General features: G+C 43.9%; 1 protein-coding gene across 1 annotated transcript; it reads left to right on the top strand.

The window, feature by feature from the left end:
* The first annotated feature begins 11329 nt into the window (after positions 1-11329).
* Positions 11330-48326, top strand: LOC129708788 (26S proteasome non-ATPase regulatory subunit 13-like). The gene is made up of 13 exons (XM_055654757.1): positions 11330-11509; positions 15018-15096; positions 16351-16385; positions 22732-22787; positions 24957-25000; positions 26571-26657; positions 31175-31346; positions 34900-34979; positions 36808-36933; positions 38019-38081; positions 43717-43797; positions 44638-44754; positions 48075-48326. Exons 1-13 carry the CDS (start codon positions 11412-11414, stop codon positions 48168-48170), a joined length of 1134 nt encoding a protein of 377 aa, XP_055510732.1. The 5' UTR covers positions 11330-11411; the 3' UTR covers positions 48171-48326.
* The last annotated feature ends 13169 nt before the right edge of the window (positions 48327-61495 follow it).

Below are 61495 nucleotides of genomic sequence, written 5' to 3'. Positions count from 1 at the left end.
GAAAAGCTTACACCACCTTCTTCATCAATACCATCTGATCCACCACAGTATCATGGAAAATATGTCAAATTCATGGCTGACGCAAAGGAGACAAGAGACAAATGAACCCAAAGTGCTGGGGTGACTCAGTGGGTCAAGCAGCATCCCTGGAAAACATGGATAGGTGTTGTTTTCTGTTGAGAACCTTCTTCAGACTGGAGATGCAAGAGACTGCAGATGCTGGAGTCTGTCTTCAGCCTGCTCCTCTGCCAGAGTAAGATCACATGCAAAATGGAAGAATAGCACCTCATATTCCACGACAACCCAAGTACATCAGGGTGAGTTGGGAGTGAGAAATTGCGAGAGACCAAGCCTGAGGGAGCGTAGCGATCGATTGGGGGGGGGGGGGGGGGGGAGGGGTAGGGTGTGGAAGGAGGGTTACAGAGCTTTGCATTTTTCAGCTTGAAATTGTGCAATCTGGTGCATACTGTAGCGAGTATTTTAACTTACACTTGAATGCAGTATTTATGCTTTAAATTGGATTAGCTTTGAATAAGGTTAGGTTAAATTACATTCCTAATTACATTCCACAGTAGAAACATAGAAACATAGAAATTAGGTGCAGGAGTAGGCCATTCGGCCCTTCGAGCCTGCAACGCCATTCAATATGATCATGGCTGATCATCCAACTCAGTATCCCGTACCTGCCTTCTCTCCATACCCTCTGATCCCCTTAGCCACAAGGGCCACATCTAACTCCCTCTTAAATATAGCCAATGAACTGGCCTCGACTACCCTCTGCGGCAGAGAGTTCCAGAGATTCACTACTCTCTGTGTGAAAAAAGTTCTTCTCATCTTGGTTTTAAAAGGATTTCCCCCTTATCCTTAAGCTGTGACCCCTTGTCCTGGACTTCCCCAACATCGGGAGCAATCTTCCTGCATCTAGCCTGTCCAACCCCTTAAGAATTTTGTAAGTTTCTATAAGATCCCCTCTCAATCTCCTAAATTCTAGAGAGTATAAACCAAGTCTATCCAGTCTTTCTTCATAAGACAGTCCTGACATCCCAGGAATCAGTCTGGTGAACCTTCTCTGCACTCCCTCTATGGCAATAATGTCCTTCCTCAGATTTGGAGACCAAACCTGTATGCAATACTCCAGGTGTGGTCTCACCAAGACCCTGTACAACTGCAGTAGACCCTCCCTGCTCCTATACTCAAATCCTTTTGCTATGAAAGCTAACATACCATTCGCTTTCTTCACTGAGCCAGGCTCTGATCAACAGGTGCAGCACATGAATGATCTTAGTATATTCATGTATGGAAATCAGATTATAATCAAACACTTGGCCCATGTTGACCAACCTGGGTCTCACTACACACTACACACCTGGTACCACTCCTGACCCTGACTCCAGTTGCATACCTTCTCTCATTCCTGACCCTGAGTCCAGCCTGACACCTGCCCCCCTATTCTACACTGATCATAGCTGCTTACCTGCTTAGGTTCCCAGTGCTGAACACGCCCATTGTCCCAGCTTTGACTGCACACCTAGTACTATTCCAGACCTTGACTCTGGATGCACACTTACCCTTGCTCCTAGCCCCTCTGCACTGACAATATATCTGGCCCACACATAAAGCCCCATATCTGACCCCCTGGACTTAACCTATTACGTTCAAGTCCATAGGTGCTTATCTAATGCAGTAATCTTTTATGGGGCACTTCACAGACCAAATTTTGTATAACAAAATTTGCTACATCCATTGGCTTCCTTTTTATCTAACATGCTAGTTACTTTGTCAAAGAAGTCATCAATTGGTTGAACACAATTTCTCATCCATAAAATAATACTCACTCAGCTGTATAAGTATTCTGTTACAATTTCCTTCATTTTCCTAACAAACTGTCCTGGTCATTTCCACCCCCAATATTTTCAGTATTTTGCTGTCTTCCTCGCAGCTGGGACTTTTCCGAAATGCAAAGTCCAATAACTATATACTTAAGCAATATTATTCTATTAAATGTGATCTTGAGAGTACATAATATTTTCTGTGGTATTCATAACACAACAATGATAAAAAGATGTTCAAGAAGGAACTGCAGATGCTGGAAGATCGAAGGTACACAAAAATGCTGGAGAAACTCAGCGGGTGCAGCAGCATCTATGGAGCGAAGGAAATAGGCGACGTTTCGGGCCAAAACCCTTCTTCAGACTGATGGGGGGCGGGAGGGGGGAGAAGGAAGGAAAAAGGGAGGAGGAGGAGCCCGAGGGCGGGGGGATGGGAGGAGACAGCTCGAGGGTTAAGGATGGGAAGGAGACAGCAAGGGCAACAAAATTGGGAGAATTCAATGTTCATGCCATCCGGACGCAAGCAACCCAGGCGGAATATGGAGGTGCTGTTCTTCCAGTTTCCGGTGTTGCTCACTCTGGCAATGGAGGAGACCCAGGACAGAGTTGGGAATGGGACGGGGAGTTGAAGTGCAGAGCCACCGGGAGTTCAGGTAGGTTATTGCGGACTGAGCGGAGGTGTTTGGCAAAACGATTGCCCAACCGCCGATTAGTCTCCCCGATGTAAATCAGCTGACATCTAGAGCAGCGGATGCAGTAGATGAGGTTGGAGGAGATACAGGTGAACCTTTGTCGCATCTGGAACGACTGCTTGGGTCCTTGAAGCCACGTTGGAGGTGGCGGAAATGGCGGAGGATTATTTGTTGTACAACAACAAACAAATAATCCTCCGCCATTTCCAACTTGACCCCACCACTCGCCACATCTTCCCATCTCCCCCTATGTCTGCCTTCCGCAAAGACCGCTCCCTCCGCAACTCCCTTGTCAATTCTTCCCTTCCCTCCCGTACCACCCCCTCCCCGTTGTTGCAACCGCAAGAAATGCAACATCTGTCCCTTCACCTCCCCCCTCGACTCCATTCAAGGACCCAAGCAGTCGTTCCAGGTGCGACAAAGGTTCACCTGTATCTCCTCCAACCTCATCTACTGCATCCGCTGCTCTAGATGGAACCTTCACGTGGTCCCACTAAAATCAAACTGCTGCATGAGTCACAGTGCCATCTCACAGATGTATAATCACAATGGATCTCATTTACATATGCCATCACAATGGGACAGGTGTGGGAGATTGCAACCTTCACGTGGTCCCACTAAAATCAAACTGCTGCATGAGTCACAGTGCCATCTCACAGATGTACAATCACAATGGATCTCATTTACATATGATATCACAATGGGACAGGGGTCGGAGATATCTCTCCCTCCCACCCCTGTGCCTTACCGCAAGTTCTGCACATGCCACCCCCCCCACCTTCTCTCTCTCCCCCTCTCCACTCTCTCCCTCTCCACTCTCTCTCCCCACTCTCCCTTCCCCCTCTTCCTCCCCCTCTCCTCTCCCCCCCCTCCCCCCACCCCTCTCCTCTCCCCTCCCCCTCTCCCCTCCCCTCCCCCTCTCTCCCCCTCCCCTCTACCCCCTCCTTGCCGACTAAGATTGTTCACCAATCTGACATGTTTTTTCATATCTAACCGCTGGCCAGCTGATGACACCACACTGCCTTTGCTCGTGGCCCAGCCCCCCCCGGCTCTGGATTAAAGCAGCTGCTGTCAGGCGCACTGTTTTCCACGAGTTATGTCACCACCCTCTGGTCTGAAGCAGGGTCCTGACCCGAAACATCACCTATCCATGTTCTCCAGAAATGCTGCCTGACTCGTTGATTTAATACAGCACTAAGCCTTTTAAATCTTTCTTCTCTCACATTAAACCTGTGCCCTCTAGTTTTAGACTCCCTTTCCTGGGGAAAAAAGATGGTTATTCAGCTTATCTCTGCCCCCCATCCTTTAGGAAAGATCACAGTGGTGTTCCCCAAGGGACAGTGCTCAGATCAGTGCTTGTCTTGTTATATATTTGGATTTGAGTGTACAGGGTGCAACTTCCGAATATGCAAATCAAATGCGAGGCAGATGGTAACAGGCAGGCTAGTGGAAAGAGTGCATGTGGCAGAAGAAACTTAATGCTGAGAGATGTGAAGTTTTAAATGATAGGAAGATAGAAAAAAGGCAATATAAACTAGAGAGCACTACAAAAGGATAAAAAGGCAGATATCTGGATATCTATGTCCATTGCGCATTGGAAATGGCAGGGCTATTGAGAATTCTAGATTAAGTGGGACCCGTTGGGTCCCTGTCACACAGGAGGCTTGGTCCCCCAACACAAGATTACACCACACACATAGCCCCCAACTGCACAGGCGCAGCTCATTTCTCCTCATCGCTAGCACTCTCTCCCCCCCTCCTCTTCACCCTCCCTCTTCTTTCCCCTCTCCTCCTCCTGTCCCCAACCTCCCTTACCTCTCTCTCCCTTCTTTCCCCTACCCTCACTCCCTCCCTCCATAACTCCTCTCCCTTCCCTACACCCTCCTATCCCTCTATCCCCCACTCCTCACCTCCCCTATCCCCTACACTATTCCTCCTCACCTCCCCCACTGCCTTCTTCTCTCTCTCTATTCCCTACTCCCTACCTTCCCACTTCCCCCCCTCCCCTACTCCCCCCTCCTCTCCCTCTATTCCCTCTCCTCCCTTATTTTTTCCCTCTCCTCATACCCTCCCCCAATGCCGCCCTCATCTCTCCTTTTCCCTACCCTCAGTCACTCCCTCCATAACTCCTCTCCCTTTCCTACTCCCCTCCTCTCCCTCTATCTCTGCTGCTCCCCAACTCTCCCTCCCCAGGATCTCGAGGTTGCCACTCCTCTCCCTTATTGCGTGCCCCGTAGGAGCATCAGCCGTTGGCGCCCGGTGGGGGGAGGGTGGGGGCGGGGAGGGAAGCTTGGAGAAAAGACGGAGGAAGAGCCATGGGAGAGAGGGGGGTATCACAGGGTAGGGGGTCAGGAGCCAGCGAGGGGGACCAGAGGGGAAGGGGCTGAAGCTGCGGGGCATTGCAATGGCGGTGCATTTGGGACTCGCAGCATGTGCTTGGCGCTCTCCTCCACCGGGATCAGAGGGGTGGAGAGCGTTTCCTCTTTCCTACACCCGGGCCGGGCTGCATCCAGTCCCTCTGAAAATTGTTGGAGACTTCCGCTGGCCACCTACAGCGTCCTTCAGCACCAGTAAAGACGCGATGGCGCAGGAAGGGGCGGACCATCCTGCGGAGTGACAGGAGAAGAGATCAATCCACGCGGCGCTGACTGGCAGGAGAGATCAATCTGTGTACGTGCGTTTTTTATGATTTTTAAACCTCGCTAACTTTTACAGTATACTACCGCTCGGAACGAAACTTGTTGCACTCGCAGCATAGGAGAACGTTGAGTGAGCTGACGAAATATAGTAGCGCTATCGCATACCATTTTTGAGCAAATAGAAATACGCGCAAACCGGAAGAGCACAAGATCAGAGTTTTAGATATGTACGAGACTAAGTGGGACCCATTGGGTTCCAGTCACACTGGAGGCCTGCTCCCCCAACGCAACCCATTCCTCAACGCAACATTCCACCACTCACCCGTTCCACCAACGTAATATTCCACCACTCACACAAAGCCCCTAACTGTGCAGGTGCGGCTCATTTCCCCATATCCCCCAGCACTCCCTCCCCCTCCTTTTCATGTGTGGGAGGGAAGGATGGGGTGTATGTGGGCAGGGGAGTGGGGTGGGAGGGGAGGGGGGTGTATGTGGGCAGGGGAGTGTAGAAGAGGGAGAGAGGGTGGTGTGGAGGGAGGGGGGGGGGGGGGGGTGTGTGGGGGGGCAGAGTGTGGGGGCGGGGGGAATGAGGAAATATTATATAATAGAACTGCTCGGATAATGACTTTCATATCAGCTAAGTAATTTGCAAGAGAAAAGTTCAAGGCTTTCAGAAACACATGTCCCTGCAAGAAATGAAGTACAAAGAAACACACACAGGGAATCAAAACATGGAAACGCTAATCTGAACATGCATAGCTTTGTTTATTGCTTTGAGGTAATTATAACACTTTTGGTATAATTTGGTATAATCTTGTGTTCAGAGAGTAGCTTGTTAAATAGGGCCTCTTCTCAGGTCATAGGTCATTTGCTCTTTATGGCACATTCATGAGCTCCTGGTGTGACATAGAGATAAGGGTTTATGGCTATTTATACTAAGTCCGAGACAGACCCCAAGGCTGGAATATAATAGACTGTAATTCAGCTTTGGCTAAATTGAATTATAATTATGTTGAGATAAGGGATGAATGTGGATGAATGTGTGTGTAAGGGAATACGGTCACTTGAAGAGGAAAGAATCAGATTGATGGATATGTGACCTTCGTATGAGTTTGACTTATGTTTATAGAAAGTCGAAGAGGCGGCTGTACTTTGAGTTAGTCGTGTGAAGCTGTAGTTGTCCATTTGTTTTGTAATGTTTGTGAAGAGGCCTTGCAGATGAGATTGGAATTCTATTTCCCAGGGATAGCAGGAGAAGGGGAGGCTGTAAGTTAGAATGAAGCTGTATCCTGGCACGAAACACTTATCATCAATTAAGTTGACAGATATAAGACCCATGTATGCTTGGAGTTGGGAGGTGTGTGTGTGTTTGGAATTAAACTTACAAAGCTGTGTAATTCGTAAGAATAAGGCAAACTCATTTATTTAATGTTTGTAATACATAGGTAATAGTAGGATTGTAAGTAGGATTGTAAACATTAGACCTTGTTTAGAGTTGTAGAGATATCTTTCTTCTTGGTATGGAAAATGTGTTTTGTTTGTATGACATGGGTGATCATTGTATTATATGTGTATCTTATATTTTGAGGAGTGGTCACTGATAATTGAGCCTACTGGGGTTTTGTTTTGTTGAAATAAAATGATTCTGAACAAAGTTAAGTCACAGGCAAACGAGGGTTGTAAAATGAGGCCAGTGAAGGGGGAATCATGTGACTACTGTTGTAAATCACCGGAAGGACTCAGATGATTGGTTACTAGTTTGCCATACCCTCTGTATCACAAATGTCTAATACCTATATAATGCCTTGAGTTTGTACCAGAGCCACTGATTCCCTGAGCCTGCCCCAGAGCTGTGAGCTCTGTGTTGGAAGGTTCTGAGAATTGTCGCAGCGCTGCAATAAAGAATCGATTTCGACAACAACAAGTGTTTGAGTCAAGTTTTCTTGAATTTAGATTGACAAAAGAACTCAGTTTAACAGGAGTGCCTGCGAAGTTGATTTTACAGGATTTTAGTAAGGAAAAATTTGGATGGGATGAGAGTATAACTTCGTCTCACCGATGGACAGAATGGTTGTCAGATCTTAACAAGATCTCGGAGTTCAAAATGTACCTGTGCATGAAGCCTACAAGCTTTGGTCGAATCAGATATGCAGAGCTGTATCACATTTTTGACGCAAGTGAAAGTGGCTACACCACTGTTTCATATCTAAAACTGGAAAATTATGACAATAAAGTATATGTTGCATTCTTAATGGGAAAGGCCGGAGTGGCATAATTGAAGCAAATGACAATTCCTAGAATGGAACTTACTTAGCTTAGCTGTTAAAGTTGACATAACGCTGTAAAAAGAACTAAGGCATCAACTGGAACTGTCTGGAGCCTGTCTGGAGCTATCTTCTGGACTGATAGTACTACGGTGCTTAAATACTTAAACAATAAGAACAAACGTTTTTTGACATTTGTAGCAAACAGAATCTCTTTTGTATTGGGAGCTACTAATGTTTCACAATGGACATATGATAACACAAAGGAAAATCCTGCAGATTAAACTTCTAGAGGACTAACAGCAGATTACTTCTTGAGCAATAAGAGATGGATCAATGGACCGGAATTTCTCTGTAAGCAAGACAGAGAATGGCCAAAATTTGAGCTGGGATTTGAAATCCAGAAATTAAATAAAACATCACAGTGAACGTTATTCCTAAAGATTCATCAAACACAGTAAATGATTTAATTATCCACTTTTCATCATGGAAGAAGCTGGTGAATGTGGTGGCTTGGTTTCTTAAAGCAAAAACAAGGTTATTGCTGTTTGCTCGAAAAAGGAAAGAGATTGCTGAAGGTATCTTTGAAGAAGATCCTGAAATACTGAAGGAAAATGTTGAAAAGAAGATGCAAGTTTTTAAGGCATCTTACGACATCAAAGACAGAAATACAAAGAGGAAATATCGACGTTAGAAGCTGGAGTACATGGTGTCAAAAGAGACAGTCAATTGTACAAGCATGATCCGGAGGAAGGACTTCTGAGAGTGGGTGGTCGTCTAAATAGACTGGCAATGCATGAAAAGGCTAAACATCCTATTATTCTCTTGAAGGACTTTCACATATCAACATTATTGTTACGACATATCCATGAATTGATCGGACATGGAGGAAGAAGTTTCATGCTGTCAAAACTTTGGACTTTTGAGTTTTGGACTATATGCTGGAGATTATGCCTGATGTTAAGGGTTTGGTGCATACAGTATGACTTCAGACTAAGAATAGGTATGTTACAAAACTTACCTTCAGCGGCGCTGCAGTTCTGTCACTGCCCGTGTGCGCGACTTTGGCGCCTTTGAGAGGGCGGGCGGGTTTAAAATGCCGTTTTCTCCAGGCTGTTCAAATCGATGTTCAGCCTGTTTAGTTACTCAAGAAAAATCGCTCTGACATTCGTTCTCTGGAGTTATTTTTAAACTGCGCTGGATAATTTAATTGCTAGAGTAAATTAAAAATCACCTTCTAAAGCTGTGAACACCGACAACGGGACAGATCTCACGTAGGGGACAAGGCAAGGTACACTGTTTATTTTTACATTAAAAAGTGCTTCTTAAGATGCCTTTAATCAAAATTTTACGTTGCGAGAAGGTGACTTGGGACCCATACGAACCGACAATATTTTTCCTGCCGATATGGGGTTTAAATTCGCCGCAACGTTTCAATCGTTCGCGTCCACAAAATCGCACTCGCAAGATGATTTAAATAGCAATTCATTTACGGGAATTAAACACTAAATTCCTTCCATTTGGCCTATAAATTCATGACAATAATGCACACCTATGGAGCTATTGGAATTGGACGTATCCCAGTTCAGTTTGTTAAGGCAACTGCTTATTGTGGTTAAAACATTATAATAACCCGTACTTATTGCTGAGATGGGCAAAGGCAGTGAGGCATGAACAAGGGCAGCTGGACGAATAGTGAAAATGTCAGTTTTGAAGACTGTGAATGAAGATTGTTATTTGAAGACTGTGAATGAAGATTGTTATTTGAAGATTGTGAATGGATTTGGAGGCAACACAAATTAGGTAGAAGTTAAATTGTCAGCACACTGATGTTGACATGTTGTCAAGTCCATAACATTTCTGCCTGCATTGCAATAAAGTTTAAAAAGCTCACTTCTGTAAGTTAACAGTGGCTGCTCCTGTCACGCACACTATCAGGAGCACTAGGCATAGATGGCTTTGATCTCCACAATTCCCATCAGGATCCACAGATGCTATCTCTCCTGATGAGCTTCTCCTGCAGCCATTCCAGGACCGAGAATGCTATTTTGGCCTTGCTGTGGCTGAATGGTGAGGGCCCTTTATGAGTTGGAGACCTGGCATCGATTACCACAGGGACGACAATTACCACTATTAAACCCACTAATGATTGTGGAATACGTAACAGTTTAAGGGTAATTGTACACATGGATTTTCAGTGGAAGCTCAGTCATATACTGCTGTTCTTACTCCAGTAGATTTAGTGCTTCTAATTGGGGACAATACCATTTTTTGATAGCAGATTATTAAGTAGGAATGAATTTCTGAAGAAGGGTCCTGATCCGAAATATCTTGGATAGCCACATAGCTGGAAACATGGAACCTAAGGGGAGAACAGAAAGCGCTGGAGTAACTCAGCGGGTCATTCAGCATTTCTGCCGGACTGGATAGGCGACGTTTAGGGGCGGAACCGTACTTCAGACATAATTGTGAATGGTAGGAATGAAACGAAGACCCCCAACTCCCATTTCTCATATATTTTATGATAACTGGGGCATATGGCGCGCTTTAGTTTAGTGCCAAAGTTGCGGCGGAGAACAGAGACTTTCTGAGAGAGTGGATGGGAGCTGAATGGACAGTTCTGATGAATAGTCACCGACCTGAACCCTCTCCACAGAGGCTGTCTGACGCTCTCAGTATTTCCAACATTCTCCGTTTTATTGTAGATTTTCTATCTCTGCAGTGTTAAAAAATGACTTTTAGACCTGCAGACAACGGACACCGTCGGTTTGGTGGTTACCATGGCAGCACAGAGGGAGGCTGCCATTGGCCGGGCGGCCCGGGAGCGAGTAACCAACGGGGGCGGGGCCGAACCCCTGATTGACGGGTGCTGGAGGTTCAGGGGGCGGGGCAAGCCCTGAATTGACAATGACTGGGGAACCAAGGCTCAAGAGGACGGGGTGATAACTCAGTTACCATGGGGATCATCGCTGGGCTGATTAACGGGACAGTAGAGGGCAGAGAGTGGCCAGCACGGACCGTAACCGTGTATAAGAAAGAACTGCAGATGCTGGAAAATCGAAGGTACACAAAAATGCTGGAGAAACTCAGCGGGTGCAGCAGCATCTATGGAGATCAGGAATGGGTGATGTTTCAGAATAGGCGATGACCCGAAACATCACCCATTAATTTTCTCCAGAGATGCTGCCTGCACAGCTGAGTTAGAGACTCCAGCATTTTGTCTCTATCTTCGGTTTAAACCAGCATCTGCAGTTCATAGAAACATAGAAAATAGGTGCAGGAGTAGGCCATTCGGCCCTTCGAGCCTGCACCGCCATTCGATATGATCATGGCTGATCATCCAACTCGGTATCCCATCCCTGCCTTCCCTCCATACCCCCTGACCCCTTTAGCCACAAGGGCCACATCTAACTCCCTTGGCCTCAACTACCTTCTGTGGCAGAGAATTCCACAGATTCACCACTCTGTGTAAAAAATGATTTTCTCATCTCTGTCCTAAAATACTTCCCTCTTATCCTTAAACTGTGAGTTCCTTCCAACACGATTGAATAATTTGTTTTCGACAGCAGGGGGAGGGGCTAGGATGGAGTGACAGTTCCCGGCAAAGATCCTATAGCTATAGGATCTTTGGTTCCCGGGGCAGCAAGGGAGCGGGGCGTGATGCGAGTGACGGTTGGCGGGGCAGCAAGGGGGCGTGGTGTGAGTGACGGTTGGCGGGGCAACAGGCAGCGGGGGGGGGGGGGTGGTGAGTGACGGTCACCGAGGCAGCAAGGGGGGGAGGTGCGAGGTGGTGTGGAGTGACGGTTACCAGGGCAACAGGGGAGTGGCGGGTGTGGAGTGACGGTTACCAGGGCAACAGGGGAGTGGCGGGTGTGGAGTGACGGTTACCGGGGCAACAGGAGGAGGGACTACGGTGGAGTGGCGGCTCCCGGGGCGGTCAGTCCCCAGTTGCAGGCTGCAGTGGGTCTGTCGGTGAAGAGCTGCAGCATGAAGGATCCGATTGGGTTCTTGCGACGGCAGCAGGAAGCTGATACTGGGGATGCGGCCGAACGGTGGCAGAGGATGGAGACCTTCTACAATAGGAGGTGAGGCCTGGCTCTGCCCCTCTGTGAGGTGACCAAGCCCGGCCGGACAAGGGGTGGGGAGCTGCGCCAGTGCCCTCGGGAGTGGCGCCGGCAGGAGCCGGTGTAGGCCCGCCATCCCGCCTGCTCCCTCGGCCTCACGTGGCAGGAGCGAGCGGCTTCACTCTTCAGCGGGTGGGGTTGACCATCAGGCTCAGAGGAACATTTCGACCCCCAACATATCCTGGGGTTAATTTTGGTGGCTGTCCATCCCATCCGAGGCAGGGTTGGCAGTAACATAAGTTCCTGAGCATTGGCCTGCCACTCCTGGTTTATAATTCAAGAGCATGACTGGGCGACTTTCTTGTGTAGGAAGGACCTGCAGATGCTGGTTTAAACCGAAGTTGGACACAAAAAAAGCTGGAGTAACTCAGCGGGCCAGGTTGCATCTCTGGAGAGAAGGAATGGGTGACGTTTTGGGTTGAGACCCTTCTTCGGACTTCAGAAGTCCAGAACCGTCTGAAGAAGGGTCTCGACCAGAAGTATCATCCATTCCTTCTCTCAAGAGATGCTGCCTGTACAGCTGAGTTAGTTACTCCAGCTTTTTGTGTCTATCTTGGCAAATTTCCGGCTCGTGCAATGGATTATTTGAAGGGCTGATTGGGGAATTCGGGTCCTTGCACTATGTATTCATAGAAACAGAAAGCAGGAGTAGGCCATTCGGCCCTTCGAGCCAGCACCGCCATTGAATATGATCATGGCTGATCATCCAAAATCAGTACCCCATTTTGGGTTTTTTCCCCATATTCCTTGAATTCCATTTGCCCTAAGAGCTAAATCTTACTCTTGAAAACATCCAGTGAATTAGCCTCCACTGCCTTCTGGCAGAGAATTCCAGATTCACAACACTCTGGCTGAAAAATGTTTTTCCTCATCTCAGTCCTAAATGGCCTACCCCTTATTCTTAAACTGTGACCCCTGGTTCTGTACTCCCTCAACATCGGGAACAATTTTCCTGCATCTACCCTGTCCAATCCACTAAGAATGGTTATGTTTCTATAAGATCCCCTCTCATACTTCTAAATTCCAGCGAATACAATCCCAGTCGACCCATTCTTTCATCATATGTCCTGCCATCCTGGGAATTAACCTAGTGAACCTTCGCTGCACTCCCTCAATAGCAATAATGTCTCACCAGGGCCCTGTGCAACTGCAGTAAGACCTCCTTGCACCGAGCCTTATGGCACCCACTGGTCACTGCCTGCCATTTTGAAAATGACCTGTTAATTCCTACTCTTTGCTTCCTGTCTGCCAACCAGTTCTCTATCCATGTCAATACCCTACTCCCAATACCATGTGCTCTAATTTTGCACACTAATCTCTTGACTGGGACCATGTCAAAGGCTTTTTCAAAGTCCAGATACACCACACTCACTGGCTCTCCCTTATCCATTCTACTCGTTACATCCTCCAAAAACATTCCAAAAGATTAGTTAAGTATGATTTCCCCTTCATAAATTCAAGCTGACTTTGACTGATCCTGTCATTGCTTTCTAAATGCGCTGCTAACAATTGACTCCAGCATCTTCTCCACGACCGATGAAAGGGTAACTGGTCTATAATTCCGTTTTCTTTGTCCCTCCTTTCTTAAAAAGTGGAGTTACATTGGCTACCTTCCAGTCCACAGGAACTGATCCAGTCGAGAGAACATTGGAAAATGATCACCAATGCATCCGCCATTTTTAGGGCCACCTAAAATCAGGCCCTGGGGATTTATCTTCTTTCAATCCCAACAGTTTACCCAACACCATTTTCTGACTAATGTGGATTCCCTTCAGTTCCTCCCTCCCACTATATCCTCGGTCCCCTAGTATTTCTGGGAGATTCTTCGTAGTGAAGACAGAACCAAAGTATTTGTTTAACTGTTCTGTCATTTCCTTGTTTCCGCATAATAAAATTCCCCTGTCTCTGACTGTAAAGGACCTACATTCGTCTTCACTAATATTTTCCTTTTTACATACCTAAAGAAACTTTTACAGTCAATTTTTATATTCCCCGCAAGCTTTCTTTCATGCTTTCCTCTCCCCCCCCCTCCCTCTTAATTAACCCCTTTGTCTTCTGTTGTGTTCTAAATTTCTCCCAGTCCTCCGGTTTGCTGCTTCTTCTGGCAAATTTATATGCCTCTTCCTCAGATTTAGCACCATCCTTGACTTCCGTCATCATTCCACGGTTGAGTCGCCTTCTCAGTTTTATTTTTTCGCCAGACAGGGTTGAACAGTTTCTGGAGTTCAGCCATTTAAATCTTTGCCATTGCATTTCCACTGTCAACTTCGCCAGTCTATCCTAGCCAATTCCCGTCTCATACTTTCAAATTCTCTTTTATTCAAATTCAGGACCCTAGTCACACTCCATCCTAATGCAGAATTCCACCATATTCTGACCACTGTTGCCCAAGGGGCCTTGCACAACAAGATCGCTAACTAATCCTTCCTCACGTCACAATACCCAGTCTAGGATGGCCTGCCCTCTGGTCGGTTCCTCTACATATTCGTTTTAAATACCCATCATGTAAACATTGCTGGAAATCCTCCTCAGCACTGTTAGCAATTTGGTTGGCCCAATCTATATGTAGATTAAAGTCACCCATGATAACCGCTGTACCTTTGCTGCAGGCATCCCTAATTTCCTATTTGATGCTATCCGCAACCTCCCTACTCCTGTTTGGTGGTCTGTATACAACAAGCATTTTCTGTCCTTTCGCTGTGCTACTCATCCCGATTCTACAGCAAGTCTCTCCTTGCTATTGCTTGAATCTCCTCGTTAACCAGCAATGCCACCCCACCTCCGCTTCCTTTCTGTCTATCCAATACCGCTGCATGTTTAGCTCCCAGCCTTGGTCACCCTGGAGCAGTATCTCCGTAATTCCAACTATATCATTCAGATTCAAACTTAATTGTCATTGTGCAGTGTACAGTACAGAGACAACAAAATGCAGTTAGCATCTCCCCAGAAGAGCGAACATATAATATGAGCAATAAATATATATATACGTACATACAGTCGTAGTGCAATTTTTTTTTTCTGGGGGCAGCAGTGTCCGGGGTGGGGGGGGGGGGTGTGACTGACAATCACCAAGGTACAGAGTTAACTACCCTTAACTCGTATCCCTTAACTACTAATTGCGCATTCAATTCATCCACCTTATTTCGAATGCTCCTCATATTAAGGCACAAAGCTTTCAGGTTAGTTTTTCTTATCTCCCTTTACAAGACATGGAAAATATACAGCCAGCCCTTGATTGCCTGCATTTGGAGGAAAGTTCAGTTGGCATTTGCAAGGATTGTCACTGAGTTGCTAGCCTGACCTTCCTAATAGACCCTGATAACACTATGTTCATTCATTATAGCAACATGCGATTCTGTTCACAAAGATAGGCTGCATCATTATTCTATTCTATTCCATTCAATGTATGAGCACAGACTTGCAAAATACACACCATTGTTTCAAATGTTAACTGTTCCATTTATTCTAGGCTCTGGCATCAACTCACAGTGGAACTGCTGGAATTCACACTGATTCCTTGCTTTCCATCTGGGGACAATCTGTTACAGGTAAGAGATGTAATTACAGAGTCATTTATTTGTTGGCTAAAAATGGGTGAGGAAACCTTTCAATCACCTCCAGTTGTGCACCTTTGGCTGATAAATTGAGCTTATCTGCATTAAACAATAACAGCAAAAATTCCAGTGTCTTAATTGTCCCTCACTAAGATTGGCATGATAGCAGAGCCACTATTTGGCATGTTGAGAGTGAACCAACACAGCTTGACCTTGTCCATATCAATCTACCTGTTGCAGCTCTGTCCTCAAGTAACCTCCACACTTTTCTTAGAGAAAAACTGTCTTCATGCAAAATGCCATTATGTTGGCACTTTGGTTGTTAAAAAGTGAGGAATTGGCTGATATATACTCCATCATGTCAGGTTATCAACTCTGTTAATGCAACTACTACAGTAGTAAGGCGTACCAGGGTAATCTAAAAAAAAAAGCAGCCAATCTGCTGAAGTTGCATCATGGTTACTTGCATGCCAAACTGCAAATATTGCATGCAGTATACTGATCTTAGCGATCCACAGTCAATGGATCAGCCCAACATTCTGCAGTCCTCCTATATCTATTTGTAAATAACTGGGCGGTAAATGGCTAACAGGATAAAAATACACAATAAACTGCCTATGCTGGAATCTTGAGCAAACCACAAATTGCTGGAGGAACACGTGGGTCAGGCAGCATCTGTGGAGGAAATGGACAAATGACGATTGGAATGCACATGTTCCCAACCAAATCATAGAGGGAGGCAGAGAGATTCATTACATTTATAAAACTGACATTTCTTTATTTTTTCCTATGGCCCATAAAAATGGCCCGAATATATAATGTGGCCCTCATACTGAAAAGTTTGGAGACCTCTGACATACATTAACCTGGCGACAACCTATGTTAACCTGGCGACAACTACGACATCGCCTACGTCAGGAGAAGTTAAACTACGCTCATTGGCGTCAAACCCACTGTTGCCGACTGTCTCCGAAAATTTTTCAACATGTTGAAAATCCAGTGGCGACCAGAAAGACGCTACGACTCTGGGTGACTGAGGAGACTAATCACGACCGTACTGGCAACACCCCGGTAACCATGTGGCGACAGCCTAGTCGCCTGTAGTCGACTAAAAAATAGCCTAAGTGGGACAGGCCCTTAACTCAAAACAAAATTATGACACTGTATTGAAAATTAAAAAAAACAAATACACTTATTCATTCCAGACATAAAGGCTGGACATATAACAGTGCAATTTTTGTATTGCAGTTGTATGAAAACTTCATAAGTGACTTTGAGCACAGGTAAGCATTTCGCAAGATGAATAATGTTGCTCAGAAACTTGATTTATTTACTTGGGTTGAAATGTAATCTCAAACCACCCTCCACCAACCCTCCTCTGCTTCCTCACCCCCTCTCTCCCTCTCTCCCCATCTCCCTCTTCCCCCTCCCCTCTATTACCTTGCCATCCTTCTTTCTATTCCTATCCTCCTCCTCCATCCCCCCTCATCCCCCAGCACTCCAACCCCTTCCTCTTCACCCTCCCTCTTCTTTCCCCTCTCCTCCTCCCCCCACTCCCTTCCTCACCTCTCCCTCCCCCTCCTTTCCCCAACCCGTGGAAAAGTGGTTTTGTCAAGTGGTTTTTATAAAGTTTAAAATGTGAATAACTTGTAAAATATACCATCAATCAGAACGAAACTTGTTTTATTTACATCGCAGGACAATGGTGAGTAAGGTGGGTCAAAAATTGAAGCTCTACCATACCGTTTTTGCACAAATATAGGTACAATTTATAAAGGTACAAACAAATATACAAACAAGGTGAGTTTTAGTTATATGATAATAATAATAATAATATTTAATATTATTTAATAATATTTAATAATATATATATATATTAGACCAAGTTCCCCCAACGCAATATCCCAGCAAACTGCCAATGCGGTTGAAGTGTTCTCGTTGTGACGACAGAGATCCCCGTTGTGACGCGAGCCACGGCAACCCTCCCACAACTGCGCAGGCACGGTCGGCAAGTGTGAGCGCCACTGCGACATTTTTAAAGTTAAAAATGGCAATAACCTTTAAAATATTAGATGAATGTGAACGCATCTGACTCTCCATCTTCAGTCCCCTATTCCCCTCTATCCTCCCTCTCCCCACCCTCCACCAACCATTCTCTGCTTCCTCCCCTCACCCCCCCCCTCCCTCCCTCCCTCCCTCCCTCCCTCCCTCCCTCCCTCCCTCCCCCTCCCCCCTCCTCCTCCCTCTTCCCCCCCCTCCTCCCTCCCTCTCCCCCCCCTCCTCCCTCCCTCCCTCTTCCCCCCCCCCCCTCCTCCCCCTCCCTCTCCCTCCCTCCCTCTCCCCCCTCCTCCCTCCCTCCCCCCCTCCTCCCCCCTCCCCCCTCCCCCCTCCCCCCCTCCCCTCCCTCCTCCCTCCCCCCCCCCTCCTCCCTCCCTCCCTCTTCCCCCCCTCCTCCCTCCCTCCCTCCATCTCCCCCTCCCTCCCTCCCTCCCCCCCTCTCCCCTCCCTCCCTCCCCCCCCCTCCCCCCCCCTCCCTCCCTCTCCCCTCCCTCCCTCCCCCCTCCCCCCCCTCCTCCCTCCCTCCCCCCCTCCCTCTTCCCCCCTCCCCTCCCCCTCCCTCCCTCCCTCTTCCCCCCCCTCCCTCCCCCCCCCTCCCTCCCTCTTTTCCCCCCCCCTTCCCCCCTCCCTCCCTCCCTCCCTCCCTCCCCTCCCTCTCCCTCTCCCCTCCCCCCCCCTCCCTCCTCCCCTCTCCCCCCTCCCTCCCTCCCCCCTCTCCCCCCCCTCTTCCCCCCCCTCCCTCCCTTCCCTCCCCCCCTCCCTCCCTCCCCCCCTCCCTCCCTCCCTCCCCACCCACCTCTCCCTCTCCCTCCCTCCCCCTCCCTCCCTCCCTCTCCCCCTCCCTCCCTCCTGCTCTCCCTACCCCTCCCTCCCCCCCTCCCTCCCTCCCTCCCTCCCTCCCCCCCCTCCCTCCCCCCTCTCTCTCCTTCCCTCCCCCTCCCCCCCCCCCCCTCCCTCCCTCCCCTCCCACCTCTCCCGCCCCTCCCTCCCCCCCTCCCTCCCTCCCTCCCTCCCCCCCCTCCCTCCCTTCCCCCCCCCCCTCCCTTCTTCCCCCCCCTCCCCCTCCCTCCCTCCCGCCTCCCCTCCCTCCCCCCCCCCTCCCTCCCTCCCTCCCCCCCCCCCCCCCCCCCCCTCCCTCCCTCCCTCCCCCCCCCTCCCTCCCTCCCTCCCTCCCCTCTCTCCCCCTCCCCCCCCCTCCCTCCCTCCCTCCCTCCCTCTTCCCCCCTCCCTCCCTCCCTCCCTCCCTCCCCCCTCCCTCCCCTCCCCTCCCTCCCCTTCCCCCTCCCCCCCTCCCCCTCCCTCTTCCCCCCCTCCCTCCCTCCCTCCCCGATCCTCTTCCCCCTCCTCCCCTCCCTCCCTCCCCCCCCCCCTCCCTCCCTCCCCGAAGCCCTCCCTCCCTCCTCCCCCCCCTCCCTCCCTCCCTCCCTCTTCCCCCCTCCCCTCCCTCCCTCCCTCCCCTCTTCCCCCCCCCTCCCTCCCTCCCTCCCCGCCCTCTCCCTCCCCCTCCCCTGCGTTCCCTTTACGTCCCTCCCTCCCCTCTTCCCCCCTCCCTCCCTCCCTCCCTCCCTCCCCCCCTCCCTCCCTCCCCCCCCTCCCTCCCCCTTCCCCCCCCCCCCCCCCCCCCCCCCCCCTCCCCCCTCCCTCCCCCTCCCCTCCCCCCCTCCCCCCTCCCCCCCTCCCTCCCTCCCCCCCCCCTGCCCCTCCCCCCTCTTCCCCCCCCCTCCTCCATTACCTCACCATCTGTCTTTCTACCCCCCTTTCCTTCTTTATTTCCCCCCTCATCCCCCAGCACTCCCCCCCCCCTCCTCCACCCTCCCTCTTCTTTCCCCTCTCCTCCCCCACTGCCTCCCTCATCTCCTCCTCTCCTTTCCCAACAATCTAGGGTGATGCAAGTGGTAAAGATAACCAATTTTTATCAGGAAGGGTCAGAGTGTGTTGACAACTTTTTTCACACACAACTTGATGGATATGTGGAATGAGCTGCCAAGAGAAGAGGTAGAGGCAGGTACATTTAAAATGTTTAAAAAACCTTTGGACAGGTACATGGATAGAAATGGCTTAGAGCATTTGGGCCAAACACTGGCAAATGGGATTACCTCACGTAGGCACCTTGGTCAGCATGGCTGAGTTGGGCTGAAGGGCCTGTTTCTTTGCTCTGTAACTTTGACTTTATGACAAATACAGTCAGTTTAAAAAAAATGATAAGATAAAATTAAAGGCTCTATCTGAATGCACACAAAATGGAAGGCACCAATAGAATAAATGAGTATAACCTAAAGCAGTTATGGGAACCTTGTTGCAAAGTTGGGAACTGACTATTTGGGAATAGGTGGTGGGGTAGGTTTAAATGATGAAATCTGCAGCGGTGAGATGATGTTGACATAAAAATTAATATTAGAGAATCCCTTTGGTTGGAGATAACAAATAATGGTGCAAAGTCACTGATGGGAATAGTATATAGACTCGAACTGTAGCTATTTGGTATGACAGTGTAATTTGAGAAATAATAATGGAATAAAATTTGGAAAGGGTGATCAGATCATTGCAGAATTTCAAATTCAATGCGAGGCTGAATCTGATTCCGTAAATTTAAGCAAAGGCAATTACAACGGTATAAGGACAGAGTTGGCTAAAGTATGTTGGAAATAGATTCAAGGATGTCGGTAGGTTTACAGTGGCAGACTTTTAAGATTATGTGAAATAAATCTGAACAAAGGTATATTTCAGTGAGAGAAGCACCATCCTCGGTGAACTAAAGAAGTTAAGTATTGTATCAAATTAAGAGGGTGTCTGGTAGCTCAGCTGTAGAGTTGCTGCCTTATGGCCTTATAGGGTTCTATCCTGACTATGGGTGCTGTCAGTGTGGAATTTGTACGTTCTACCGATGACCATGTGGGTTACTCCGGTTTCCTCCCACGCTCCAAAGATGAACAGGTTTGTAAGTTAATTGGCTTCTGTAAAATTGTAAATTGTCCAAGTGTGTCGGATAGTATAGTATATGAGGGTTTTTACTTTTTTTTTTCTCTCTTTTTTTGTACGGCTTTGTAAATATTTGATTAGCGTATAAATGTAAATAATTTGGTGTACATATAGCTGCTGGTGGGCATAATATGGTGTACATATAGCTGCTAAATTTGTATAAGATAATTATAAGCAGTTGAATAAGGGGTGGGAATTAATAAGCTTTGGCTTCTTCCTGCTCCTTTTCGGACACATACAATTTCATTTGTTTATAGATATTATTTATGACACTTTATAAATATTCTTGATTTGTTTTTTGTATGCTGTTTCACACTTGCTTTTTATTCTTTTATTCTGTTTGAAATAAAGAATCAAATAAATAAATAAATAGATTGTGCTGGCGTATGAGGATTGCTGGTCAGCGCAGACTTGGTGGGCCGAAGAGCCTGTTTCTGCGCTGTATCTTCAAAACTAAATTTTAAAAGGCAGTCTGACCCAAAATGTAACCTATTCCTTTCCTTCAGAGATGCTGCCTGACTTGCTGAGTTACACCAGCATTTTTTGTCTGAAAAGGGCCTAGCGTTTTGAAGATTAGTTAGTGATAGATCAAATAGTTAGGATTTTTTGGGGAAAAAAGATGATTGAAAATAAATTATAGAGGTGGAAGATGGAGAAGAGGAATTTGGCAGGTTGGGTCTATCTTCATGGGGTTCATAATAATGAAAGGGGATCTTATGAAATATTTAGCATTCCGGGAGGCTAGAAGCTGAGAGGAGGCTTCTTCCAGTGTATTATAGTTGCAAATCTGAAATCAAAACAGGAAATGTTGGAAATGCCCATTAGATGGCAGCGCATCGTAGGTGAAATATCATCCTGTATAATAAACCAAAGATGAGGAGCAATTTGTTCGTTGTAGGGTTGTGACTCTTTAGTATTCTCTACCTATAGGGGTGTGGAGTTAGAGTCATCGAGTGGAGTTAGAGTCATTGAATTTATTAAAGGTGGAGACTGACAGACATATAAATTATGGAAGAGTCAAGGAATATGGTAGAGAGGGGGATAGTGGTTTTGAGGACAACTTTGGATCAACCAAATGTTTTTGAAAGGCGGAGTTGGCTTGCGGCTAACTGGCCTACTCCCTCCCATGCCTGTCTATGTAAAAAATGGCTGTAAGTTGCATCCAAGTCAGGATCGGGTTCTGATGACAAATTGCATATATCTTACCTTGAATACTTACTTTCCCTTCCTGTTATAATTTGGGTAGTCTTGTCCTTTTTGATGTTTTATTTCATTTGCTTTCCTTTCTTTCATCCACCATCCACTCCAATGTACCAGCACCATTGGTATATGTTAGTATCTTGAAATAAGGTTGGGCCGTCAAGCCTAACTTCTTCCCTTCTGTTAACATATTACTGAACATTCCTCCAATAAGCTAAACACGTGTAAACACGATTCTCCAACCTACCTCATTGTGGATATTAGTCTTTTTCTCAGGAACTGTAATGCTACAATTCTGTAGACCAAATTCTACACTCTGGTATTTTTCTCTTTGCACTACCTGTTTTATTTGTGTTTGACTTGATTGTATTTGTGTATAGCAGGGGTTCCCAACCTTTTTCGTCCCGTTTACCAGTGGCAACTTTAATAGCACATAGAAATGTTATTTCACTTATTTATGAACAACTAATGATGAACAGATACTGGTATACCAGAACCAAACATAGTCAGTCAATGAGGAAAAATATGTACAAAACCAGGATCAACAAATTGACCCCCTTGTAAGGTGAATTTTACCCCCCTGGGGTATATTTACCCCAGGTTGGGAACCCTTGGTGTATAGTATAATGTGATATAATTTAATAGCATGCAAACAGCAGTGTTTCAATGCACCTTTGTAAACGTGGCAATAATGAACCAATACCAAGCCCTCGGTTGTACACAGCTAGTTGTCCTGAAGGGTGGAGGATATAATTTACTCTTCCCCATTTATGTCGCAACATTTTGGCTCTGCTCTCTTGAATGGGACTGAGAATATTTGTTTCTTGGGAAGAAGCCTACACGCAAAACATAGTTTGGCCTCTCATTCCAGCAAGGGTTAGCATAATCTAGCAATGGTTATATGGACCTGCCACTCTGTGGCTATGAGTCTTGATTCAATCGCAATGATTTGTGAACTGACACCAACAATGATGTTATTAACCTGCTGAGATTGTACGAGCAGGTTCCATTCCTTTGGGGTGTGGAACTGTCACTCTATTCAGCCCAACATAAACATGATACCATAATGTCAGTATCTGTTTGATCTAAATACCCCAAGGACAACTAAGAATGGGCAATAAATAAATGATTGCATTATAAAACCCAGTAAAATTTTCAAACTTGTGTCTTGCACTCTGTTCTGGAACAGCTTTTTTGATTCCTTAGTGATATTAGTGAATGCATATTTGAAAGTTGCCCTTCAGAAAGTTGCCCTTGTCCTAAGATAGGGAATTTGTTTGAAGCTGGATACAATGTTTGAAAAAAAATCTGTTCTGAAATTGGAGTAGCATATTCTATACAGAAGGTTCATTATTGCAGCACTGATACTGGAATTAATGCTTTCTCACACAGAATAAACCCATTATCCCTGGTGGAAATTATTCTACGTGTGGTTCGACAAATGAATGGTATGTTGCTGAGCTCAGTTTCAGTGTATCCATTTGCCCTGCTAGTTATATCTTGTAAAAGCAAGCCCATGTGTATTTTAGAGATTTTAAAATGTAATATAAAGATCATAATTTTACCTAAATTTGGCCTCGAACTTTGCCTTGCTGAAAATTAAATGTTACTTTGCTCTGTTGATAGGACATAGTGCAACCCAATAATGTGCAGGCATGAGTGATTACTAGTTAGTTTCAATGCTTTGGAAAGTAATGGTATAAACTAAGTGGAAGGTTTCAAATTGTTATTGTCATTATTTGGCAGCACAACAAAGCCCTATGGCCAACACATCCATCACAACCATCTGTTGACATTTAATCCATTTTCCCTCTCGCATCTTTGCCAGCATATCCCCACCCTGATTCTCCTGCCACCCACCTATATGGTGAAGGAAATTTACAGCAGCTAATTAACTTACTGACTAGCACTCTTTAAAATGTTTCAGGAAACCAAAGCATCTGGAGGAAACCAAGCAGTAACAAGGAAAACCTCTCATTGACAGTCAGAATTCAGCCTGTGACTGCAGACGTATGAGGCAGTAACACTAACACCTGTACAATTATTTTGTTATGTTTTGAGTTGACCTGTTATTTTGTTTTTCATAATACAATCTCGCAACTAATAGAATGAGGAGATTAAGTAGGGCACTTTATCCCTCAAATCTTCACCATTGTTTATTGAAAATTACGACTCATCTAATGTCAGATCAAAATCATACATTTTTACCGCTTCCTGTCACGTATGGTGATGGATAATTAATCAGCAAGCTGGAGAAGGGGATTTTAATATTCGCCATCCTCCGAAGAAAAAGCATCAGACATAAGTGCCCAATGGGTGATTCAACTCGGCTTCCTCCTAAGATACTCCCATCACATAAAAACAGTCTTCAATTAGGTGTGTGATAACATTCTCTTAGATGATCACTGTTCTGTTGATACTACTATAAACTTGCCACCATCCTAGATGCAACAACTCATTTGATAGAACCCAAATCTTGACTGTAAACCCACCATTTACTGCCAAATCATAGCTGCTGTACTGGCCAAAAAATTCATTGTGGCAATTTTATTGTCAGCACCTTTACCACATGGAAGTGTGTGTCTGTCTGTCTGTCTGTGTGTGGCTTGGTGTGTGTCTCTCTGTGTGTGTCATATTCATCCTACTTGGAAATATAATGTCATTCTTCAATGCCGACTGCAAAGAATGGAGAAGTGTCACCCAACAAAAATGTAACTTCACAAGGGCAATTAGGGACAATAAATATTGACCTTGTACATGATGTCCACTTCCTACTTACGAATAAATATAATTGAAGTAATTGTTCAATTAAAAATCGTATGGTATGGAAAAAGACTGTTTGGCCTAAATCATCCATGCTGACCAGATTTTATAACTGAGCTAGTTCCCATTTTCTGGGGATACAAGGATGATGGTATACTTTATCTTTGACTTTTGTCCAATCTTCTGCCTATCAACCCACTCCCCACCCCTTGCGTATCCACCTATCACTCGCCAGGTTTTGTTTTGCCCCATCTCTCTTCCAGCATTCTTCCCCCCCCCCTCTCATGACCACAATCAGTCTAAAGAAGTGTCCCAACCCAAAGCATCACCAATCCATGTTTTCGAGAGATGCTGCCTGACCCGCTGAGTCACTCCAGTACTTTTCTTTTTCCCCATTAGTCTACGTTTGGTTCATATCCTTCTTGATCTTTCCTATCCACATAATTGACTAATTATTGCCTCTGAACAAATTTCTTGGTTGCCGATTTACCATCGTTTTATGAGCTTCAGATAACTGAATCTATATCTTCTTGAAGTCCTGATAAATATTACCCTTCGAACTCCGTCTGCTATTTAAGTTTCCTTCAGCCAGTTTTTTTTGGGATGGGAGATTATTGTGATTGGAGGAAGAGTGTGTGAGAAAGGCCCAGAGCCATTGGCAGGCATGTGGCAGTTTGCATTTTCATTTAAGGGAAGTTTTCACAGGAACTTGAAACAAATCATAGCATGGTTTCAATGGTTTTGATCAAACTGTTGTTATGGAATGGAAATTAAAATAATGAATGGCTTACTTTGTGCTTGCCTTTCTAAACTAAATGTCTGTATATGACCTTTGATTTTTGTTCTTTTCTCAGATGCTCAAATGGCACTGTCTCTATTGGAAAAAACATGGGAGAAGGTAAACCACGAGAGGCAGGGTACTATTAACTGTTTAAGTATTTTGAACTGTACGTTTATATACTTGTGCTTCCAGAGTTTTTTTTCAAACTAATAATATATTTGCGACTTTGTGCATGGTTCACAGTGATCAGGACCAGTTTTGTGAGGTGTGGTTTTCTATGACCTGGGAGTCTGTGGGGAAAGGAGCTCAGTGTATTGATAAGGTTTTACAGGTCTGGCTGTGGGTTAGCTTTCAGTGCAGCCTGATGGAAACTTAGATAGACAATAAGTGCTGGAGTAACTCAGCGGGCCAGGCAGCACCTCTGGAGAAAAAGGATAGGTGTTATTTAGGGTCAAGACCCTTCTTCAGGCTGAAGAAGGGCCCCCACCTGATATGTCATCTATTCTTGTTTGCCGGAGATGCTGAGTTACCCCAGCACTTTGTGTCTATTTTGGGTACCAACCAGAATCTGCAGATCTTTGTTTCAATTTGATGGAATCTAAGACTGGTTCAAGCTTAATTTTGGTTTCAGTGGGACTGGAAATAGGTTTGGCTGGATTCATATAAAATCAGGGATCCGCATAGTTCGGTATGGTTTGGGTGAGCTCGGAGTGGACCAGGTGTTGCGTAAAGTTTAGCAAGGGAGGGAAATGTGCTCTGGTATGCTTACTTCTACTTCAAGAATGATATCGGCTTCGATGCAGTTTGTTTGGAACATGGAGCAAGTCATGTTTGAATGTGATTCAACCGGGATTAGGAGTGATTGTTATTGGAAAGGGCTCCGTGGGGATCAGGATTAATTCAGCTTGGTGCACTGTTTAATGTAGTTCAGGAATAGCTTGGATTTAAACACAATTACATCGAGATGTGGTATTAGTTATATTTGGGAATGATTCTATGAGAGCAGACAGTGTATTGAGTTTGGTTTAGTTGCACTGATGTCAGGGGTGCGCAAGCATGGGTAGGTTAGCATGAAGAATAAATGTTTTTTTTCTGTTTTGCTTAAAGATGTAGTGGAACTGGTTTGGGTGTGGGTTAGGGCTGGATGTCAGGAAAAACTGGGTCAGCTGTGAAAGTGTTTTCTGCCCAGGGCTGGATGTCTGGGTGCCAGAGGATTCGAGGTGTACTTAACCTTCCAGTGCCAAAAAGACGGAGAGTTAAAGAACAATGGCAAGAATACAAATATACCCTTGGCTTTCTGGCTTTAAGCTTCCTATCCACACCCTACAAATAACACACTAACATTTGTAACTTTTCTGTCTGCTCCAGCTTATTCAAGGTGCAGAACTTAAAAACTTAATTTCTTATTATGGAACAGACCTGAAGAAAAATGCAGATACAAGAAACGTAAAATCAGGACAGAACATGCTGTAAATACTCTGCAGGTCAGGCAGCATCTGTAGGAAGAGAAACAGTTAACCGGGAACATTAACTCTATGTCTTCCCACAGGTGCGGGACCTGCTGAATATTTGCAGCACCCTTTGGTTTTTTACGTTATTGAGGTCACTTATTGGCGAAATCAGAATGTGCTTTATGTGAAATGTCCGGATTCTAATTGGGAACCGATGCTTTATTGTCTTCTGTTAGGTAAAGGATAACGATGAAGCTCTAATTCTCTGCAGGACTGCCATCGCTGCTATTAAAATCAAAATTGGGGACCTCCAGGAAACCAAGGTAATAAGGCATAGGGGACTGGAAGGGTTGACTCCAGAGCTAATGATGGTCTTTTGAGAGGAGGTAAATGTGTGGGGTTTGAAATGTGGTTGTGTGTGGAAGAGCACAGTCAAAAGAAAACTTTTGCTCTTGGAGAATGTTCGGAGAACATTATTTTTAGTGTATTTCTAAATATTTATGTACTTCCATGAGCCAAAACTTTAATAGCTCCATGGTCCATAATCATGCAGAATCCTATTGGGAGTCAAAAAGTTACAAGTTTTCTGAGTTACAGATATCATTACATCTTAAAGAATGTTGGCTCTTTGTTAATTCCGAGGCTAGAAGCGATGGACTCAAGCTCACTTTAGAGATCTGGGCACGTAATGAATGATTGCAACTCAGTGCAATGAAAAATTGTAATGTCTTGACTTTAGACTCTTTAATGTCCCAAGTCCCAAGCAAAATATCCCAAGTCGTTCACAAAAACATTAGCAAGTAATGGTCAAACTTGAGATACTGGGCATATAAGATTGGACTTGGCTGTGAGTTTTGAGAGGACAGCAGAGAGGTTTAGGATGAAATCAAGGTGGAAATAATCAACAATAAGAATTGAAGCTCTGTCTTCAACCCCGTGACGATTACCAAAATGTTTAAAGGCAATGATGCAGATAGATTTGTGAATGATGATTGATGCAAGAAGTGCAGTGAATCGGCAGTTCTTTTCATGAGATATTTTGATAAAATTCCATACGCAAAGCTGGTTAATACAATGAGAGTAAAGCTAAAAGGTCAGTATTAATAGGAATAATTTAAAGCCGGACCGCCAAGAGCAGTGATACTCTGTTGCCCAGTTCAATGGGGAGGGATCAGCTCTGGGAATGTTGCTTTTGTTGAAATTGCTTGGATATAGGCGTGCACAACAACACTTTACAATTTTTCAGCTAAAAACAATGCTTGGAATTGTGGTAAACAGTGAAGAGAATAATAATAGGCTGCAAAAAAAACAGTCTGATACAATGGGAAGACAAGTGGCAGCTAAAATTTAATACAGAAGTAAGAATAATATGCTTTGGCAGCGAGATTAGGAGAGGTAATGCCAACAAAATGGCTCTGTGTAAAAGGATGTACAAGAATAGTGAGGCGAGGATTACATGTGATTAAATCTTTAAAAGTGGCATGCATTGAGTGACAGTGATTGGTAAAACATGGGGTCCTGGGACTCAAACTGACACATGATACAAAAGCAGGTAAATTATACTAATCTTTCAAAAACACTGGTTGTGCATCATCTGAAGTATTACATGGAATTCTGGTCACTTTCTTGTAAGAAAGATGTGAAGGCCCTCGTAGAATGGTTCCAGTAATTATGAACTTTGGCTCTAAGAATATAGAATGTAGAACTGTACAAGCCCAAGCCCTAGTCCTTTTGCCAACATTGTATGTGACAAATATGATGCAAGACAACTCTTAACTACCTGCAGATAAACTATATTCCCTGCATATTCATATGTCTATCCTAAAGTCTCTTAAATGCCACTATCATATCTGCCTCAAGCACTACCACTGGCTGACCATTTCAGGCACTTGCCACCTTCTGTGTATATTAAACTTTGGCCCTCTCATCTTAAAGCTATGACCTCTAATATTTGATTCTTTTCCATCCTGGGGAACAAAGATCCGACTGTTTACCTTGCCTATGCTCCTGCCTGGTGCCTCAGGTCAGCGGATCAGCTGCTCCTTGAGGTACCAAGGTCTAAACGGAAGCTCAGAGGGGATAGAGCCTTTTCTGTTGCTGCCCCGGCACTCTGGAACACCTTGCCGCTGCAGATCAGACAGGCCCCTTCACTGTCCATCTTTAAATCCTCCCTAAAAACTCACTTTTATTCACTGGCTTTCGACACTGGCTGAGACTTTGTTCCTGTTTTAGTGCTTTTAATGTCTTTTAATTTTTACTGTTTTTATAGTCCTGTCGTCTTAATGGTTTTATTAGTTTGTAATAACTTTTTGTTGACTTCCCATGTACAGCACTTTGTGGTAACTGATGTTGTCTAAAAGCGCTTTATAAATAAAGTTATTATTATTATTATTATTATGCCCTTGTGTGGGAAGGGGGGGGGGGGTTAGTGAGGATATGTGCAATAGAGTTTGAATTAACAGAGGGGACCAAGTAGAGTTCAATCAAGCAGATTAAGTCCCAGGTATGTGGATGTGGCGTTCAGTAGTGTTGAGAGGAATTGTTATGGATTCAGTACTTCAGTGATGGAATTGCAGTGTTGCAGTACTTTAATGACTTTCAGACGTGACTTTTAACCAAATTTCCATTCAGTTTGGTGTAAGAAATGTTGTAGAACAATGAAGAATTGAAATTCTCCTCCTCTAGCCAATATTTGTCCCCAGCCATCAGCAGTTAAATAGTCTAACCATGTTCCTTTGTATGTAATTTGTGGATCGTTTCTTGCTTGTAAAGAACCTACAAATCAGTTACTGACAGCACTTTATAGGTGACTCATTGCTGAACGCTTTGGAAGAGTTATAATACAGTGCCCTCCATAATGTTTGGGACAAAGGCCCATCATTTATTTTTTTGCCTCTGTACTCTGCAATTTGAGATTTGTAATAGAAAAAATCACATGTGGTTCAAGTGCACATTGTCGGATTTTAATAAAGGCCACCGTATACATTTTGGTTTCACAATTGGATTAATGGTGAAATAGATGGAAATTTCACACATTTATGAATCTTTGTATCTATCAACATAAAAATAAGCCTGTCTAAATATAGACTGGTTTAAATAAATATCCTCTAAATTAAAATTGTTTACATATCACCCTTCACATTTATTTCAGAACATCCAAAACCACACAGTAGTTGATTAAGTAGTGTTCTTAAGTGTACTCACTGTTGAAGGAAACATGATGGCCATTTTGTACACTGCAAGATCCCACTAACAACATTGTGATAATTAGACAATCCGTTTTTATAATATTGATAATGGAATAAATGTTGCTCAGAACACTCATAACAGTGTTTTACATTGAAGTAGCACCGTGACAATTTTTTTTTAAATTTGCTTCCTTGCAGTCTCAGTTTAACATCAGATATGAAGCACAATGCAAGACTACCTCAGTTCTTGCAGTGGGAATTCTAACCTAACCCTAGATGTTGTGCGTGAATGCAAACTTAGAAAGACCAAAATAAGTTGCAGACTGACATATTCAACCAGTACTCTGACATCCCAGAGACAGCCAAATTATGAAGTGTGGCTAAATTTAATTCACCAAGCATTTTAAAACGTAAAACGGGCGATACAGCAAGACCACAAAATAGCAGTGTGTGTAGTACGAGAATACCTTAATCCAGAATTGATACAAGAAGAGTAAACTCCCAGGCTTGGCCTGTCTATTCCGTTGATTAATGTTTTTTATGGAATTATTACGATTTTTTAATACGCGAGGTGAAACACAGACATGATCATTTTTAGGTGGTTTTACACTGAAAATTCATTCTGACACTTCCTGTCCATGAGTTATGTTATTTTATCATTCCAGTGCAATGTTTGTCAGGATACACGGGATGGTATCATTCATTTCATTTGGAGCATTGCAAGAGGATCTTGATCATGCTGTCCTGGGTTGCAAGTCTCGGGAACTCCTGGGGCAATATGGTCTTCTCACAGCAGCAATGAACTGGAGGGTATGCAAGAGAATATTTAACTACCTTCTCCCCTTTGATATACTCCATGCTCTCATCCTCCTCGGTGCTACAATAATTCCACCACTCCAAACACATCTCCACTCCTAACTCCCCAACTTGATGTAGGTCTTGACACTCTTCTTCCACCACTTGCACCCATTTACTGCACTACCTACTCCTCCTCACCACTGGATCCAATTTGTTAGCTGCTGACCTCTCCCCAAGCAGTCTTCCAGTTCCCATCCCAACGGCCCACTTTGCTCCACCTCCTCCCACCGACAACAACCTGCCTTCCTTTCTGCCGCTGTAACCCCTCCAACAATCACTGTGTAAATGCTGGACTCTGAAAAAGGTAAATCGCAAGCACACAATTTTGATCCCAAAATATTTTTGGCACTCAATGTTGGGCTGCAGGTCCAATAGTTTGTGGTCTGCTAACCACCATGGAGGATGTTGCCCTGCTGGCATGCCATCTGGAGCACCCAAATTTGCTCCAGTGGAATTTCCAATCCTCTACCTATGGAACGAAGTATTTAAAGGGTTCTATCACAGGGAATATTGGATAAAGAACTGACCATATTATTGAAAATGTTTGCAGTTCATATAATTCTCCATGTTGAAAATTAGAACACTAGCCACAGTAGCATAGCTGACAGATGCCCTTAAGGTGTCTGTAATTTATAGATTTCTTGTAAATCATTCAGTGATGGTGCATATGAGAGTTGTGATCTCTGTGTCATATATGCATCCAATAACATTATTTAGTTTATTGCTTTGTTTACCAGTAATTGCTAGAAGCTATTTTTCCCCAATCTAATCTGCATGATCCTTCCACTTATTAGAAAATCATTGAAGAAGTTGACGAGATGTTGGAGAAGTTGCCTGGAGTGACGTCTGTGCATGGTCGGTTTTACGACACTTCCAGCAGTTACTATCAGCTGGTGGGCGACCACGCTGCTTACTACAGGGAGGCTCTGCGATATCTCGGCTGTACCGAACTCTCTGACTTGTCAAGTAATCACTGGTGCCCTCCTTTTACAAATGTTACGATATATCTGTTTCTGTGATTACTGGAGTTTGGGGGCTGATCGAAGAGATTCTATAATTTTTCAGTCTTTGGAAGATTGTTGTCAAAACAGTCCTGCATAGTTACAGTAATTGCAGCATAGAATGGGGCTATTTGGAACATTGAATGCATGATAACTTTTAGTCGTGCAACCCAATTTGTCCATTGCTCCATAGCATCCTCACAACCCTGTTGATGTAATTCCATCAAGTGCTTATTCAAATTTCTTCAGAAATTATTTGTTTTCTTCCTTTCATTGGCACCAAGTTCCAAGTCAATACCACTTGCTGGGTTAAAATTTTGTTTTTCCCTACATTCCACTCCAAGCCTCTCCGTGTCCCTGTATCTCCTTTTCTCTATACTAGCAAATTATAGGAATTGCTTTTTTATCGTTGAAATTTGTCAGTACCTTGCATTCCTCTGAAACCTCTCCTCAACTTCCTTTGCCCTATCTCAGTTTAGCTAAAAATCCCTCATCTGGAGCCATTCAGGTTAATTTCTGCACTCTCCCAAGGAACTTCTGTATACCTCATAAAATATTGGGACCAGAAATAGGTGCAATATTCTAGCTGTATCTGAAATGAAAATGTATAAATGGCAATTCGTCGCCTTCAAAATTTGCTGTAAGACTGAATTCTTGTGTACTTCTACAAATGTGATTTCAAACCAGGATTCCAACTTTAGGACAAAGTTGTTTCATATTCCATCCCAATAGTGCTTGAAACTATAAGTACCTATTCTCTATTTTCCTGTACAACACGTGGTGAATTAATCTTGCTGTTTTGCCCTATTATCTTCAACAACAGCTTGCAATCTGCTCATTTGCTCACGTTGAATTGCTATTGAGCGAGAAGATGTTGCAAATTATCCTGCAGCGTGGCCTGACAGCCAACAAGGGGTGAGGTTAAGGCTGCCTATACTTTGCATATTTCTGGCTGATAGGCAGCAAATTCTTTCACTCCCTCCCAAATATGAATCCAGATCTCATTGCAAAATGGTTAGTCATCCTATCAGATGATATTCTGATTCCATGGAAAACAACTTCCATGAGAAGCCTTTCATATGTTGGAAGAATATCATCAAAGAAGACAAAATAAATTACAGTAAAGAGCAAAATAGGGATAACCCAGAAAAGGTGTGCTATAGACCTCCAGAGTCCAACAGAAACGAGCAGCAAAGCAGAGTTCACAATAAATATGAAGATATGGAGTAGTGTGGAAGGCCTCTGAGTATAAATCCACAGGTCCTATCAGCTAGCAGGGCTTGTCAATGAGTTAGTGAAAAAGACTTGCGTGATACGAGCAGAGAGGTTTTGCTAGACCTGTACATGATAGTAGTTTGACATCAGTTTGAGTGGAGAGATTTAGGAGGATTTTGCCAAGGCCTGAATTTTTGGGATGAGGATCAATTCGATAGGTTGGGTTTTCCTTGGAATAAAGTGGGCGAGGGAACGTTTTAATTGGGTATAAAATTATAAAGCAGCTTGATAGATCTTCAGCCGAGGGGTCAAAAACTGGAAACATTCATTTAACATAATTGGTGGAAAGACTAGACGGTTAATGAAAATATTTTTCATCTGGAAGATGGTACAGATTTGGAACTTGAAGCCTGAATGGTGATGGAGCAGGAATCCTCAATGTTCAAAATGTGCTTGGAGATTTGAAGGGCCAAGGACCTAATGGTAGAAGTTGTGATTACACTGGATAGACTTTTGTTCGATGCAATTGGCTATATCGTTTCTTTCTTTGTTATACATGTTGTATGATTGCCAGCCTGGACTGTTTTGCCTTATAATTACAATTCATTAGCTCTCAAAATGTCATCTTAAATCTCCTCATCAGGTCCTCTTTGTAGCTTGGTGACCTGAACTATGTTGTATGCTAGCTTTCATCTTCTTCGTGCTTGACATAATTCTAGAATGATTTCCTGCTCTTACCAGCCTAAGAAGGCAGGTATCCCATAAGCCGCTTTGAACACCTTATCTGTCTGTCCTGCTATCTTCAGAATAAGGCACAAAGTGCTGGAGTCAGATAGCATTGCTGGAGAACCTAGATAGGAGATATTTGGGTCGGGACCCTTCTTCAGAACAAGGGGTCACAGTTTAAGTAAAAAGGGGAAATCTTTTAGGACCGAGATAAGGAAAACTTTTTTTCACACAGAGAGTGGTGAATCTCTGGAATTCTCTCCCGCAGAAGGTAGTTGAGGCCAGTTCATTGGCTATATTTAACAGGGAGTTAGATGTGGCCCTTGTGGCTAAAGGGATCAGGGGGTAAGGAGAGAAGGCAGGTACAGGATACTGAGTTGGATGATCAGCCATGATCATATTGAATGGCGGTGCAGGCTCGAAGGGCCGAATGGCCTACTCCTGCACCTATTTTCTATGTTTCAGACCCAAAATGTCACCTACCCATGTTCTCCAGGGATGCTACCTAACCCGATGAGTTACTCCAGCACTGCTATCCTCAGAGATCTGTGAATATGTGCTACAAGCCCATGTTACACTCCACTTTTTAATATCTGGCATTTGTTATGCATTCACATATCCAGTTTGCCCCAGGTACACAAAAATGCTGGAGAAACTCAGTGGGTGCAGCAGCATCTATGGAGCGAAGGAAATAGGCAACGTTTCGGGCCGAAAACCTTCTTCAGTCTGAAGAAGGGTTTTGGTCCGAAACGTTGCCTATTTCCTTTGCTCCATAGATGCTGCTGCACCCGCTGAGTTTCTCCAGCATTTTTGTGTACCTTAGATTTTCCAGCATCTGCAGTTCCTTCTTAAACACTCCAGTTTGCCCCATCTGCATGTAATATTTTTCCAGGAAATCTGGAATGTGTATCACAAAGAACAATGTGAGGCATTGTACTTTGTGATGTAAAATGGAGATGCAAAATGAACCAAATGATACCAAGCAGGCAAATGCCTAAAATAGATAAATAATAGCGATTAATCGAGAGATAAAATTAAAACGTATTGTTAGCAGATACCTGTCCGTTAAAATTATGAAGATGTGTATTTATGTATTAGCAGCTATCTTTTGTGAATAGGCATTTAAGAAAAGTGTCAGGATCACTGCCATCCCTTGTCTGCAACGCTTAGCAGATGAACCTCCAAGATACTCGTGTCCTGGAAAACCACACATGCAGGACGTACTTCCTGCTCAACTATAATGTGGGAGCACCGTCAAGGTGTTGGCTCACCTTCACCTTTGAGGGGAATGAAGGATGGGCAACATATTCTGTCCTAACGATAGACAAACAGATCTAAAAAAATGAATATTTTAACAAAAAAGCAATTGTGCACACATCCTTAAAGATTGCAGAACCAGCAAACAAAGCTGTTATTATGTTAGCTTTGTTCCAATCCTTTTGGTAAACTTAAATTAAGTTGTTTTTGCTGACTTGTTCTAGTTACATTCTACCCAAACGTGTACTGGTTATGAAGTGCCTTTTAAGCTTGCACTGAAACTTTCTTGCCTAATCTTTTCAACGTTTTCTTCTTGCTAGTGGGCTCACAGCAGCAGAGAGCATTTACCCTGGGCCTGGCTGCACTACTGGGCGATGGGATTTACAACTTTGGTGAACTGGTAAGTACAAAATTAAACAACGTGGTTATTGTACTGACAGCTTGCCTTCCAGCATTGTTTCTGCATTGTGAAGGTTATTGACTGCAAATATGAGTTCCAGTTTATAGAAAGCATGTGGATAGTCATGTGGATTTCCATAATCATATAGGCAAATTTTGGTTAGTTTTTAAAACCTGCAGAATTCATTTAATAGTGATGTGAATAATTGTGTGATTGTGGTCGGTTGAATGCTTTGAGTTTGAATTCAATGGAGCTATGTGTTGAGCCCACTTTTTTTGCAATTCAATCTCGAGCATTCCTGATGAATTACATTTTTCTGAATCGCGCTCTTTCTTGCCTTTTTTCCAAAGTCACCTTCGTGTATCATTTAAAATGCATTTGCATGCCCCTGCATAGAATTTTTCTTTCTGATTACAGAATCTGGTGACAATTGAATGAATTGGCTAAATGGGATGAGAAATTGGTACAGCGTTTCTATTTTATATCAAGTACCAGAAATAGCATTACATAGATGTAGGGGGATAAATTTAAATAAACCATGTAACAGACACGTTAAATCAGATATACATTTTTACAATATTTCTGCCTTTCTTGGGTAAATAGACTTTTTAAAGAAAAATCATTGAACCACTGTGAACCCTCTATTTTGTTTATTTCTCAAGTATGCTGTATACTCTATAACCATCATGTAAACAAGGAATTTCATTGCAACTTGGTGTACATGATGATAAACTAATGTGTATCCTAGCTAGGAAACATTACAAATTATACATTGCAGTGCATCTATGATTTAAAAAAATAAAATGTCTACTTGTAAAAAATTGTTAACGAGTCGTGGAAAACCACAAGTTCATGAAGTGCCTCCTGGTGTTCTGCGTGCTATGTGGGTGGTTAAGGATGGTGGGTGGTTAAGGTGGTTCTATGTGGGTGGTTAAGGATTTCTTGAGAGTATGTTCCGGGAGGTGACCACCCTGCAATTTCAAGAGTTCATTGGGGAAGTCGAAGATGAATAGCCAGCTAGTAGGCCTGGAAGAGGCAGTAGTGTAGGAATAGTCTGGTACTTCAAAGATGGAGAGCTTTACGTAGATCAGCCCTGGGCAAAGGATCCAAATTAAGTTGGCTGGTTACATCTAAAGAGACTGGGAGGTGAAAGATGACCAGTATTATACAACAAGGTTTAAATGAATGTGGAGCTCAAGATGAAGTACAGGTTGAACAACGATTTTCCAGCAATTGGTCTGCCCATCGCTACAATCCGAACAAAATTAGGAGAGCTCAGTTGAAATTCCCAGCGGCCACAGATGGCGTTCCAGTCGTGTCCCTCCATCGTGAAAGAATCAACTATGCTCTAAATCTTCTCCCGGAACTGTTTTGCAAACACATACAATAAACCCTTGTATTAAAGACCCTCTTATAACCGATGTAGGATATAGTGGGCAGACATGCCGAAGGGCCGCTTCTTGTGCTGTACTGTTCTATGGAGGAAAGCACTTCAGGTTCTGCTTGGGTAGGTTCCAATCTAAGAGTATGAAGATTCAATTTTGGATAATTTTCTCCAATTTTTGGTTACTAACCAATAAACACAACCCTTTGCCCTCCTCTGCCAATATTCCTTTGAAGCGGTTTGAAAGGTGAAACATAAGTTGCCAAAAAAAGCTTATTTAGAGTCTGTAACCAGAATAGGAATTATAGAATGGTTTTGTCTTTGAAAGTTGTTGGTAACCACAGACAACTCCAAAGCCACCCTGGAATGAAATCAGAGGGATCTGTGGATGTGATAATTATGTGCGGACTCGTGCTGTTGCTGGTGAAGGTTCTTGCTTTGCAGCTAATGCACCCAATCTTGGAGTCGTTGCGTAATACGGAGAACCAGTGGCTGATTGATACTCTATACGCTTTCAACAGTGGGAATGTGGAGACCTTCTTCTCTTTGAAAACCAACTGGGGATCACAGGCAAGTTGAACATTTTTGTCAATGTTTAAAAAATACTTGACTCTGTGATTCGTGGTTTGTAGCAGCAGCGAGTTCTACTGGCTGCTACAATATATTTTTTTTTGGCAGACGAATTTCCCTCCAAGGATGAATAATGTCCTATCATATTGTATTAAGTAAACCACTGAATCATTTGTGTTGCAAACTAGGAAATGCTGAGCTTTTTTCAGAGACCTTTTTTAAGGTAGAGTAGTTAGGGTCCGTACCCATTCAGTGCCAACATCAGTGGTGTAAAACTGGAGGACAGTGTTGAGTACAAGCCCAAGATTATCATTTTCAGGTTTAATTCGATTCTCCACGGGTATTTTATGACTTGCCAAGTATTAACATTATTTACTATTTTTATTTTGGATTTCCAATATCTGCAGTTTTTTGCTTTAAAAATTTGTTCTATTATTATTTACAGGTATTTTTGCCAACACTTCCTCTGTAACCTTCTCCCAAGACTATAACTCATGGAAATAATGTACCTCTGCTGTTCCATGGCTTTAGTTGTTCTACCAGTGGCAGTCACGCTTTAACTCCCAGGGCTATGAGATTTGCAATTTGCTTCCTAAATCTTCCTAAACCAGGAATGAGTTCATTCAACCCATCAAGTCTACGAAGATTCTCAGAGCATTCCCTTCAGTTCCATTCCCCCACATATTTACTTGTAATCTTCAATTCCTCCCTGATGCTCTTGACATCCATCTAGACAGGAGTAATTTACAGCATATTAACTTACCAGCACATCTGTTTTGTATTTTTCTCTAATTATTTAAATACATTAGAGAAAATATGAAGCAGATGGTTGTTTTCTGAGATTCAAGTGCAAAATTATTGCCAGTGCTTGTTTGCCCAGTGAGGGTAATTTGGTACAGAAGCCAGTAGCTATTTCATTGTAGTGCAATAGGGACCATGGTGTTTCCCTTTCATTGATCGGCAAATGAAAGCAGAAGGATAATGTTTGATAAGTTGCAGCAAACCATGCCAACCCAGCACAGCAAACTGCACAATTGCAGCACCAGGGTGATGCAGGTGCTAATCCACTGTCCTCTCTCCAACAGTCAGATCTTGCCAATAATGAACAGCGACTGAAGGAGAAGCTCCAGCTGCTCTGCCTAATGGAGGTGAGTCCTGTTACCACTCCTTGCTGTCGTAATGATACAGTTATAATTGAACTGATCACTTCCAAGGTTTATTGCTCCAGGATTCAAAATATTCCATGCTGGGTGCTGCCTGGCATTGTTCACATCCCTGCTGGTGCAGTTAAACTGTGTGATTTATCATTTACCATTTTTGGTGATCGTGAAATCCTTTAAAATCCTTTATCTGTGTTGTGTGCATGTTTTTTTGTGGGATTAGGCTCTGCAATAGTTTTGCCTGTGAACTGACTGACCACCACAGGAGTGCTGATGAAATATACTATCATCCTTCAGATAAGGCATTACACACTTACTCCTTCAAGTGAATGTTAAAATTGTAAGATAATTTCAAGAGAGTAGGGAAATGCTCAATCAACATTATACAGATCTTTTCATCTTTGATGTATGTGGGACATAGCTGTTTGCAAATTCTTTCATTCCCACATTAAAGCCATCAGAGACTGCCGAGCGAAGCAGCAACTGGCTGTGGCTGAAGGGGAAGGGCTCCAACTGGGCTACAAAATGACCAGCAACTGGGGTAAATTGGAGGGGAGTGGACCTGGGATGCCAGGTGTTGCTGTTGAGCCCTCTGGAGGTGTCGAGGGCCTATCAATGAAACACCAAGGAAGGAGGGTGCCCACCTGATGACCCCAATGAAGTTTCTACCCTTACCTCCACTCAAGATATTAAGAAGGTGCCAATTATAGTAGGGATTGTAATATCAAGTCCTATAAGCTCAACTGATAAGCTGGAGAAATCCAGTGACTGCTGTGAAAGTGCAGCTGACAACTAGGGAAAGACCATGTGACGGCGTGGAAAGACAGCTGACAGGAGGAAGAGACCCCAACGGGGCTGTCATGGACTAGCTATCCATGACGGCAGGCTCCGTCACTGTGAATTGTGAATAGGAGTCACCTCTCATGGCTCCGAAAAATTCAAAGAGGAAAATACCCCCTGAGTCTGCGAGAGCGGGGGCAGAAGATGACGTTGACAATCCGGTCACCGACCCTGGCATGAACACGACGAAGAAGAAGATAATCGGCACGGCACTTACAACATGAGCTGCAGGACAAGAACTCCAAGTGTGTAGCTGCGGCTGGTCCAAGGTAACATCCATCAGAGGCCTAAAAATACATCAAGGGCGGATGAAGTGCTTGAAGGAGGTGAGGCCAGGACCTCGCATTGATCAGTATCTCCTGAGAGAAAGATCAAATCAGTTGAGTGAAGCTCAGCGGCAGGATACAACCCACAGTCCAACGAGCATGAATACCCCAGTGGACAAGAAGAGTAATTCAAGCACAACGTCTGAAAACCCGGAATCCAGCCAGACGCAGCCTGCTTTGGAGAAGAACATGCAAGGCCACAGACATCATGTGAAGTGGCCAAAGTTCAGCAGCAAGAAAGAGTGGGCAACAATCGACGCAGACCTGAGTAAGATCCTAGACGGACTTCAAGGAACAGTGGAGAAGAAACTGGAGAAAATTAGTAATCTGATCTACTTCTACGGGGCAGAAAGGTCCGGAACCAAAAAGAAGGAAACAACAACCCCTCCCAAGCTCAGAAGGCAGCGAGAAATCAAATAGAGAAGGGACCTGAGGAAACGGTGGAGGAAATCCTCACTGGAGGAAAGAGTGGGCATCAACCTCCTGCAAGCAGATCGAAAGGAACGTCTGCGAAGACTGTGGAGAGCAGAAACCCTCGGAACTCGATGCAAGAGGAAGAAGAGGGTAAGAACATCCTTCTAAAGGATCCCTTCAGATTTGTGAAAGGACTCTTCACAAAGGAAAAGAGCGGGTCACTTAAAGTGTCAAAGAGGGAATTGGAGGACCACCTGAAATCAATGTACACAGACAACCAAAGATTTGAGCAGAGGGGATTCCTCCAGACATGTCACCCATTCCTCAACCAGAACACCAGTTGTATGACAGCCTCCCAAGGTGGAGCGAAGTCGAGAAAACCGTAAGGAAGACAAGGGCAGCTTCAGCTCGAGTACCAAATGGAGTTCCATACCGGCTGCACAAAAATCCTCCAAATATTTTACTGTTCCTATGGAAGCAAACATCGACCAATTCCAGCAAATCAATCTCTTGATTGTCGAAGGGAAGATCTTCTTTAGCATTGTTGCTCAAAGGATGATAACCTACCTGAAACAGAACAACCTGATTGACACGTCAGTACAGAAAGCTGGTATACCAGGCTTTTCTGGATGCTTGGAACGCACAAGCATGATATGGCACCAAATCCAGTCTGCAAAAAGGGAAGGAAGAGATCCGCACGTCTTATTCCTGGACCTAGCCAATGCTTTTGGATCTTATCCTCTGGACAGCCTTCGAGTTCTTCCATGTGCTAAAGACCATTACAAACCTGGTCAGAAACTACTTCCAAGATGTGCAATTCTGTATTACAACAACGGAATACACAACATCATGGCAATCACAGGAAGTAGGAATAATGGCAGGTTGCACCATGGCAATGGAAGTGATCATCCGAGCTTGCAAGTGGGTTGTAGGAGGAGAACGGCTGCAGTCTGGGTAGCCGCTACCTCCCATTCGCGCATACCTCAACCATTGCATGTACCAAGCGCCTGCTGGAAAAGCTTCAATCGAACATAACATGGGCCTAGATGAAGTTGAAACTCAGCAAATCCAGGAGCATATCCATCATCAGAGGAAAAACGTAGACAAGCGATTCCACATTGATGAAACATACATTGCGATGGTGTCAGAGCTGCCAGTCAAGAGTTTAGGACGGTGGTACAATGCAAGCCTCAAAGACTCAGACCAGTGTGACCAACTGAGGGGAAAAACCATCAAAGGCATTGCTAGCATAGACTAGACCTCGCTTCCTGGTAAGCTGAAACTGTGGTGCCTGCAGTTTGGATTGCTCCCCCGTCTGATGTGGCCTGTGACGATCTACGAGGTCCCCATCACCAAAGTCGAGAAGCTGGAGAGGACAGTCAGTTCATACATCAAGAAGTGGCTTGCACTCCCGCGTTGCCTCAGCAATATCGGCTTGTATGAATACAGCGTCTGGAACTGCCTGTCTCGAGCCTCACAGAAGAATACAAAAGCACCAAAGTGAGGCTGGACATGACCCTGACCGAGTCTGAAGATGAAGCGGTACAAGCGGCTGCTCCCAGACTGGCAAGTGGGAGGAAGTGGACCTCATCGGAGGCTGTACAGCAAGCAAAATCTGCTCTCAGGCATGGAGACATTGTATGACAGGTGCAGCAGGGAGGAGATGGGATTGGACTTGGGACAAGTCGACCCACATGGCACAAGGCAACATCCACCCAGAGAAGAAAGCTGGCAGTTGCTGAGGTCCGTCAGCAAGAGGAGGCAGAGAGATGTGCAAAGGCAGTCTCAGTCCAAACAGGGACAGTGGACTATCTGGGAAAACCTGGAGCATCGTAAGCTTACCTGGAAGGATCTGTGGGAAATGGAAGGAAGCCGTCTTAGCTTCATCATCAGAGCCACCTACGATGTTCTTCCCACCGCCAAGAACCTAAACCAGTGGCTTGGAGAAAATCCATCATGTTCTCTTTGCCAAACCCCAGCAACATTAAGGCACATCCTCACTGGCTGCAAAATCAGTCTTTCACAAGGCCGCTACACCTGTAAGCACAATCAGGTCCTGTGACAACTGCCGATTACCTTGGAAGGAAGGAGAACTACCACTAATGCCCTCCCTCCCCCAACGCCTGTTTTCTCAAACACCACCCCTCTTGTAAAGGCAGGACAACCTCCAGAGAAGCCATTTGCAAGAAAGGAACCGACCCTCCTGGACACTGCACAGGACTGGAAAATGCAGGCTGATCTAGACCAGAAGCTCATCTTTTCACCAGAGATCATCACAACTAATCTTAGGCCAGACTTGATCTTGTGGTCAACCTCACAGAAGTCCCTGTACATCGTGGAGTTATCTGTGCCTTGGGAGGCTGCATTTGGTGAAGCACATGAACACAAATGTCTGAAGTATTCAGACTTGGCAGCTGAGGCAGAGCAACGCGGCTGGCGTACCCAGCTACTCCCTGTAGAGGTTGGTTGTAGAGGGTTTGTAGCCATGTCAACAACCAGACTGCTGCAGGGAATGGGAGTTCAAGGACAGGCCTTCCGACAAGCCTTCAGGTCGCTGTCGGAGGCTGCCGAGCAAAGCAGCAACTGGCTGTGGCTGAAGAGGAAGGACTCCCAACTGGGCTGCAAAATGACCAGCAAGAGGGGTAAAACGGAGACGAGCGCACCTAGGACGCCAGGTGTTGCTGTTGGGCCCTCTGGAGGTGTCGTGGGCCTATCAATGAAACACCAAGGAAGGAGGGTGCCCATCTGATGACCCCAATGAAGTCTTTACCCCTACCCCCACTCAAGATATTAAGAAGGTGCCAATTATAGTAGGGATTGTAATATCAAGTCCTATAAACTTAACTGATATACTTAAACGCACTTGCCTGTAAGCTGCTTTGCAGTCATCCTGTGATGATTTTTCATATAACTGAGAGAGTTTCATCTTTTGGGTGATCAATTTGTAGAGAAACGATGAGTGTTTATGGGTGGTGTCCATGGCGCTCTCTAAATTTCTAACTCTTTAGGTAAAATTTGCACAAAAGATAGAAGGGGTACAGAATGGAGGCTCAGTGATTGCTGGTCACGGTCTTAATAATCTGATTGAATCGTCCCAGAACAATAAAGTCAGCAAGACCAAGGAGCTGATTGTTGACTTTAGAAGGAGAAAGCCATGGATCCGTGAACCGATCTTATTGATGAGTTGGCAGTGGAGGGAATCACTAATTTCAATTTTGTATCTCGTGTGTGAGGATCTGTCTTAAGCCCCACATTAATGCAACCATAAAGAAAACCCATCAATGCATCTACGTATAAGATTGAGGAGATCAGTATGTTGTTAATATTCTCTTGAACCTCTACCAGTGTACAGTGGAACGCACATAGATAATTATGGCAACTCAAGCCCCAAGATCAAAGGTGATTACAAAAGTGGCTGACACTGCCTGAGCCATCAAATTTACTGATCTTCCCACCATCAAAGGGATGTGTTGAAGATGCTGGCAGCATCAAAGGCCCACATCACCCTGTCCATTCTGTCACTTTGCTCCTTCCATCAGGAAAAAGGTATAGGAGTATGAAAACCACAACCACCAGTTTTAAGAATAAAGTCTTTCCAACAACATCATGTTCTAGAACACTACACAGCACTAACTTCAACCATGAACCATGGACTGCCTTTGGTTGCTCTGAGGACTTTGCTTTTTTTTTTGCACAGATATTGAGGTTATTTATTTATTGATTTTTGTTTATTAGATGTTATTTATGAACACTGTTTAGTGGCCCATACGCTGCTGCAAGTAAGAATTTCATTGTTCTATTGTGGATTCAACTTTATTGCTCCTCTTCATTACACCCAGTTATTATACCCATTTGCATGTTCATTTTGTCTTTTCAGTTGAGTTCATTGAAAAGAAAATTCTCTGACTATGTAACCAGAATAGAAATGGCCAGTTCCTGAACTGGCAACCTTCACTCACTTGCCCAAATTGTGTCTTGATAACTATTCCTTCTGCTGTCAAGTTTTATTGTTGTTTTATATTAAAATTCTTTGTAATTCTAAGATGGTGTTTACAAGACCAGCCAATCATCGGCAGATGACATTCCAGGAAATATCGCATCAGGCCAAGGTGCCTGTTGATGAGGTGAGTCTCGGTCTGGATTATAGAACAGTATATAGGGACTGGCTCTATGGTCCATCATGTCTTTATCTCCTGAATGAACACTTGTTTATTATTAACTATTATAAGGTCTCTCTGCCCATATCTCCACCTTGGTGGAGAACTCAATTTCCCTAATTAATTTGATATAGTTTCCATTTGATTTGGTCCACTGCCGCCATCTCTGAGCACTGCTGTAAGTTTGAAGAATGACAAGTTATAGCAGAGTGACCCACACTATTTACATGAAACCACCAGCCTTTGAGGACAGTGGGGAGTTCCTTCTATCTGTCATATGTACGCTCCTTAACTTGTAAGCCATGCTGCAGTTGGCACCAGTCTAACTGCAAATCAACTGATTGATAAAAGACAAACAATTGCTATTGCTATGACTGCAGAAGAGTTTTTGAGTCCACGTCACCCTTTTTCTTATTTGGAAACCAGTTTGCACTGGATCTTGTTGATGAATTTGTTTAGATGTCTTGTGTAGGTCATGCCTGGCTCGCAGGCAAAATCTCTGAAGGCCAACTGCAAGTGAGATGGGTTTACATTGGAATAGAAAGTAATAGATTACATTGAGAACATAGTGTTTTCTCACATAGTTTAATGCCAGTTACTTCCCTCCCCATCACAATTGGTAATAATTTTGCCAGGTCAAGCTTCATATATTGAATGGATAATCCCAGCAGAGTTTACTTATTGAGGTAGCTCTTGTCCAGTTTTAATGCTTAAAAGATGGTGGCAGTGATAATTACAGGCAGCATGCAGGAGAATACTTGTCTGCATGCATTCTTACCTTTTGACTTGATTCTTCTATCCATTCAGGTTGAAATGTTGGTTATGAAAGCGCTCTCTGCTGGCTTGGTGAAAGGCAGTATTGACGAGGTGGACCACAAGGTTCACATGACCTGGGTTCAGCCACGAGTCATGGATCTGCAGCAGGTAAGGGTATTGGACAGTTATCTGTGACCCTGTACTTCAAACTCATTTTGATATTGAAATTGGGCAGTGGTTTTCCATGAGGAATGGAGAAAAATGGAAATAGACACAAAATAATATCGGGCCAGGTAGCATCTCTGGAGAAAAGGAATAGATGATATTTCGGGGGTCGAGACCCTTCTTCAGAAAAACTGGATTTCACTCCCATTTAAAAAAGAGATGTGTTTGCTCTGGAATAGTAATAGATTGATGGAGTTTTGTTAGGCATGGTTGTCAAATAATTGGGAATAAAGATAAAGGTAAACCTTTGATTAAATCTGGCACATGCAGGACCTGTGCTGGACTAGAGGAATTTCCTATGTAATTATTGAAAATTCTTTCTATTAATATGCTAACATGTTTTGTTTTAAACGTCCAACAACATTATACATTTCTTACTGAAATCAGACCGTTTCAGGGGAGCCTTGGAGCTTCAATGTCTGGTTTGAAAGGAGCAGGGAAACCTTACCCAGTGAGCCAAATGCCAAACCATCGGGGGTTGTGAATACTTGCAGAGCAGATTCTCTGAGTTTTTCTGTTCATACTGTGCCAAACTAGTCTTGGGGGAATATGGCCTCCTGTTCTTGTTCATCTGCTGCCCTGTGGACAAATAATTACGGTGAGGCATTACATTTTCACAGGTAGAAAAGGATTTGTTGTTCACTTATGCCCTCTGTAAGGAGATAGCATTATGCCTCTTTCTGCCCTTCAGAAATATGAAAACAAAAAAACATATTCTCCAATATGGCATCGGAAAGATTTTCGTAAATTTTCAGACAACATATTTAAAATGAAATATGGAAAATTCCCAATTTCATGTAAAGGTTTCTGTTTTATGTAGCAACTAGATTGTAAAATGACAGAAGCTTTCGCCAGCAAAAGCAGCAGAAAGGTGAATAATAGTCTGGAAGAATCTTCTGTAGTTCAGTGGCTAACACTCCCAGCTCCGAGGCTAGTGGTCATGTGTTCAACCCACAACATTTTTCACCCTCCTCTCTGTTGACGTTGATAGGCTGACAAAAAGGGAATTGCGGCGGAGGATCCAACTTTCAGATGAGATTTTAACATTAGACCTCTGCAGATGACAAAGATGTTGACCATTTGCACTGGAAGTATTTATTATTTCCCTAAATTCCAGTATCATTTGCAGTTGCAATCTAATTTGCTTGTTAAATCATTCTGGAACATCCTAAGATTGCGAGTCTTAGATTATAAATGCATGGATTTCACCTAATATGGTCCAAGGCAGCCGTTACGGATGCAATTGCTCCCATGCAGCCCAGTTTGGAGTTGGAGAGGTTAAAAGAAAGTGTCCCAAACACATTTGATAGTGTAGTTTTAATGTGTCTGTTTTCACTTGACAGGGTAACTGGGTTCCCACCAGCATCAGTGTGGGGCTGTTAAAAATGTCCATGGAGGTGTGTGCTTGAACTGCGGGTCTAAGATATCCACAATGTAATACTGTATTTTTGAGTTATGACTTGTTATCTGTTGCAACATTTTAGCTTGTAATTTTTTTAATTTAACAATATCTGGAGTTTAGCACAAATAATCAATTTTTTATGAACATCATAATCTCCCACACTTCTGGCACAGTTTGACTAGTTTTGATTCCAGAAATTAGTTCCAAACCAGCAGCATTCTTTCAGTGAACCACAAACTAGCAGCTTCTGTTCATTAATTCCGGTATGGTAACATTGTCCAGGATGCAAAGGCAGTTCAAAGGTACACATTGTAAAAATTACAGTTCACATATATAAATTATTAAATTTGCTGGTGAGAACATCTGTAACAACGCCCTTTCATTATATACAGATCAGATGCGGACAAAATAGATTAGTTTATCTTGGCATCATCTTCACCACAGACATTGTGAGATCATGGTTGATCTATCTCTCTCTTCTAACCCCATTCCTCTGCCTTCTCCCCATAACTGCTGACACTCGTACTAATCAAGAATCTATCAATCTCTGCCTTGAACATATCCACTGACACAGCCTTCTGTGGCAAATAATTCCACAGATTCACCACTCTCTGACTAAATTAATTTCACCCCATCTTCCTAAAAGAACATCCTTTAATTCTGGGGCTACGACCTCTAGTCCTAGACTCTCCCACCAGTGGAAACATCCTCTCCACATCCACTCAATCCAAGCCTTTCACTATTCTGTATATTTCAATTAGGTCCCCCCTCATTCTTGTAAACTCCAGGAGTACAGGACCAGTGCCGACAAACACTCATCATAGGTTAACCTACTCATTCCTGGAATCATTCTTCTAAACTTCCTCTGGACCCTTTTCAGAGCCAGTGCATCCTTCTTCAGATATGGTGCCCAAAATTGCTCAAAATGTTCCAAATGGAGCCTTACCAGTGCCTTATAGAGCCTCAACATTACATCGCTGTTTTTGTATACAAGCCCTGTTGAAATAAATGCTAGCATTGTGGTTGCTTTCTTTACTATTGATTCAACTTGCAGATTAACATTTTGGGAATCCTGCATCAGTCCCTTTACACCTCTGATTTTTGGATTTTCTCCCCATTTAGAAAATAGTCTACGCCTTTATTCCTCCTACCAAAATAAATTACTTCACACTTTGATGCACTATATTCCATCTGCCACTTCTCTGCCCACTCTCCCAACCTGTCCAAGTCCTTCTGCAGAGTCCCTGCTTTCTCCAAATTACCTGCCCCACTACCTATTTTCGTATATTCCGCAAACTTGTTCCTAAACTTTGTTCAGTTCTGTAGTCTTTATTTGACTACACCTAATCATTCATACAATCAACATTGTAGGTCATCTGATTTCGAAATTATCTTGGGCAGGTCGTGGTTTTTCAGGATTTTTCCTCAAAATACATATATTTTCCAATTGAATAAGATCATTTCACAGACGCAACAGGTGCTCTTGTAGAGATGGTCAGGTCTGCACATGGAGTTAATTAATTGAGTGGATGTGGTTTAATATTCAATACATGCTACAAAGTATAATGGGGAAGTCTATCTTGTATGAACTACCTGCGAACTATCCTTGGTATTACTGCTTTGGAATTTCTTCCGAATGTTAATTTAATGGAATTTGTTTTTTATTTTAACCTTTTTGTGCAATTCTTATTTGCAAAACAGACCCGGTGCTGTAAATTCTACATGTTCCCCTCCCTAAAAACCTACCTGGATCCAACAGTAATCTGTGTTTATTCTAATTCTTTAACTATGCTGCATTGCCCTGAAGGGATATTTGTTTATACAGGTAATGTGAAAGAGTGCAAATATTCTTAACCCTTAGGTGTCTTTTATGAAGCAACGCCTAGAAGCCTGGTGTGCTGATGTGAAGAATATCTCCATTCTGGTTGAAGACCATGCACATGAGGTTCTTGGCTGAATCCCCATTCCAGTTGCATGTAATTTTTGTTTATTCATGCAATGTTTAAAAAAAAAGCATTCAAATGTTTTGTGTTTGCTGCCAAAGCAACTAGTTAAGTTGTGTTATTTCCTTGTGAAATTTAAATAAACATACAGTTCTATCTGTGTACACAGGACACAAGGAGTGATGATTCAGTGTCTTTAAGTGCCATTTTGTGATTTGTTCAAGAAATCTTTCCTTTTCAATGTGTTTCAATGCCAAAGAGTAAGGAAACAATCCTGGACCAATTCTAGGGGATAAAGGTATAACATGTTTTGGCGAAAAATATCTGGAAAACTGATCATTTGGTTTGGTGTGGGTATTGGGAAAAGAAGAGAAAAAAAACTAAATGTGAAAGTACTTTCTGAAGGAAGGCCAATTTTGGTTGTTGAAACATGACCTGGCACAGATAAATTAGCGAGTTCGAAATTCCGAAAAACTCAAGGAATCGTGCGATTTGTCAACGATCAAACGCAATAAAGAAAAATCGGATGAAGCGGCGTAGATACAGTGGGTATAGTTTGGGTGCGATTTTTTAAAAATTTTATTTTATTTATTTTTTGCTTTTTTTCAAGCTTGTATTTCTCATGGCTGACAAATCACAAACAGAGCGCTGACGGTATAAACTGTGTGTGAATTCTTATCTTTATTCATGATTTATGTGTAAAAATTAATCTGAGGAATGGGAATGCCAGGTAGCGGGAGAGCGGGGTGAAATAGCGAGATAGAGGGGGCAGATGCTAGTGGGGGACGGGGACTGGACCGGCAGAGGGACATTCTCGGCATCCGCACGCACACAGACACGCGCCTCATCCGCAGCCAGGATTGAAGCCGGGTCCTGCCGAACCGCCACTGGATCTTCCCCCCCCCGCGTCCCATCCATGCCAAGGGGGCGGCCGGATACGTCCGACCGATGACACCAGCGGTCCCCAGGCCCGCAGCCAGAGCGGAGCAGAAGCGCCAACCACAGCTCAACTCTGCCTCTCCCGCCGGGCCAACCGACAGCCCCGGACCGATGACACCAGCGGCCCCAGGTCCACAGCTAGCGTGGAGAAGAAGCGCCGACCCCAGCTCAACTACGCCTCTTCCACCAGGCCAACCACAGCCCCTGACCTACGACACCAGCGGCCCCAGGCCCATTGTCAGCGCTGAGAAGAAAGGCCAACCTCAGCTCAACTCCGCTTGTCCCGCCGGGGAATGCCCCCCCCCCCCCCCCCCCCTCTGCGCCGGCTGCATGCCCGGCCCGACACCTCCGGCCGTCCCCGGACAGAGACGGGACACCCGGGAGGGGACGGAGACGGCGCAGCAGCAACTCAACAGCGCCGCAGCACTGGAGACCCGGGCGAGAACTCGGACCCCGACCCCACATAGCAGCACGAACTCGCTCACTCACCAAAGCATAAAGCAATAAATACGACAAAATAATCTTAGCTTTTAACAAAGAAACGATAAATACAACTAATTCATAGTTTGAAAGCAGTATTTTCTTACCGAGAAGAATCAAAGCTGGAAAATACGGATGAAACGAAGCTCTGATCTCACGCACAGCAGTTCAGCAGCAACCACAATGTTTATAGCGAGTGACCTATCACCTGGACATGCGCAGTCGGAATACCGAACTCGCTTATTGGAGTTGAACACTGGCAGGAAAAGCAGTGAATGAGCAGTAGAACCGCAGTTCATGTAAGATGAGGAGCATTCCGTGACATTGAAAGGAGAGATCCAACTGCAGGTCCCTAGAAACAGAGAGGAGGCATAAAGTGAATTGATAATACATTAGAAATCCCAAAATATGAGATGCTAGAAAAAGAAATGCAACAAGCAGAGTTTTTAGAATAGATTGGAGTGTAACAGAACCAAACCCAAATTGATGTTTAAAAACAATAAAGTAGGTCAAAGAGGGATTTTATGGGGGATTGTCACTTACCATGGTTGAGAATTCAGCCTCACAGCGATAGGTTGAGGGGGAATGGACCAATTGGGTCAGGGCCCTCTTCGAAAGAACAGGACAGTCCTTCACTCTCAGCCAAAACGTGGCGAGCTCTTATTCCATGAAGTCACTCTTGAGCTGAGCATTTTCACGAATTCTGTAAAATTCAACCTTCACAGTCACGTCAGTATCGCTGATGGCACCTTCTTTAACGAAAAAGGGTCAGATGATCTACTCGTCACGAGATAGGCCGTTCAGTCTGGGAAGTAACGTTCGATGGCTTCACTAATTGCCAGAAGGTGGGTTGAGATCTCGTGGAAGTGGCATCTGGCGTAGCATCCAGGAGAGTCGACATCTCAGGGAAGATAGTCGTGTCACCGTCCAGGATTCTTGTCACTTTGTCATGAGCCGTGTGTAGCATTGGTGGGTTTCCTTGAAGTGACGGCTTCAAGGAATTCTCCTCAGCGAAGAAGTCAGCCAAGTAAGCAACATTCATCACGAACAGTTCATCTTGCATCTTTTCATGAAGCTGATTCTCCTCAGTACACCCTCTCTCCAAGACAGCGCTATTTATCTTGAAGTTGAATCACACGATTGAGAACTTTACCACCCGAAAGCCAGCGCATCTCTGTGTGGAATATCAGAGCAGTGAAATTGGCACCCATTTCTTCACACATTGCTTTGAAGATCCTTGAGTTTGTTGCGCTCCCTCGGATCTTTAATCTTCACCACATCTGTAAGCACTTCTCAAAGACCCGGAGGGAGAGTCTTCATCGCTAAAGCATAGCTATGTATCATACAGTGGGTGAAGGAGACATGCGGAGCGACATACTTCACGAAGGCTTGGAAGCCGGATCTGCACCCGACTATGGGAAGTGCCCCATCTTTACACTCCCCGACAAGGCATTCCCAGCCAAGCTCATGTTTGATGAGGAAGGCTTCCAGCATTCTGAACACATCTCCCCGAGTGGTAGTAGCCAATGGCTCCAAGAACAGGTACTCCTCCTTCATGGCTTCTCCATCGAGGTAACAAGCATAGACTAGCAGTTGGGAACATGAGGCAATATTTGTTGACTCGTCCAGTTGCATTGAATACACTGGACTGCTCTTCACAGCGCTCACTACTTGCAGCAGAATATCATTACTCATATCCAAGATTCGACTGTCATTCGAAAGGGAAATCTGCCTGAACTTGTTTGGCTGCTGTTCCCCCAACACCAACTTTGCTGGTTTGAGAAGGCATGGCTTGATAAGTAGCAATGTTACAAAATTTTGAGATTTAAAAAATCAAGTCTGCAATATATCCCATCAGATAAAGCATAAAAAGAAGTTTAATTTGACACCTAATTCACTTTCATATCTTCAGTATTTAAAAAGTTATGGCCATCTTCATACTCGGAAATTGGCATCTTGTTCCCTATTGCTTTTCCATTGACTTAACTCAAAGGTGTGATCGAGGACAGTCAAAAGCCCATAACTTTCTTAAAAATTAAGGGAACTGAATTCACTTTTCAGTTGTTATAGATTAAAGCATTCTGAAACAAATATGAAACAATCTTACTTGGATGACCTGAAATTAAAGCATATAATTAGTTAGTTACCTAATTGTAGCTAACTTCAAAATTCAATTACTAGATCTAAACATCTATCCATTTCTTAAGAAAAGGTTAACATTTTTAAATAGCCTAAGTGTTCAAATAACATTCACACAAGAATTCACAATATAACATGATTTTTAATTCCCGTAAATTAATAGGCATTTAAATCCTCTTGCGAGCGTGTTTTTGTGGAACACAATCGATTGGAAGGTTGCGATTGGAATTTGAACCACATATCGGCAGGAAAAACTGCCGGTTCGTATGGGGCCAAAATCACATTTTCACCAAGTATATTTTGATTAAAGTCATCCTAAGAAGCAAGTTTATATGTAAAATATACGACTTACCCCGTGTTTTGTCCCCTACTTGAGATCCTTCCCGTTGTAGGCGTTGAGGGCGTTAGAAGTTGCTTTTTATTTTATTCCAGCGATTACATTGCCCAGCGATTTTAATTTTTAATTTTTATTTATTTATTTATTTTTTAAATTTTATTCTTTTTGGCACACACACCTGCCAGTTAAAATTCCCCGCTTTATTATGGATCACAATTTCTACGAATTACGATATAAAACTGTAGGTTCACACAAAATGTGAATGCTACTCTTCACAAAATATATGCAAACATTTTCTGAGATTTCAGGAAATTTCCGGCCCCTTTGGCTCCCGAGCCCCCTTTTGGACTCCGAGCCCGTGTATAATGTACCCCCTGCACCTCCTCTCACACGCCCTGTGTGTACGTAAGCGCATATGCGAACAAAATACTGTGTGTGGTATGTACCTTTGTTAGATTCCTAAAAATGGGCTCAACAAATTGATGTTATTTACAACCCCTTCATGACTCCCGGAAAAACCCCAAACGACCCCCAGGTTAAGAACCACTGGTCGACATTCTGATTATTTACGGATGAGCTCATTGAGCGTAGATGGGTCCAAGTGGAATTAATTCATAAGAGAGCATTTTACTGGGTAATTGCTGTAGTGGCCATTTGGCTCGTTTCATGTGTCATTGATGATGGCATGTGTCTTAAATATTAGACGGCCCGTAATATTGTGGCGTGTTTCTGATGTATTTTTGGGCGTGTTTGGAGCAAAGTTGTTTTTTTTGTTTTGTTTTTTAATAAACTTCTGAGAACGGAAGTCCAGTCGATTGTTCTTCAACAGCTGGCAGCCCGAGGAAGTTCGCCTCCGGCAGGAGAAAACGACATTTTAATCCCGCCCTCCCCGCCCCCCCAGCCCCCCCCCTCCAAAGGCACCAAAGTCGCGCACACGGCCAGTGGCAGAACTGCAGCGCCGCTGAAGTTAAGTTTTGTAACATCACTATGATAAGCCTTTCACCGATGCTATGAGGTTTCTTAGTCTGTGCGATTCGATAAGCAATCCGGTATGAAGCCTCCAACGCTGCTTCATTTTGATCAGGGCAGTGACCCGTCGAATCGATGCGGGAACCCTTGAGTGTGGCTTCTTTTCGTTTGAAATAGCCCACGCTCTTCCCCGCCAGGTTGCTGTGACAAGACTCCAAATGGATCTTCAGTTTGCTGGGCTTCATGCTCTCGTGGCTCAAAACCTTGGCACAGATAACACATTGCGGCTTGACCACGGATTTCTGAACAATGCTTGTGAAGCTGAACTTGAGAAATGCATCACGATATGTGCACGTCTGGGAAGACATGGTTCACAACACACACAGTTTGTGTGTGTATATCCAGGGTCTCAGAGGAATTTTATCAGTTTCTTTCTGGCCCCCTTCCCTTCTCCATTAGTCATCCTGTTTTTATCCACTACGCTACGGTAAGGCAAAAAGGGGTATGGAAGATGAGAGAGTGGTGGAATGGAGCGCTCTTTTGATTTTCTGCATTTGAGGCCATATGGTCCTATACTCCCTCCATGATGAATATAAATAAATATAAAAAAATAAAAAGATCTGAATGCACATTTGTTTTGAACATTTTTGTTTATGCTACAATACAGATAAGGATAAAGAATTCAAATTGAAACATCCTTTTACATTGCAATGCAGATCAGAGCAGAAGAGATAATTATTAGTAAAAAGTAAAAGAAGGCAGATAGGCTTAGTATTTACTTTAAATAAAGAGCTTTCCAGGGTACACAAAATTGCTGGAGAAACTCAGCAGGTGCAGCAGCATTTATGGAGCGAAGGAAATAGGCGACGTTTCGGGCCGAAACCCTTCTTCAGACTCCGGCCTTCTTTTGTGAACATTTTTGAATCAGAGCATTAAAATGGATTGTTCTGTCAATGTTTGATTCAATACTATTGATTCAATACGTTGACATCGTGGGGCTGTGGTCTGCGGAGCTTCTAGCCGCAGGCGTAGCATGGACTTACCATTCGGAGCCTGGGATCCCTTGCCGGGGATCACCAGAGAAGAGCTCTATAACATCCTTGGAGCCATCTTGGTGAACGGCTGCTAGTCAGCAGCCGTCCGTTTTAAGTTCGTTTTTTTTATAGTTTTTAGTGAGTCCTGTTTTTTGTTTGTAGGGGATATGATCTTTTTAATGTGGGGGTAGGTGTAACTTTATTTCTAGGTCCCTACCTGGTCAGTGTGGCAGCCTTTTCTCTGGGCTGCCCATCGACCCGTCCTTGTAGCCTACCAGCGGGCTTGGAGCGCCGTTTCCTGGCTGGGACCGCCCAGCACCTCGGCCTCGGCGGCGGCACAGCGCTGGAGCGGAGTGGAGCGGGCGATGCCTTGCCTGGGTCGCCGCGCTGGAGCTCTGGCGAGCTGGACCGCCGAGAGCAACTTCTCCGGGCTGCGGGTCTGCGGAGCAGAGAGGCGGCGTGCGGAGAGGCGGCGCCGACTTTTTCATCGGGAGCCTGGGAACTCCAAACCGGCGCGGCCTTGTCGGCTTCGGCAGCTGCGGGCTCCAACCAGGAAGCGGCCGTTTCAGGTGGGGTTTCGGGTGCCCGGATTGTTCTTTGAATTGAAAAGAACTGCAAAGCTTTAATTTTAAACGGCTTCTGTAAAAAGAGCCAGAAAGTGGAAATTATTTTGAAGTCTTGATAACACGCATTCCTTTCGAACTATCGTCATCTTTAAGCCCATGGATGTTGGAGAGAAGTTTTCTACAATATCAGTTTGTTATTGTTCCAAGAAAATATGTTTACATAAAGTTGGAGCAGAATTCAGAGAAGACTCTGTTCGTTCAATTTAAAGACATGGTGATCTGCCAAGACCTCTTTAAAATCATGGTGCCAGAAGATGAAGAAAAAGCCATGCCTGAGGAACCACGAGGTGGCGATGAAAGACCAATTAGACAACTTAAACTCACTGAGAAAGGCCAGGTTCTAGCTCTGAAGGGAGCCGAGGAGGAAAACTCGATATGGGAACACGTTAACGAGTCAGGTGATAGCTACAGAAATCTAATGTACCAAGAAGAAACAGATAATTCACAAGCTGCCTATTTGAAAGAAATTCAGAAGGAGAGAAACAAATTATGGAAACAGATTACCAGATAAATTGAGAAACAGAAGAAATTAATGGAATCAGAACAGAATGTGATCAAGGTGAAATTTAATATGTGCCAACTATTGAACCTCTGCCAGGAGGTTGGCAATAAACAAGATGTGCTCAAGAAGGAACTGCAGATGCTGGAAAATCGAAGGTACACAAAAATGCTGGAGAAACTCAGTGGGTGCAGCAGCATCTATGGAGCGAAGGAAATAGGTAGTCTGAAGAAGGGTTTCGGCCAGAACCGTTATCTATTTCCTTCGCTCCATAGATGCTGCTGTACCCGCTGAGTTTCTCCAGCATTTTTGTGTACCAACAAGATGTGCTGTTGTGTTTACAGCCGTCTCGGGAAGAATGCATAAGACACACCCAATGGGAGGAAGACTGGGTGAAGATATTCAAAGGTTTTATGGAGAGCTTAGTAGCTGGAAGTGCGATGCAACAAAGTGCCAGAATGGAAGATGAGATTGCACCTGGGGATAGTATCTCTAATATACCTCCGCGAGGATCAAGACATACATCTGGTTCTTCAGCCAGTTTGGTATCAAGGGTTTCTGCCCGATTGGGAGTTAAAGCTGACCTAGTCGCTCTCAATAGAAGCAGAGGCCCTGAGGATGAAACATGATATTGAGCGAGAAGAACAAGAGATGAGGCGACGAAAGGAACAACTGAAACTAGACACAAAGATGGCGGTGGCCAAAGCAAAGAAAGAGATATTGGAAAGAAAGGGTTCAAGGTGCAGCTCTAGATCATCGAAGACTGAGCTGTGGACCAAGAGGAAAAACTGCTCCAAGTGAGTCAGCAGTTGGATCAATTCCACAATCGAGGTCCATCGGATTTCATGGCTTTGAAAACCCATTGGAACAGAGGAAGATGGGTTAAACCTCTTCTCAGCAAATGAGTGCTAGATCAAAACAAACTACTAATGGAGCATCTGTGGATGCTCAAGACAAACCAATAGCGGAACACGGTTGTCCGAGGCCTGGTGCACAGGCTCGAGCAGGCCAGTTTGAGTCACAAAGGCCTGTTTTTCAACAGGTGGAGCCAAGCCAAGGTTATCAGGATGGATTTTTGGCATTGGCGAAAATGCAAACTGAATTCAACCAGATCATAGCTCGACAAAATACCTTTTTCATTCTACCACCAGCAGAAATTCCTAAGTATGATGGAATGAAGCTTTTGTATGGGCATTAGAAGAAGTATTAGAAACGAAAATTACAGATGAAAAGGAGCGCTTACGATTTCTGGTGAAGTACACAAGTGGAAGTGTTCAGGTACTTGTAGAAAGTTGTCAAAATGATTGTACTTCCGGTGGCGCTGGTGCCAGCAGCCTCCACCTACAGCCCGGTATCTTTTTGTTTTTTTGTTTATTTAGTTATGTTAAAGTGTGTTTTTTTGTGTTTTTTTTGGTGTCTTTATGTGGGGGAAGAGGGCACCGTGCAGGGGATACCGTACTTCAGCCGCTTCCTGGTGAGGACGCGACTATTCGAGTCGCGTCCTCGCCCTCCCCCCACAGCGGCCTACCTGCCTGGATTGGCGCGGCCTTTCCTGCCGGGATCGACCAGAGCTCCAGCAGCGGCGCTGATGGACAGCGCTGGAACATCGCGGGGCTGGTGATGCCTTACCGGGGGTCGCCATCTGGAGCCGGAGTGCTGGACCTGCTGCCGACATCCTGGAGCTGCGGTTTGCGGAGCTCCCAACGCGGGCGGCGCTGATTACAACGCGGGGTCCTGTGACTCTGCCCGGCTCGGCCTGCGGGCTCGGGAGCTGCAGACTCCGGCTGCGGGAGGCGGCTGATCCAGGAGGTCCGGGCCGCTGAGGAGGAGGATGCTCACCGTCGGGGTTCGGCGTCGGCGTCCCACCAGCCCGGCGTGAGGGCCTGAACATCGGGCCACCCGGGGCGGCGACTGCGGGTGCTCGGAAGGCCCCGACCACAGATGAACATGGAGGGGAGGCTGGCTGGACTATGGTGCCTTCCTCACCTTGGTGCCATATATGTTATGTTGTGTTGTGGACTTTCTGTGTTTGTGCTTTTTTTTAAATTTTAATTCAATTTCAATTTTATTTTTAATATGTTTTATTATTTATTTATTATTTATTTTTTATTATTTCTTTGTGATTTTTTTAATGATACTGCCTGTAAGGAAAATTCATTTTGTTGTCTCAAATGAGACAATGACAATAAATTTGAATACAATGAATACAATGGCTATAAAAAGGCGAGAAGGTTACTTAAATAACGTTTTGGCAATGAACAGAGGATTGCTAACGCTTACATGGAGAAGGCCCATTCTTGGAAAGAAATCAAGCCGGAAGATGGGGAGGCATTGATTATGCAATATTTCTGAGAGGTTGTTGCAGCTCGATGAAAAATCTTGGCCACATGGAAGAAATTAATCTTGCTAATAATACTAGAATTATCATTAGCAAGTTGCCCTGAAGACTGAGAGAAAGGTGGAGATACAAAGTAGGCGGAATAATGAATGAAAGGAAGTAAGTAACCAGGCTACCAGACCTGGTGGAATTCTTAGAAAGAGAAGTACGGTACATGTTAGAGCCACACTATGGGACTATTGAAGATCATAAACCGATTGCAACTAACAAAGGTTCGACCTTTACCAAAACTGAAGAAAGATCAGAACCTAAGAGAAGTAGTTTTGCTATCACAACCATACCTCTGGGAAAGACAGATGGAATGAAAGGAAATGTATCTACTAGCAAGCAAATAGTGTTTTGTTTGTTATGTGATGAAGTTGGTCACACCATAAGATAGTGTCGAAGATTCAAGATGAAAAAATATGAAGACAAGATGGATTTCTTGAAAGAGAAGGGAATCTGTTTTGGATGTTTGAAAAAAGGATATATGGCGAGAAACTGTAAAGAGTTCTATGATTTGTTATAAGTGCAGGAAATATCATCCTGAAGTATTCCACACATAGAAGAAGGTCTATCGGAGCAAATGTAAAAGGAAGAACTGGGACAAATAGATGAAGAACTATCAGAGCAAATGGAAGGGGATGAACCAGAGCAAACGGAGCAGAAGAAGAAACGAATTACTAGTGACGCTATCACCTCGCCTCAAGTAACTCATATTGGGGCCAGTACAGGTAAGAAATAGTAAACCAAATACAGTGTTGCAAACATCTGCTTTTCTGGATCACGGAAGTTCGACTATCTTTTGCTCAGAAAACCTGACGAGAAGGCTGAACATCACAGGAGAAGAGACTAAGATTTGATTAATTACCATGACTAAAGATCAAGAGAGCAGGAGTCATTACGAGTATGAAGATATCCAGTTTGGATGAAGATAATTTCATACCAATATCTGAAGTGTTTACACATGGAACCATGCCTGTTGATCGTCAAAATATACCAAGACTTGAAGACTTGAAATAATGGCCTTACCTGAAGGAAGTCAAGATATCTGAAATAAATTCTAGTGTTGATCTACTTATCGGAACAAATGTTTTGAAGGCATTGGAACCTATACAGATTGTTAAGAGCCAAGGCGATGGACCGTATGCTACGAAAACCCGACTTGGATGGGTTATCTATGGCTCCTTGAAAAGGAACTACGAAAACGAGAATCAGAGGAACTATCCTACCATTGCTGTTAATCAAATATCTACTGATAAATTAGAAAAGCCGGTGATGAAGCAATACCATCATGACTTCAATGAAAGTACCAGCAAAGAATCTGAAGAGATGTCGAATGAAGAGTTGAAGTTCATGGATATTATGAACTACTCAGTAAAGATTGACGGACACTATTGTCTGGACTTGCCTTTCAAACAAGAAAGTGTTAATCTTCCAAATAATCATAGTAAGGTTGAGCATAGCCACCAGAATTTGAAATGTAAGTTTGGCGAGAATACTAAATTTCATGAAGAATTTCTTTGAAGAATAATTTATACAAGGATGATTGCTTAAGATCCATGTCTACTGAGCAGGAAACAATTCTACCAGTAGAACATCTGACTTTTCTTTGCAAGAAGGGAGGATTCACACTTTCCAAGTAGATCAGTGACAATTGTGAAAGCATTCCACTAGATGATAGAGCCAAAGAAACCAGAGAGTTGGATTTGGATAAAGACAATCTGCCAATGGAAAGAGCATTGTGAGTTACTAATGTACAACTGAAATATGTTAACACAGAAGAAAATTCTGCGAATTAAGTTTCCAGAGAACTGACTGCGAACCGCTTCTTAAGCGATAAGAGATGGATCAGTGAACTAAAATCTCTCTGTAAGTCAGACAGAATGATCAAAGCTTGAGCTGGTATTTGAAATCTCTGCTAATGATCCGGAAATTAAATCAAACCTAACGGTGAACTTTATTGCTAAAAATCCTGTTTTTCTCTCAAAGGATTTTCACGCTTCAACATTGTTGTTACAACATATTCATGAATTGATCGGACATGGAGGAAGACGTTTCATGCTATCAAAGCCTTGGACTGTTATATTTTGGACTATATACTGGGCATCATGCCTGATTTTAAGGGTTGGGTGCGCACGGTACGACTTTAAACTAAAACCACCAGTGTTTTAATAAGATTAATCGTTATGCTTGCTTCTAGAAGGCGAAAGTGAAGTTGGAAGAGTCGATGAACAATTTGGATATATAATGCTTGTTATTTTTTTCTCGTTAGTTTTGTGATTAGTATCCCCGTCTGTGACGCGGGTGGACGGGATTCAATTCCCCGATGAGGAGCCACGGGGTTCAATTCAATCAGTCTGAAGAAGGGTTTTGGCCCGAAACGTCGCCTATTTCCTTCGCTCCATAGATGCTGCTGCACCCGCTGAGTTGCTCCAGCAATTTTGTGTACCTTGGGTTCAATTCCCTGACCTTTTGCTTTTGATATGTTAAGCCTTCATGGCTACTTTTTTTGATGTTTATTACTAATTGCCTCGTTATATAATCGGAACAATTAGGGGCTGGTATGTAGTGGCCATTTGGCTTCTTTTGTGTGTCATTGATGATGGCATGTGTCTTTAAATTTTGGACTGCCCGTTATATTGTGGGTGGGATTTATGATGTGTTTTTGGCCGTGTTTGGAGCTAAGTTTCTTGCGCAGAAGTTTTTAGTTTAGTTTCAGACCAGCATGGAGATGGTTTACCCTTTGACCATGCGAAGTGTAATGGAGACACGAGGAGTTTTCTAACGTGTAAAGCAATAAGCTGGAGTTCGATGAAGATTATAGTAACGAATCGGAAGCAGTTTCATCAACAATAAAAAATGTATTCATCAAAAGACTGTGTTTTGGAAGATTTCTCTGTGAAGAAGCTCTGACGTTCTCTGACGGTGAGCTCCCATGCGTATAAAGACATTCCCCTTAATCATGTAGTCCATTTAGCGGCTAGAGGGAGTAATCTCTTGAACGATATAAAAGTCTGCCGCTACAATTCCTACAGTGCCCTCCATAATGTTTGGGACAAGGACCCATCATTTATTTATTTGCCTCTATACTCCACAATTTGAGATTTGTAATAGAAAAAATCACTAGGTAAACGTGCACAGTGTCAGATTTTATTAAAGGGTATTTTTTATACATTTTGGTTTCACCACGTAGAAATTACAGCTGTGCTTATACATGATACCCCCATTTCAGGGCACCATGATGTTTGGGACACATGGCTTCACAGGTGTTTGTACTTGCTCAGGTGTGTTTAATTGCCTCATTAATGCAGGTATATGAGAGCTCTCAGCACCTAGTCTTTCCTCCAGTCTTTCTATCACCTTTGGAGACTTTTATTGGTGTTTATCAACACGAGGACCAAAGTTGTGCCAATGAAAATCAAAGAAGCCATGATGAGACTGAGAAGCCAGAATAAAACTGTTAGAGACACAAGCCAAACCTTAGGCTTACCAAAATCAACTGTTTGGAACATCATTAAGAAGAAAGAGAGCACTGGTGAGCTTACTTATGTTGTTGTTTAGGGACTCGGGGTTGGATAAGATGACACAGACACGGAGAATTTTTCAAGAAGATGAAAGCCTTTATTTGCAAACATCGGCTGGAACATTCAGAGATGACACCACCTGTCCGTTCTCTAATTGCCCTCCGATTTACAGAAACAGGCTGCTTTTTATTACAGTTTCACCCATATCTTTTCTACCTTATCTTGCATGCTGCACTCCTTTCGCATCAATCTATCTTCGATTCTAATATTCTCTTTCTCACCACCATTAACTTCCGACCTTGGTTCAGTCTTATTAAAGTTTACATTTCCCCTCATATCTCTTCCTCTTTCGCCACCCTTAAATTCCAACTGTTACTCTAATCTCCCAGCTACGTCAACTTTGCCACCCTTA

The sequence above is a fragment of the Leucoraja erinacea genome, chromosome 24, assembly GCF_028641065.1.
Source record: "Leucoraja erinacea ecotype New England chromosome 24, Leri_hhj_1, whole genome shotgun sequence".
In the NCBI taxonomy this organism is placed as follows: Eukaryota; Metazoa; Chordata; class Chondrichthyes; order Rajiformes; family Rajidae; genus Leucoraja; species Leucoraja erinaceus.
The sequence above is the reverse complement of the archived record's forward strand: the minus strand, read 5'-3'. Positions and strand labels throughout refer to the sequence as shown.

What these genes read in the sequence shown, in the direction of transcription:
- LOC129708788 (XM_055654757.1), top strand. Translation starts at nt 11,412, where the DNA reads ATGAAGGATCCGATTGGGTTCTTGCGACGGCAGCAGGAAGCTGATACT. An exon ending in TGTGGTTCGACAAATGAATG is followed by an intron (nt 22,788 to 24,956) that starts GTATGTTGCTGA and finishes TTCTTTTCTCAG; the next exon opens with ATGCTCAAATGGCACTGTCT. An exon ending in AAACCAACTGGGGATCACAG is followed by an intron (nt 36,934 to 38,018) that starts GCAAGTTGAACA and finishes TCTCTCCAACAG; the next exon opens with TCAGATCTTGCCAATAATGA.